Source organism: Osmerus eperlanus, chromosome 8, assembly GCF_963692335.1.
Source record: "Osmerus eperlanus chromosome 8, fOsmEpe2.1, whole genome shotgun sequence".
In the NCBI taxonomy this organism is placed as follows: domain Eukaryota; kingdom Metazoa; phylum Chordata; class Actinopteri; order Osmeriformes; family Osmeridae; genus Osmerus; species Osmerus eperlanus.
This window is the reverse complement of record NC_085025.1, coordinates 11,207,248-11,277,599: the sequence shown is the minus strand read 5'-3', so window position 1 is coordinate 11,277,599 and position 70,352 is coordinate 11,207,248. Positions and strand designations below refer to the sequence as shown.

The 70,352-nt window shown below is 47.7% G+C and overlaps 3 protein-coding genes across 5 annotated transcripts; 2 read left to right on the top strand and 1 right to left on the bottom strand.

Annotated features, from left to right (window-relative positions):
* Positions 1 to 17,533: 17,533 nt before the first annotated feature.
* myb (v-myb avian myeloblastosis viral oncogene homolog) lies at positions 17,534 to 27,387 on the bottom strand. 3 transcript variants are annotated; one of them, XM_062468086.1, is made up of 15 exons: positions 27,267 to 27,387; positions 25,347 to 25,464; positions 25,183 to 25,254; positions 24,287 to 24,379; positions 23,182 to 23,402; positions 22,698 to 22,932; positions 22,429 to 22,497; positions 22,141 to 22,245; positions 21,516 to 21,776; positions 20,613 to 20,749; positions 20,310 to 20,421; positions 19,945 to 20,061; positions 19,518 to 19,616; positions 19,142 to 19,233; positions 17,534 to 18,951 (listed from the first exon to the last, which is right to left on the bottom strand). In XM_062468086.1, exons 1-15 carry the CDS (start codon positions 27,380 to 27,382, stop codon positions 18,870 to 18,872), a joined length of 1,929 nt encoding a protein of 642 aa, XP_062324070.1. In that variant the 5' UTR covers positions 27,383 to 27,387; the 3' UTR covers positions 17,534 to 18,869. The 3 variants fall into 3 exon arrangements, with proteins under 3 accessions (XP_062324070.1, XP_062324069.1, XP_062324072.1); XM_062468085.1 differs by having other exon boundaries at positions 19,150 to 19,233; XM_062468088.1 differs by lacking the exon at positions 21,516 to 21,776 and having other exon boundaries at positions 19,150 to 19,233.
* A 4,367-nt stretch (positions 27,388 to 31,754) lies between these two features.
* hbs1l (HBS1-like translational GTPase) lies at positions 31,755 to 47,245 on the top strand. Its single transcript, XM_062467292.1, is given in 19 exon segments — positions 31,755 to 31,940; positions 32,700 to 32,765; positions 32,936 to 33,067; positions 33,169 to 33,420; positions 40,455 to 40,560; positions 40,688 to 40,926; positions 41,528 to 41,693; positions 41,851 to 41,935; positions 41,937 to 41,969; positions 42,880 to 43,026; positions 43,135 to 43,209; positions 43,327 to 43,444; positions 43,886 to 43,954; positions 44,072 to 44,176; positions 44,628 to 44,718; positions 44,846 to 44,954; positions 45,244 to 45,344; positions 45,567 to 45,711; positions 45,929 to 47,245. Coding segments are annotated over 19 exon segments (2,094 nt in total). The 5' UTR covers positions 31,755 to 31,897; the 3' UTR covers positions 45,941 to 47,245.
* Positions 47,246 to 47,495: 250 nt separating this feature from the next.
* Positions 47,496 to 52,329, top strand: aldh8a1 (aldehyde dehydrogenase 8 family, member A1). The gene is made up of 7 exons (XM_062467293.1): positions 47,496 to 47,820; positions 48,403 to 48,550; positions 49,170 to 49,325; positions 49,617 to 49,766; positions 49,919 to 50,175; positions 50,516 to 50,677; positions 51,286 to 52,329. The coding sequence occupies exons 1-7, from the start codon at positions 47,674 to 47,676 to the stop codon at positions 51,739 to 51,741; spliced, it is 1,476 nt and encodes a 491-aa protein (XP_062323277.1). The 5' UTR covers positions 47,496 to 47,673; the 3' UTR covers positions 51,742 to 52,329.
* The last annotated feature ends 18,023 nt before the right edge of the window (positions 52,330 to 70,352 follow it).

Genomic DNA, 70,352 nt, shown 5'->3' with positions numbered 1-70,352 from the left:
TCTCACTTCCTGCTTCCCTTTCCTCCCTCTAGCCGCTTTGTCTCTCTCTCTCTCCAGTACTCCAACAGCGCGGTCAGTGAGAGACGATCTGTCTGTCTGACCAGCCCTGACCACGACACGGACACACAGTCTTTTGTCCCCCTGGGGTGAGTGCTTGATGTCGGTCGGTCTGTTTGCTGTCACTTTCCAATCTCTGTCCCTTTTCTATATTTCGTATATTCTATTATATTCTATATACCTTCTCCCTCTCTCCCTCTCCCTCCCCCTCTCTCTCTCTCTCTCTCTCTCTCTCTCTCTCTCTCTCTCTCTCTCTCTCTCTCTCTCTCTCTCTCTTTATCTCTCTCTCGCTCTCGCTCTTTCTCTATCTCCCTGTTTCTCTCCAGAGTTCTAACGGTACAACCGCAGGTACAGTATATCTTAGGTACCGCAGTTATCGTATTTGCTCCTTTCCTTCCTCATCCATACCTTATTGGTCTCGCCATTCACCTGTAACAACACATTAGGTTAGTTGTGTGTGTGTGTGTTGGTCTGTACATTTATCTGTCTTACTGTCTGTTTGTCTGTCTGTGTCTGTGTCAGACAGACACAGGTGTGGGAGTCAGGCTAATAATCTGAAGGTTGCCAGTTCGATTCCCGGCCATGCCAAATGACGTTGTGTCCTTGGGCAAGGCACTTCACCCTACTTGCCTCGGGGGGAATGTCCTGTACTTACTGTAAGTCGCTCTGGATAAGAACGTCTGCTAAATGACTAAAAATGTAAATGTAAATGTCTGTGTCTCTCCTGCTGCCTGCCTGCCTATCTCCCATCTGTTAGTGTGTGGACATCTTGGCCTGACTACAGGGAGGTTTGCATGGATGTGAGGAGGAGTCTGGGAGGAGGGCATGAGGCTCGACCATGAACGCCCCGAGGGAAGTTTTTGTGCTTGATGAGTCAGAGGGCTCCATCTTGTTGGACCTAGAAAGTTCTGGATGGGTCCACCACTGATACGTACCAGATGTATGCGGACCTACTCTTTCGTGGAGCTTAGATATCACATACACAGACGTGTACCATGTTTCAAACTGTTCTTGGCATCTAGCGGCTTACTTAGCATCTCCGAGTCTGATAATAAATATCATTTTTCAGGAATGCTTGTCTATAAGGTCACACATTTCTGAGAGGGACCATTTCTTCGTAGAAAGACATCAAGAGAAAAATATGAATAGTTTCCTTTTCAGCGAGTCGCATGACATCCAAACTTTTAATCACATTGACAGAACTTCTCCTGCAGGACAGTTTGAGTAGGATATCTGAAAATGCATGTCAAGATGATGGAGTGAATCCTTGAAACTGTTTGCCTGGAGAGGGGTTATAAAAGAAAGACTGAGAGAGAGAAAGAGAGAGATACTAAAAAAAGAGACGGTAAATTATAATATAGAGACAGAGAGAGGAAGGAAGGAAGAGATGACATACAGTGTTCCTCAGAGAGGGAGACTTTGAGAGAAGGCAGGCGAGCGAGTTTCCCAACACCTGCGAGTCCAGGCAAGGTTCTGACTGGAAACTCGCCGGCAGAGATTGCAATGCATGGAGGGGGCAGTGAGAGAGAGAGAGGAAGAGAGATACCGAGAGAGAACCTCACAGAACAGCATACCATTCCGAGATTTTCCCATGATAAAACCTGCGGCTTTTTTCGGTGTGAAAGAATTTGCGAGCTAGACAGCGAGGTTGGGATGAGGAGCATTGGGAGATTGGACGCCGTGTGCGTCAGACAGCGACGAGGGGTGGTTTCTGGGATTGGACAGGCCTCGGATCTCCAAGCGAGTTAGCTAGGCTCTCTCTCTCTAGAAGCCCACAGATGGGCCTCTACGAGCAGTTCTAGAAGGTTCCGACTGCGGCTCCTCCTGGTTTCCGTAAGGGTGGACAAGTGACTCCTGGAGGAGGCTGTCACGTCTACATGACACCCAACCTGCTCTCATTCTGTTGCTGTCGTTCTCACTCATGACCAAGGACCCTCCAAGGACCTATCGAGCAGTAGGGTCTCCCCAGCGCTGCCGTGACTCTGCGTCATGTGTCACTGAGCGTTAGTCAGCTCTCAGCCATTCATTTTGAAATGGGCCTGGTGTGTTTGGGTTTTTTCGAAACCTCTGCTATCTAGTGAAGTCCCGGGTTTCAGCTGTTCTTCAGCGGAGTGTCATGATTGAAGACATATCGATGGAGGAGACCGCAGTGTGGGCAGTGGCAGTGACAGTGAGAGGTAGAGTCAGTGATCAGGTCTGGTCACCAAAGATTGACATGCTTAAGTGTACAGTATGTGGCACCACGTCAATTACGACACACACAGACACACACGTGAACACACACGCATGGACTCAGATATGTAGACACACACACACACACACACTTAGACACACACACACTTAGACACACACAAAGCCACAGACATCCCTCCCTCCCTCCCCTCCCTTGGCACTGTGGCTGTCCTGTCTGGTTATGTGAGCTGAAACCATCTTTGTCAAAACTGTTATCCCTCAGGATGTATTCATCCTCTGCATCTAGACTGGGATCTGTTTTGTTCACACTCTGACATAGTCCTGAAGCTCCAGCACTCCTACTACCTATCACCATGGAAGATCATACCAGGAACTGGAAAAGCCTGTTTATTATGTTTATGGCTGTGTGACTATGCTGGTGCAAATGTGTGTAGGTGTGTCTGTGTATTTGTGTGTTTTGTGTGTTTCCCAGAACCATTTCATATTTGTGGGATTCCTCTGACCTGAAGAGTGATAATGTGTGCACCAGTGTACCTATTAATCTTGTGCACAAACACACACACACACACACACACAGGTGCTTCTTTGACGAAAGAACCAATAACACATCATGACAAACACAAACACACCCATACAAATACACAAAGGTGTATTCTGCAACACAAGGAAGTTCTTGGGAATATAATGAAAGACTCTGGATCTCCTCTTCTTCACTATTTCTCTGAAGCCTTCTTTGCATGTGATTTAAATATTTTTGCATTTCGTTCTGTTGCCTGTCATCTTTAGCAATTAAATCCCCTTGATGGTGAAAAAGGGGCCAGTTGAGCTTGTGCCCAAAGGGGTGCCAAAATGATGACCTTTCAGATTTGTATCTAAAGGTTTAATGCAGTCTCTCTCTCTCTCTCTCTCTCTCTCTCTCTCTCTCTCTCTCTCTCTCTCTCTCTCTCTCTCTCTCTCTCTCTCTCTCTCTCTCTCTCTCTCTCTCTCTCTCTCTCTCTCTCTCTCTCTCTCTCTCTCTCTCTCTCTCTCTCTCTCTCTCTCTCTCTCTCTCTCTCTCTCTCTCTCTCTCTGTCTCCCTCACAGTCTCCCTCTTTGCCCCCCCCCTCTTTCTCCTGCTCTGTAGCCTCTTTCTTTCTTTCTCCCTCCTTCCTTCACTCCTTCTCTTTTCCTTTCCAATTCCAAAGTCAGGTATGGAGCCATGTGGCTACTGAACTTCATGGGGGGTTGTGAAGGTTTAATCCCCTCAAACTGCAGACAGGACGTCCTGCTAAGCGATGGCCTGGGCACATTTTGTGACTTGTGTTCACATGAGGTCACAGAGAAGCAGCATTCCTTTTCAGTCGCCCCTAATTGTCCAGCCAACTGCAACCTTCAGGTCCACAGCCCTGGAGACAAACCAGGTCTGTCTATGTACTGGGCGGAGTCACAGGACAGACTGAGGACAGAAGGTCACATCCTGCCATGAGGTGAAGAGGATGTCTCCTCAGGAGAAAGTTGGAATCTCACAACGAAGTGAAAAAGAATATTCCAAAAAAATCTGCTGACGACGAGGAAGACAAGAAAGAAAGTCAAGTATTTGGTCTTGAATAGCGGCCATTTCACTGAGAGAGCTGCCGTTTTCTTGCCATCAGTACACTGAGAGTTCTGGAAAGTTCTAGAAAGCAGGGGATGAGAGAGGACGAGGGGAGGGAGAGCTCCTACTGAATTTAGTCTCTTATGGCCCGTCACCCCTCAATTACTCCCCTGCCTCACCTGCCTCACCCCTCCTCAACCCTGCCCTATCCTGTTCCTAGTGAAGTGTCTGCCTGACCAGTCTAGCGTGTGTGTCTGTGTGTGTGCTCTTCCCTTGAATGCCACACTGCGGGACACACTGCAAGTCCAGACTCGTCCCGGATTCACCGAACAGACTGCCAAGAGAGAGAGCTATAGTCAGAGAGAGAGAGAGAGAGAGAGAGAGAGAGAGAGAGAGAGAGAGAGAGAGAGAGAGAGAGAGAGAGATAGATAGAGAGAGAGAAAGAGAGGGAAGGGAGGGGGTTGTGGAACAAGCTTATCCAAACCTCCGCATATGACTCATTCCCATTACACCTGTTCCTTCCCTTTCACGGTTACATCTCCACATTCTCATCCTTCGGCTTCTCCTTTCTCTTCCTTGAAGAGCTCAGCAGAGAGAACGTGACACTGTGGAGCCCTAATGATGACGCGGGTCTTTCTCAGAACACATACATACTCATGAACGACTGAGGTCTCCTCTGTGGACTCAAGGTTTCGGCTGATGAGGAGTAGAAGGTGAATAACCGATGGCTGGTCGTGTTGTCTAGCCTCACCTAGTCAAGCTGTTAGAGACCCTGATCGTTTGTCTGCAGGGTCACCATCTGCTATGACCCTGAAACGAGGAGATTCTAGTCATGGAACAGAGTTCTCTGCGTGCATGTGGCACATTGGTTAAGAGGGCCCCTTCCCTTACGGTCACACACACCCCTGCCTCCATATCCCCTTGGCCCACCAAACCGCGCGCCCAGCCCACGCCCTGTGTGTGTGTGTGTGTGTCTGTGTGAGTGTGTGCTTTTATCAAGGCCTTGTTTCCTGTTGAGCAATCACCACCAAACCTTCCAGACAACGCCTGCTTTGGGCTTCTTAAACACACAGTGTTCTCTATCATCTCCCTTGTGAGACAACACGCGTGGTTACAGCTTGTTTGTTGGTTTGTCATTGAATTTGTGTCCGAGTAAGGTGTTTTATCGATCATGTACGTGTGTGCATGCCTGCATGAAGAGATATCTACCGTCTAATTGACCTGTGGACAGTGCTTTTTAAAACATTCTGAGGAATCCTTTGGGCAAAGGGATGTGCTTTGAAAAAGCATAAGCTGAATGATTTGAAGTTAGATTCCATATCGTTACATAGACTTTACAAAATTGTGAAAGGAATTTGAGAACTCATAAAATAGCGTGAGTGCATATGTGTGTGTGCGTGTGTGTGTGTGTGTGTTTGTGTGTGAGTGAGTGCGTTTGATAAGCTTGCTCTGCGTTATCTGGCCAGTAGGCAGAGCACCTGTCTTTTACGAGTCACCTGGCTATTGTAACATCCCATAATACAACCTCAACCTGACCTAGGCTGAATACCTCTACGCGCCTGTATCCATGACAACATTATATTGCCTGGGTAATGACTATTGTGTTATGTACCCCCAAGGGGGGATTTCCTGAAACTCACTTTTATACTGAGATTAGTGTTCATAAATGATCAATTTATCTTTGACGTCGCAATTTAGGGGATTTCCATTTTACAGTGTAGGCAGGTGTGGCTTTGTTTAACTACTCTTGTGGGGATCAGAAATCCCACATGGATAGTAAACTAAGAAAAAAAAACTTTCCTTGGTCCCCACAACTTGAAGTGCTATTTCAGTATTTTTTTTAGGGGGTTTAGGGTTAGGATTAGAATTAGAAAAGGTGAATTGGAGTTAGTTGTTAGGGATAGGTTTGGGGTTAGGAGCTAGGTTTATGCTTTAAAGGATTAGGGTTTAAGATTAAGGTTAGGGTTCAGGTTAAGGGTTAAGGAAAAGTGTTTCTCTCTCTCTCTCTCTCTCTCTCTCTCTCTCTCTCTCTCTCTCTCTCTCTCTCTCTCTCTCTCTCTCTCTCTCTCTCACTCAGAGCCGCCCTAAACAGGTCTTGTTTGTGTTCTCCAGAGCCCCTGGGTGGAGTGAAGAACCTGCAGGTGCTGAACCTCACCATGACCACCCTGAACGTTCTCTCTCTCTCTCTCTCTTTTTCTCTCTCTCGCTTTCTCTCTCTCTTTCTGTCACTCTTTTTCTATGGCTTTCTCTCTCTCTCTTTCTCTCTGTCTTTCTCTCTTTTTTCTTTCTCAATTTGATTCCATTTAGATTTCAAGTGCTGTATTGGCACGTTATAGAGATATTTCAAATACTTCTATAGCAAACATACTGAACAGTATGCATACACAAACAAGTAAACATTATAAACATAACACAGTATACAGTATATACTGTACTCAAATAGATATATACATATCTCTCTCTCTCTCTCTCTCTCTCTCTCTCTCTCTCTCTCTCTCTCTCTCTCTCTCTCTCTCTCTCTCTCTCTCTCTTCTGTCTACCTATATCTCTCTCTCTATCCCTCTCTTTCTCTTGAAGCAGCTGGTACTTGTATTGTTGTTGTTATTGTGTGTAAAGGTACTTTCCCTCCCTCACACTTCCTCCCACAGGCCACCCTGTTGTCTTGATAGAGTGTGTGTGTGTGTGTGTGTGCCTGTCTGTGAGTGTGTGCACATGCATGTCTGTGTGTGGGGGCACAAGCTTCCACTTCATGTCAAAATTGAAGGCCTGCAGTTCAAATAAAAGGTTGTGGCATGAACACACTCCGATGGCTCCGTCGCCCCTTGGCCACCCACACCTACACAATCACTGTTCCTCCTTCTGTGAACACAGAACACATTATAGGACACACTGCACCTGTCTGGTCCTTCCCACACTTAACACACACACACACACACACACACAGTCACACACTCAGGCGTTGCACACAGACATGCAGGCGCGCACACAAACATACCCACGCACGTTTGCGCCGTCACAAGAGACCGTCCAAGTGACAGCAGGACGCGGCGCCCCGTGTAGCCACGTCTCCACGACGACAGGCGAGGCGTGTTTGGGGGGGGTGGGTGGGGGGGTAGCAGTATTAGTGACGTAGCTCAAGAGGTTCTAATCTTTGCATAATCTCTCTCTGCTTCTCTATTTCTCAGCTGGTGTCCTCTCGTGCTTCCTTCCCCCCCGACGCTGTGTGATGCCGGCCGCGTGTCGGGAACATTTGACCGCCAGAAAGCGTGTCCACTGTCCGGTGAGATGACACCGTGAAGATGGATTCGAGTTTTTCGGAGAGCGCCGTGTATTGAAGAACGAGGACGCTTGTGCTTGTAGTCTTCGGTGTGTACGAGTGGGATGTGTTTGCGATTTCCTGCCTGCGTGCGTGGTAAGAGTGTGGGTGTGTGTGTGTGTTTGTGTGTGTTGAGAAGAATGACACTTGACTGTGCTGTACATGCTGTACATCTAACCAGTATGCTTAAACCTCAAGGTGAGGCCGACACTGTCCGTGTGAGTGTGTGTGCGCGTGCGTGTCGGTGTGTGTGTGCGCGAGAGGTAAGCGTGTGCGCACGAGCATGCCGCGTGCATGCATGTCTACACATTGACGCGCGTGTGTGTTCACAGCGTGCGTTGTGAAAAGCAGGATGCTGGTGACAGAGTCTCTGGGAGTTGACACTCTCCCCATAGAGCTCTGTCAGGTCTGCAGTGATGTCATCATCTGCCCCCTCGCCCCCTGACCTCGGGTCAGGGGTGTGCCACCCAGGACTGTCGTCATGGTGGAATCTAACTGGACATGCCCATCGCCTGTCTCCACCTTGGGACTGAAGAGAGGAGGAGGTAGGGAGGGAGGGCGAGCGTTGTTGACGAAGGGATGAGGGGTGAGTTTTCCTGCGATCACAAACGACCGGGGTCCATTTTGAACGTCAACCGCTCCAGCGGAAAACTTCTGGAGGATGAACAAAGTGTAGGTTTGTGAAAATGTGAATTCATTTGCCTTTTGAAATGGTCCCAAATTTATTTATGAGCAAAAACCATTACTGTCACTAGCTTGGAATTGTTTAGCATTTACTAATGACAGCCAAAAAAGAGACTATTTGAATATTTGCATGAATAAACTGCTCTTACGGTAATCATCAACAAAGGGTATTTCGTGTCGGAGTGCTGTTCTCTGTTATTGTATGTGCATATATATGAAAATCGAATCGCTGAAGTTTGTCACTGTATACTTCAATAAAATATATCTTTAAAACTTGAGTATGGGAGCACATCTTGTTGTTCTTCTTCCCTGTTCATTATCTTCTTTCCTTTTATCTGCTTCCTTTAATCTTCCACCCATGAACGTCAGTACTTGCTGGTTAATCTAACATGGTTAGATGAGGTGTTTCTATTGAGTGTTTTTAGTCAGATCTGTTTCATGACATCTTCTTCTGTTTTCATTTGTAACCAGCGGTGGATGTGAGTGAGAGCTATGCTTTGTAAAAAAAACAAAAAAAACAGGCATGACGTGCCTTAGTACTTCATTGAATGTCTTCTTTAGCTAAAACACACCCAAACTTTTGAGTGAAGCTTGAACTCTCGAACACATACAACAGGCGCACACACACACACACTCAAAAACACACATTTCCACACACACACTGGCTCTCTATCCATCTGCTCTGTCTTTTTTCTTCTCTTGTTTGACTGCAATCCCACAAACTCTTATCTCTCAGCCCTGCTGCTCTCCCACCACCCTGGATCCTGCTCCCCCCCCCCTCAACCCGCTACGCACACACACACACACTCACACACTCACACACTCACACACACTCACACACTCACACACACTCACACACACACACCCCTTGTTCTGTCTGTGAGCTGCTAAGGCACCCTGGTTGGTCACATTGCCCAAGTGTCGCATTGAGATATCTAAAAACTACAGCCTGCGGTTTTCTGTGCATGTAGGGGTGTGTGCTTGTGTGGGTGTCGATGTGCATGTGTGTCGGGGTGTACGGGGGTGGGGGGGGTGCGATGGGGGGGTGCGATGGCGGGGGCTGCTTTATGACACGGTAGCAAATAGGAGGGAAGTTGTGAGAGTGTAGAGTAAGCGTTATTACTGCTGTGCCTGTGTGTGTGTGTGCCTTTGTGTGTGCCTATGTGTGTTTGTGTGTGTGTGTGTGTGTGTGCCTATGTGTGTGTGTGTGTGTGCCTGTGTGTGTGTGTGTGGGTGCGTGTGTGTGTGTGTGTTTGTGTGAGAGAGAGACATTGAGAGAGAGACTCCAGCCCCCTCTCTTTCTTTCTGTCCTTCGATCTACACATCACATCTCTCTGGTCAGGAGAGCCACAAACTCAACCGCACCTGTCAGTTCTCACAGATCGTTTCTTCTCTGATTTCCCTGCCAGAAAAAAGAAGAAGACATGTGTACACTTTCCAGGTCCACTCTTATCTTTGTTAGTTCATTTCAAAAAGATCTTAAGGAGTAAATTCAATGAAATGAAATAAAGATGGTGAACTATATTCAACTACCTTTGACCGTATTAAACTACGTTCAACTGCTTGCCCTTAAACTTCTTGCCGCTGTCATCATGGACTCCAAAACACCTGTGCAGGAGGAGGAACACAATTTCAAGCCAACAAGGAATTTCATCAAGTAGTTCACCGGCAACAACACCACTGGTTTCCTATAGAAATCTGGCTTTTACAGGTGAACAGGGGAAATGCAATGCAAACGGAATAGAAAGAAACATCCATAAAGTTGAAATCAGCATTTGCTCAGGCACATTTTGAGTGAAATCTCTGTTATGTTTTGGACCACGGGGAAGAACAGGTATGGTCACATGACAGGAAGCAACCTCCGAAGACTCCCGGTCAGTTCTCTCACTAGACATAAAACAATTGTTACCAAGTTAAAATGACAACTGACTCAAACATCACCTCAACCTCAACCTCAACGTCACTGAAACACAGGAACAAGTTTAGTCGAAATGTGTACATTTGTAAATATGCTGAGTTTGTATCACACAGCACCAGTGACAATCGCACATTTGCCACCAGCATGCCTATTCAGTGTTTTCTGACTGCTGTAAGTCTCTGTCCACACAAAGTCACACACACACACATACACACACACACACACATACACGTACACACATTAGTGTGTGTGTATGTGAGTGGATGAGTGGGTGAGTGTTTGCATGCCTGCAACAGCATTCTTCAGAACCCAGACTCGGTTTCAGAGGTGAGGGTGACAAGATGTTTACTTCAGAAGTTTCTTCACACCCAAATAAAGAAGAACTAGTCGAACCAAGACCAAGTCTTAAGCATATTTACAGTAGGTGGTAACATTAGCTCACAACTCTGTTTTGTTCAGGGTACACTCTTAAAAAACTGGCAGCAGCAGGGCCTCTCTCTACAGTCTCCTCACAGGTCATCCTGGTACAGTGTGCCAGGCAAAACATCAACTACCCTGGACTGAATCAGACTTTGTATTCGAATACATTTATACCTACCACAGTTAGATCAAAGCTTTCTTCCAGTTTTAGGACACCACAGGATTTGCTCATCATCAACAATCTTGACAAATGACTCTACAATAATACCTGCATGGTATAAAGATAGCTGGAGATGTTTGAAAACATGAGGTACCCTCAACATGTACAATTCCCAAATATTTGGGAATAAATACATTTGAGCTCATCTATTGTATAGTCTTTGGGAGCCAAAAGTATGTTTGTGTGTGTGCGTGTGTGTGTGTGTGTATGTGTGTGTGTTTTGTTGCATGTTGTCATGCCTCCCAGTTCTTATGGAAGCCCAGCTCAGATAAGACATTTGTGTAAACCCTCTTCCACTCCTTCAGTGTTATCTGCAGGACCGCAGGTGTCCCAGTCTAAGTACCTTCAGCTTTCACACACACACACACACACACACACACACACACACACACACACACACACACACACACATACACTCACACACTACTCAGATACTCAGACACACCTTCCTGCCACAAACACATTCTGCATTGGGCACAGGCACCACAATCCCCCCCAACACACACACATGAAATGTACTGTACTTGCAGTCCTGTACATGCACAACATAAACACACAACGTATGTGGTTGTGTCAAGACCAACAATATCAGAGTCCTCTTATTTCTGTTTCTTCCTCACACTCACTCACTTTCTCTCTCTGTCTCTCTCTCAGGTTATGTCCTTCCTTCCCCCCTCTCTCTCTCTCTCTCTCTCTCTCTCTCTCTCTATATATATATATCTCTATATCTCTCTCTCTTTCTCTATCTGTCTTTATCTCCTTTATCTCTCTCTATCTCTTTCTCTCTCTCTCTCTCTCTCTCTCTCTCTCTCTCTCATCTCTCTCTCATCTCTCTCTCTCTCTCTCTCTCTCTCTCTCTCTCTCTCTCTCTCTCTCTCTCTCTCTCTCTCTCTCTCTCTCTCTCTCTCTGTCTCTCTTTATCTCCCTCTATCTCTCTCTATCTCTCTCTCTCTTTCTATCTCTCTCTCTTTCTCTCTCTTTATCTCTTTCTCTATCTCTCTTTATCTCTTTTATCTCTCTCTATCTCTCTCTCTCTCTCTCTCTCTCTCTCTCGCTCTCTCTATGTTGTTCTCTCTCTCTCTCGCCCCTATCTCTTTGTTCTGTGTCCCTGTCTCATTACCTTCAAAGATCAAGTCAATGTTTACTGTATATCTTGTTCTCTTATTTTGTATGTGTATATGTGTGTTTGTGTGCATAGCCTCCAAGCACTTTATGAACACTTGAAAGACTACTTTCACACACACACACACACACACACAAACACATGATCAATTATGTAGAGTAACAGATGGCACACATTGCTCTCAATGAAAATGAGAGTGTGTGTGTGCAAAGCACTAAGTCATTATCAACAGAGCACTCCAGTCTACTGTTAAGGTAAACTTGCGGTCATCTGGTTGGATTGTTCTTAGCTCACTTTTGTTGTTCCCATATGCCATCACTAGCATCCTCCTGACACACAGACATAGGCGTGAGAGTCAGGGCTGGGCTGACTGGAGCTGCAGCTGCCTCTCTTGGAACCAGTCACATCCAAAATTGTTTCAATTTCTCCACATTTGTTGTATACAAAGGGTTTAATGCAGTGAAACGTGTGTGTGTGTGTGTGTGTGTACCCTGTATCTAGTGAGTGTGTGTGTGTGTGTGTGTCCGTGTGTGAGTGTATGAGTATGTGTGTGTGTGTACTCATACATCAGCCCGGCCATGTTTTGGATGGCAAACCACAAACAAGCTCTCATTGGACCAGTTATTGAATGCCCCCCCAACACACACACACACACACAGTGGAGAAGGACTTGATTTGAGCGGGATTAGGCCAGGGAACACAGAGGGAGGGGAGCATCTCAAACACACACCCCTACTACCGTGGCGGGTGTGTGTTCGGGAGGCTGGGGTAGGAGAGTGGGGGGGGGGGGGGGGTGTAGGGGAGTGGGGGGGTAGGGGAGTGGGGGGGTAGGGGGATAGGGGGTGACTGATGGCCGGGGACCCAGATGACGATTGGCCTAAATCGGGGCGGCCAGGCGTGATTGTGCGGGGTGAATCAAGCTGTCAGGCCCACTTAGAACTAACAATGGGCTGGGGAAGGGAAGAGAGTGTGGAGAGGAGAGTTATGCCATGGGTGGTGGTGGTGGGGGGAGGGGGGAGGGGGGAGGGGGGGAGGGGGGGGGTAACGAGGGAGGGGGGGTCCAGGGGCATGAGGGGTGGGGGGTAGCATCTCCATTTGTGTGTGTGTGTGTGATGGGCTCCATTAACAGGCCCTTCCTTCTGCTCTATTTACCCAGGTGAATAGGAGCGCTGGGCAGGGCCAGAGCGGGAAATCGCCTTGGCCAACTCTATGTGTGCGTGCGTGTCTGCGTGAGTGTCTGTGTGTGTGTGTGTGAGTGTGTGTGTATCTGCGTGTTTGAACTAGTAAATGTGTGTAATGGCCGGTTCTTTCTCTATGATGCCCCTTGAAGCCACCCACCATGGGGAAACAACATGCATTTGTATATGAAACATTGAGGACATTTTTAAGGAGGTACAGAGAGAGAGAGAGAGAGAGAGAGAGAGAGAGAGAGAGAGAGAGAGAGAGAGAGAGAGAGAGAGAGAGAGAGAGAGAGAGAGAGAGAGGAGGTAAATCCTGTGTAGAGTTTCACCAAAGTGTGTAAAAGTAAGTATAGGAAATGTGTGTGTGTCCTTATCCATGTGTGCTTATCCAAGTGGAGTGACGTCACATATGGTACAGTATGTGGCCAGTATGTGGCCTCATTTGCAGTGTTGACAGGAAGAGTGCTCGAGTCCGGTGTGAAAGGTTTACAGTTTGGTGACATTGAGACATTGAGACTTGTCAATTGACATTGACAAGTTGAAAAGAGGTATACACATGTATTCAAACAATGATTCACGTCGAAAGTTTTGGCCAAGCAGTGTGAGGGACAGAGGGTTTACTTACATTTGTGTGGGTACATTTGTGTGTTTTTTTTTGTATATGAACTAAATACAAACTTTAAAAAAATATATATTTTTACCTCAAGTTAGACTAGGTTGTCCACATAAAATCTTTACAAATTACAGTTATTTTACCAAGCTATTTTACCCTACTTTGCCCTATTTTACTATGTGTCATTAATACATAGAGAGAATTATCATGGATTGCAGTTCTGTCTCATCGAACATAAGGAGGTAAATATGACCTCTTTGTGTGAGTTCTTCCACCCTTGTTTGGTTGTTTATTGTTATTTGTTTTTCTTTCTTTCTTTTTAACGGTCAACTGTACATTATGTTTTGTTCTCTTTGACTCACTTGGCACATATCTTCGACTGACCCACTATTTTTGGAGATGTTAACAGTTATTGTCCTGGGACTATCTGTCACATGCACATTGATGTGTTTGTCTGTGTTGGTTTGAACAACCAGACAAACAGCCAAACGTACCAGCAGTCAAATCAGAGAACTGTTACAGACAAGCTAATCTTCTCAGTAACAGAGGTAACAATCCCCCCCCCCCTCTTTCCCTCTATCTCTCTCTCTTTCTATCTCCCTGTCTCCCTCTCGTGTGCTCTTTATCAGTTCACCCTCTCTTTCTCTCTCCCTACTGACTCTCGTTCTCCCTTTCTGAGTTAGTTGTATCAATCAGACGATGCGTGTGTGTGCGTGCGCACGTATTGAGACCCGATAGGTTATCTGTCCATCTGTCGGGCCCTCGTGTGGCAGTCCTCGTGCAGATCCATACAACCACACGTCTTGTTCCTCCATCTCTATCTGTCCCCAAACATCTTCCCCCGCACCAAGCACCCCCCTCCACACACACACACCCCCAGGTGCCTCTGTGCCCCCGTGGCCCCCAGGTGCCTCTGTGCCGCCGTGGCTCGTGTTTCCCCCTCGTCCCGTCCTCTAGCGCTCTCTCCTTCCCTCTCCCTTCTCCTCTCTGTTCATCCTGTCCCCCTGTACTCTCCGACTGGCCCGCGGGAGGCCCAGGTGAGGGTCGAGGTGCCATGTTTTGGTCGGATGACTTAGATCAGTGGCAAGCAATCTGTCCTCGTGTCTGAACTCCTCCTCATGGTGTCCTCACCTCGCCGGGAGGTAAGGACGCTCGCTTTAGAACGGAATTCTCCTTCGTGTGACCCTGTGCGAAGCCACAAATGTCAACGTCCTCGTTCGAGTGGCCGCGCGGCTTCTGCTGTGTCTCCAGCGCAACCTGCCCCGGTGCTCCCCTCCCGCTCCTTCCTGTTCCAGGGATAGTCACAAAGCCAGCAGGGTCACCCAAGGAGGCCAGTGAGATGAGACTGCAGGAGTGGATGGAAACCGCAACAATGTACAGTTGTTCCCCGCCCCCCCCCCCCTTTAAATCTTTTGCTCTCCATTTTCCTCCTTCTCTCTCTCCCCGACTCTCTCTCCGACTCCCTGCCCCCCCCCTCTCCTCTTGTCTCTCTCTTTCTCCTCTCAGCACTATCTGTCTGCACCCCCCCTCCCTTCTCCTCCCCCATCACCACAGCATGGGTAGGGCAGTTATCAGGCAAGGCCAGTCTAGCCGCTCCCTGCTACCTGACCCCGGCCATCGGGGAGCGGCAGCTCATGCCTGAGTATCTCTGACCACAACAGCTCTGGGGAATGAGGAAATCAGACTGGAGGAATGCCCGCTGGCGCAGTGCGAGCGGTGGTGTTGTTGTACGGAGCGGTGGTAGGGGGGCCGTGTGTGTGTGTGCGCGCGTGTGTGTGTGTCTTTGTGTGTGGGACACACCAGCCTCTTTGCAACATCCGGCTATAAATCCATTGTGACACGTCAAACTGAATTTGTGAGCCAATCCGCTTGCGACAGACACAAAGCAAAGGTGGTTTAGGACGAACAAGGTCTCGGAGCAGAAATAAGACCTTTGTTCTTAATACAACTGGTTTTGTACTGGACTGATTCTGTCCATATTCTAAACTGAAGTGGTAAAACAGGTTGTGTCACTGATGAAAACCAAGGTACTGTAACTAACCTGCCCCTCTTTATAACTAGAGAGTTCCTAGCAATCTTATTCCTCTCGTCAAGCCCAGATATCTTCACACAATCTAATTCCCCCACTATCATCGAAGCACCCTGGTTGCCATAGCGCAGGCCTAAATGGCCACGCCTGTCTCCCAGGGGAACGAAGTGACTACTGGTTGTCGCATCAGTGTTAACAGCATGTGGAGACCAGAGTGAACTTCCATCTGGGGCCAAAGGTCACTCTACTTGACATGCTGTAGCTTTCCAGGAGAATGTTGCACTGACTAAGGCTAGTGTCACACTCCCAGTGGCTTGTGTAACGCAATCATTATTAAGTGTTTGCTTGCTATGTCAGTTTTGGTGAGAAGGCTTTGAATGGTCAACCATGGCCACGTTTCTCCGCTCATCACCCAAAATCAGATGTTTCCATGATTAAATGCTTCGAGGAAGATGCAAGTTTTGTTTTGCACCTGTGTTTTTGTTTTTTTGTCATTGTGCCTTTTTTCTTTCTTTCCTCCCCCCCAACGCCCGCCCCCCCCCCTTCCCCTCCCCCCCTCTTTCTCGGTCTCTGTCACACTCAAATGCACACAAACACACACACACACACACAGGCAGGCAGGCAGCTGGGCCTTCAGACAGAGGGAGCAGGTGTCTAGTCTCTGGAGGTTTGGGGTTGTGGGTGCAGGAGAGGGAGGCATTCCCATTCTGAAAGTCTGCTTCTGGACTCTCACACCTCAGACTCCCCCTTTTCCGGAGTGTCCTTTCACAGCGTACTGTACATGCTGTATGTACACACACACACACACCCCACACACACACACACCGCACACACACACCGCACACACACCGCACACACACACACACTAAAACTGCCAGCTGACAGAAAGAGTCATTCTATGAACAGAGACACACACCATCCTCTCTGCCCCTCAGCTTTTGTTTTCATAACCATTTTCACTTCACTACTTTCTGCTCCAAAACCTAAACCAAATTAATAGTACAGTCTGACTCAATAAACCAACATATAACGTACTGTACAGTATATATACTGTATATTGTATCAACATTTACCAAACATTTGCACTTTAGTATGTGTTCAGATGAGCTACTATCCTTACTCTATATCCTATATGTATCCTGTTTATACTTTATACTAGAATGCATTTCAGGCAATTTGTTCATGAGAGCAAATTCAGGGATTTCTTTTTCTTTTCATAATGCTTATTAATGTGGCTCAGCTTGCTTTTATTGAGCTCAACTATATCATGTATGTATTTATGTACTTATGTTTTTTTAATCTGTACTTCTATACCTTGGAGATTTGAACTCTGTCTATTTTTGAGGCCTCTATGATGGTTTCAGGGGGCAAGTGTGAGACAGATGGCTGTAGAGGGGATGTGAAAACTGGGGGAGCTGTAAATATAACCCCTGGTCCGGGTCTGGGCCCCTCGGCCTGCAGGACCTCACAGAAAAAGAGAGAGCGAGACCTCCTCTCCAGAGACTGAACACTCGACTCATAGACAAGAGTGTGTGGGTGATGCCTTATGTGTGCGTGTGTGTGAGTTGTCATGTTTACAATGGAGATGAGGGGGGTTTCTCCATAGTATGGAAAAGTGTCACTTTCTCAATTACCACTGGAAGCTCTTCTCTTTAAAACGACCGAAGAGGATCATGTACCCTATCTTTAGATAGAGATGTTACAGTTGAAGACATTTGCATTTTCTGCTTTATCATTGTAGACTGCTAAAGTTTTTAATCGCTATGCTAACACAAAGGTTACCTTACATGTTTGTAGTTTTATGAGTGCCAAGAAAAACTGGAGGCAAACAATCATTCTTTGTTACAACGTCCTCATGGTATAAGTTGATATCAGTGTCTGTGTGTACGTGTGAATATTTGAATACTACAGAGTAGAAAGTATTTGAATACTAAAGATACACTCCACCTTTATAAACTTGGCTGTGAAAAAGGCTATTCATTCACAGGCAGCTAATATAAATCCTTCAGACTAACAGTGGATCAGTTTAATGAACAAACTATTATTGTTGCTGGAACTACTGTTTACATCAACTTCTCTACTTTGCTGAATCAACAAGATTTCAAATGAGAAAAATATGCTGGTATGATTTACCTTCGCCTGGTCACCTCTGAGCTTGTCATTATTGTTCCACTTGTTAATTCATAAATGTAGACTACGAAAGAAATGTAATTGAAAAAGGACAAACTTTATTAGCAAGGCAGTATACAAATATATAAAAAAGATGAAATCTTGGCCTGTATAAAAGCTTTTATAAAACTTTTTTGTTGCTGAAAGCTACTATAAAACACATGAAATATAAAAATGATTGTCTTGCTAAGTGTTTGAAAATTGGCTACTGTAGTTGTAGTATAAAACATGCTGATTTTATATGCATTATAAAAAAAAGTATCAAAAGTAACCTTTCAAACCAAAAACAGCTATATAAAACTTGTGATACTACAGGGCCATTGTTTGTAGTATAATAGCAGTGTTTTACACAAACATTTGTAGAGAACTAGGAATTCAAGTGCAGAACTGACAAACTTGATGTGTTCTCAGTGTGATTAACAACTGTAAACTTATGTTGGACTTTAGGTTTGACTTGATAAAAAAATTATCACAAGAGTAGTTAATACATTTGTTCAATGGAAACGTCTCCCTATACAGTATACTGTAAAGGTAAATAAGGAAACCAAAAACATACAATACAGGCTTTAGTAAAATCTTGTTTGTAGTTCTCACACAAGCTTCTTATATGGGGTAACACTTAAATGGACTGGCCCAATTGTCACATAAGCATAACAACATCAACCATAATCATTCGTTAGGATGACATAAGAGAGGACATTGCAGCTTGTGTTCAGCAGTGAAATGTTAACGTCTTGTCAAAAACACACTTGCTAAGGCCTCATTAGGGCCTATGTCATCAGTGAGAGTGTATTGTGACTGAAATACATAGGTTTGCAGTTATTTGGTCATGTTTGACACATTCATTTTTAGTTAGGTGTAATGCTAGGGAGCTTTAGGGCTGAAATACTGGAATCAAACACTGCTTGATTGGCCGATTGTAAAAAAACAAAACAAAAAAAAAAACAGTCCCCATGAAAATAAAACCAATAAATTAATCAGATTGTTCTTTATATTAATATGAAAAATTAATAATTATCACGAATACAGCCCTCTGCAAATTACAGGAACATTTCCCCACTTATAATACAACATACATATTAGAATAACAAAAGCAAAAAGAGAATTGACAGAAAACAATACAAATAAAATAAAACACAAAACACAAACAAATAATAGTCTTTGGTTGGTTGAAATCCAACAAGTGTGTTAAAAACACCAAACGGCATCAAGCCTCTCCCAACTGTTGTACCACAACAAAATAAAAAAATTAAAAACTCGAAGAGTGCAGGGAATGTTGATGTTTTCAAATCAACTTCTGTTTCTCTTCTGTCATTTGTGTGCATGTGTGTGTGCGTGTATTTACATGACCAGAGTCCTCGTAGAGTAAGTATTCATGTATTTGTGGCTCTGCTCCAAAGCCAAGACTTGGTCCTCTGTCTTCCCACAAGCCACCTGCTCCCATGTGCTGAGTTGCTGCAGAGACAGAGAGAAAGACAGATAAAGAGAGAGAGTGAGGTAGAAGCAGATAGACAAAGAGACAGAGAGAAAGAGAGAGAGAGAGGGGGGGGGGGGGGAGACAGACAGTATGTGTTATGGCAAGTTTACATTGTATTATCTAGTAATCTATCATGCAATTTGAAACCTAGGCTAACTTCTGACTCACACACACACCTGCTGTTGGCTGGCCATGGACCGGTGGGGGAGGTGGTAGGACTTGTGTCCATCATCACTGAGCACTGAGCTGGTTAACAGGTCCTGGGAAACAGAGAGGGTCACCTGACATTCATTTCACAATTTGTCCTCAAAGAGAGTCCATTCGTCCACCCCGGATCAGTCCTGGAAGAAGACTTTCTGTTGTCTGCCTCTAAACGCTAATGTCAATAACAGGGTTCCCTACATAAAGCTTCGTCATGGTTCATTCAAGTATTGCGTCTGTCAGGTCTTATTCAAGTCGGATAGTCCCACCTCGTTAAACCGTACAGTAAAAACAGGTTATGACCCGACACACGACAGGGGTTATGAGGTGAAAGGTCACTCACTGGTACTTCCTGGGCAGGGCCTGAGGGGGAGAAGAGCTGGGCGTGGAGGTCTTGTCCATCCCACTGCATGCAGGGACTCCTCTCACACGGCGCCTCCACCTGTGACCACAACCACAAGCTGTCAGAGCGTGTGCGGGAGCTCACCACGGACGCACGCAGAGCATTTTCACAACTGGATTTGAACCACTTGGGGGCCGTTAGCCAGAAGAATGCATTTCCCTGAACTGAAGCGCTTCAACTGCGAAATGTTAATGGTGTGATCGCAAAACAAACAGGCATGTCCGTGATGATTCATAGCATTTCACGAAGCATTCAGGGTGCTTTCACTTTTGCTTCTCCGGAAAAAGAAAGTTGGTGTCTTCCAGCTGTGTGTGTGTGTGTGGATGCACTTGTGTTCGGCTGTGTTAAAGAGAGTAAATGGAAATACCTCTTGTTTAATCTTCTTTAGAGGGAGATGCTCATCTTGCGACCCCCCCGCTGAGATGGTACACTCCATGGGCTCCTGCTTGATGGAATCTACCAATTCCTGCTCCAGAGGGGAGTTCTGAAAAAGACCAGGAAAGCCTATTGAGTGAGTGTCCACAGAAGACAGGGGGGTAGAGCCCACATCAGCAACCTTAGTTTGACTTCACCTGGTTCATTTTTATGGACACTATTCATTTATATTGTTTTTAATTGGCAACTTTAGTGTACGCTCTGTAAGCAAATGTACGTATTTTCATATTCCAAGCGTAGTCTTGGTGTGTGTGTGTGTGTGTGTGGTGTGTGCGCACGTGTGTGTGTGTGTCTCACCAGTAGTTTGAGGGATCCGTATTTGGATTCCTGGGTCAAGGCCGACCTGAAGGGAGTGGGCGTGCGAGGAGTGGACTCCATGATAGAACGTCGGATGTTGGGAGTCCTGAACCTAAGTTGAAAGAGAGAGAGAGAGAGAGAGAGAGAGAGAGAGAGAGAGAGAGAGAGAGAGAGAGAGAGAGAGAGAGAGAGAGAGAGAGAGAGAGAGAGGGTGAGTTTTGCATCGACTGTGGAACACAGACGGCTACAATAGAATGGAAGAAAGTAGATTAAAATTGAATCAGATGGAGCATGAGATCTTACATGTCGTTTTCTTTCTGCAGCCGGAGGGTGTGGTCTCGGTGTAAGGGTGTGACCAGCAGGGGTTTGGTGTCCACAGGTGAGCTCATCGATAGGCTGTCGCTGTCTGAGTGTTCCGAGCTTGTTGATTGGTTGAGAAACTGTGGTTGAATAAAAAAAAGAGACCAATGAATATGAGTCTAATCCCAAGTGTCATGGGAACCTGCGGGGTCACATCGATAGCTACGAGGCGAAAAGAAGGGTGGATAGGTGGCAGTAAGCAAGATCCAGGTCAGCTCAGATCAAAACAGTTTTCATGAAAACATGGAATAATAGAACAGTTGATGGAAAATGCAGAGTACTGGGCAGAGAAAGGGAGAGAAGGAGAAGGAGAGGGAGAGAGATGATTTTATATTGAAGCACACTAATTAGTCCTCACACGGGATGGGTGATTGATTAGACTGCATACAGTAATCAGATGGATGGTGATTGGTTCAATTCTAATTCGATTGAAACCGCTGTTGCTTAGCTACCTGCGAGGGTGAAAAGGGCAGGTTTCTGACTGGAGTACGCTTGGGCGTTGAGCAGGCGAAACTGGCCAATGAAAATGTGCCATGACCAGTCCCTGAGCCCTGATTAGGCAAGCCCCTGTTCGTTGTGGGCAAGCTCCTATTAGAGAGCGTACTGCTGGCGACCTCATTCATTGAGGATAGGCTCTGAAGAGAAGGCGGGAGCGGAGAAGGGGTCAAACCCACCATTGTGCCAGATGCTAGTGCTATGCTAATCGGTTCTGGAAGAATTTGATGCTCTGTCTATCAGTGTCGCAGTTTAAACTTCAATTTCGAGGAGGTTAGTCACTTGGCAAGACACGCTTGTTTGTGTATTTTTTGTCGCTTACTGAACAAACTTCACGAAACATCGTCTTACCGAGTCGATCACTGACTCCATGAACTCTGACTCTGGCAGGCCGGAAAGATTGGAGCTGTTGTTGCTGTTGTTGTTGTTGTTATTGTGGTTGCCGTGGACGACAGCACCCAGGCTGCGTGCCGACGAGGCGCTGCCTTCTGGGAGGCACCCCTGGTCGAGGGGCGGGGCTGGGGCGGCTGCCTGGTGGGGGTGTGAGGTCACGCCCTCTAAGCTGTCTGTCAGAGAGCCCTGGTTTATCCAGTTCAGAAATGATGGTATCATCTGACAGGGAGAGAGACAGATGGAGAGAGAGACATACAGAGGGAGATAGACAGAGAGGGAGATTGGAGGGAGAGACATACAGAGGGAGATAGAGAGAGAGGGAGATGGAGGGAGGGAGAGAGAGAAAGGGAAGTTGAGTTTGAAGCTTTGGCAGCGTAGCTGTGATAAGTGGGAAGGTAGTAGGGTTGCACAAGGGTCAAACAGGGCCCAAGATAAGCGGCCATTTCATCACTTCTGTTGTAGGCAGTGAAATTGACCCCCCAGATGTTTCCTCCCTGTGCACACACACACAAACACACACACCTTCACTGTCATAACACTGTACGCCGGCCACAGAGACACAGACACACCCATACACACTCACTGGCTGTGAAGGCTGGCCTCTCAGTTCATTCTCTGTTGACATCAGCAGCAGTTCAATCTCTTTCACTCTTTTCTCCTTCTCTGGGTCCTCCTCATTATAGTGTCTCTGGGAAGAGAGAGAGGGAGAGAGAGACAGAGAGAGAAAGATTAGAATTGTGTTACTCTTTTAATTTGAATTAATCCCTCCAAATACCTGACCATAAAAGCTGTTAGATAAAAACTAAAAAATAATTATTGTGATTAGTGGCCATGTGAATAGACTACCATCACTGTTTTTGTTCTGTTATACCTGTATAGCAGCTGTTCCATGCTGTGGAATGTTCCGGATGTTGAAATGCAACGACACAGGAAAGGGAACCTAAGACACAGAGCCAACCAGAAAACGATTAAAACTGACCGACAAACAATCATACGTATGATTGTTATGTTATCTGCCAACAAAGCTAAGACAGTTTGCAAAGACTACATTTCCCAATATAACCCCTGGACCTCAGAGTAGTTTTTTTTGCATTGTGTTGGTTATGCAAGGTGTGGTTTGGGGAAGGAGTGTCCACTCACCCTGTGTGTGTCAGAAATGTAGCAGTTGTAGTTGGTCGATAGGGGGGACAAGGGTGGGAGCTGCACATGATTGGGCGAGTGGTGGGAGAAGGCCAAGATGTGGTTGGCCTTGCCGTAACCTGTGGCGACGGCCATAGAGGCGGCGCTGGACTTGTTGGCGTGCTGCAGATAACCCTCCTGCTCCACTTTGCGCCTCATGGTGGAGTTCCAATGGTTCTTGATAGCATTATCAGTCCTAGGCAATAAACACATACACACACACGCGCGCGTCATTACAAAACTCACACACACACACCTCAATAGCATTATCTCTCACAGGCAGCAAACACACACACATACACACACACACTGTCCAAGGCATACAGTACACCTCCCCACACCCATGATTTATCATTGGGGGATCCAATTGTCTGGACGACCCGAGTGAGGCCGAACCAGTAGGCGACCAGGGGTGGGACCCTGGAGCTCCGCGTGGGCAGCCTACCTGCCAGGGAGCAGCTTGGCGATCTCAGCCCAGCGGTTGCCCAGCTTCTCGTGGGCCTGGTAGATGATCCTGTCCTCCTCCTCCGTCCAGGAGGTCTTCTTCACCTCGGGGTTCAGGTGGTTGTGCCAGCGCTCGCGGCACTGCTTGCCGATGCGCCCCTTCAGGTGCTTGGCGATGACGGACCAGCGCTTGGCGCCGTACTTCTGGACCAGCTCTATGACCTGGGAGAGGGGAGGGGAGGAAGAGGACAGGAAGCGGGGGCAGGAGGGAGGGAGGGAGGTGGGAAGTAAAGAGAGGATGGGGAGGGAGGGGTGGAGAGAAGGGGAAGAAGAGGACAGGAAGCAGGGGCAGCAGGGAGGGAGGGAGGGAGGGAGGGAGGGAGGGAGGGCAAGGGGGTAGACGATGTAGAAGGACAGGATGATATGGGGTTTAGGGGGAAGATAAAGAAATAAAGAGAGTGAGACAGGGCCATGGGGGAATGGAGAAAGATAACAAAATAATGTAGTCCTCGCAATCCAGTCAACAGCCACCTTCTCATTTCCATTCTTTCGTCAATGACTCTCCCTCTCCTCACCCTTCCCTCTCCCGCTATCTCCCCCCTACACGGCTGGGGGCACCTGCTAGTGATCAGGAAAGGGAGTTTCCACATGATACGTTAGCTTCCCCTGCTAATCATTACCTCCCTAGCATCTGCACTGAAACACAACTCCCTTTGGCTGATGTGCACCCTTGAGTGAGTTATTGAGTGAAGAGGCACCGTTGATCTCAGTGAAACTTTAGAGCTGGCTGTTCCCATACCGGATAAACTAATTCAATCTCTCTCATAAGCATGTTTCTGAAGGTGTGTTCACCTGCAGGTTGCTTACAGTAAAGTGATGCTTACTTGGACATGTGTTCTAAGGTTAGGTTCTTTCCAAAAGGTTGGCCTACATTCTGTTCTCTTTCTGGTTGTGTAACATTCTATAATGCTGTTATATAATTGTATAATGTTATGTAGGAGGTTCCAGCAGTTCTTTATTCCATGGGTATGTGGATTGCTTCAGTTAAGGTTCTAGGATATAAATGATTCTTTGTCTAGTCTCATCTTGTTTGGATCTGTACATACCCTCTGGTCCTCCTCTTTGGTCCAGGGACCTTTGATGAGTTCTGGATTGAGAACTTTCTGCCAACGGTGCTGACACTGCACATCTGTTCTGTTCTGTTGGTCCAGATAAATGTTAAATGTTAAGAGTTGTTGAGTTGTTTGTCATGGAGACTGATTAGGACAATGGTATATTCTGTAAGGCCCCAAGCATGCTTTGGAAGTTGGAATAAAAATTTGACTTGGGTGAAGAGCAAGTGAAGGTGGTTGTGTGAAGTGTGTGTGTGTGTGTGTGTGTGTGTGTGTGTGTGTGTGTGTGTGTGTGTGTGTGTGTGCATGTATATGTGTGTAGGGGATCAGCACTGTGTCTGGTCGTATATTATTCATTCACAGTGTGTGTGAGGAGCAGGTGCTCAGACAGGGCAACAATTCTAGTTTCTCATTTCCACACAAGACTGAAAAAAAAAGTTTTATTTTTGGAGAAATGAAATTGTATCACTGGTCTTCTAACACTCATGCATGATTTGTGTGTGTCTGTGTGTGTGTGCATGTGTGCGTGTGTGTGTGTGTGTGTAGGGGGGGATCTAAGTGTGTGTGCATGTCTGTGTGCATGTACAGTACACCTCATGCATAAGCCTTGGCCCTCATTGGGCTATGACTGTCATTTCCACAACCAAATCCCCGATTACCTAAGCAGATACTATGGAATACACACCAGACGTTACTTCTAAAATCAGCATCAGTACACACACACACACACAACAACTTGTGTTGGATGGAAAAAGTTGAATATGTGTGTGTGTATGTGTGTGTGTGTGTGTGTGTGTGTGTGTGTGTGTGTGTGTGTGTGTGTGTGTGTGTGTGTGTGTGTGTGCGTGCGTGTGTGTTTGTGTGTGTGTGTGCGTGTGTGTGTGACTTACAGGCAGAAAACTGGCAATTATTTTCCAGTCCTCTGAACCATGGTGCTCAACCAGCTTTTTTAATTTTTCATCCTGTAACAAATAAAAACATTTAAAGAATTGTTGTTTTTTGAAACACAAGTGTGTGAGTATGTGTGTATGTGTGCATGTGTGTGTGTGTATACCTCCTCCCGGGTCCAGCGTGTTTTGCCAAGATGGCGTTTTCCTGCCTTGGCCAGAGGCCCATCATAGTCATGGTCATACATCTCAATCTCATCGTCCTCCTCCTCACTACTGTAAACACTGAGGGGAAACACAGAACAAGGAGAGGATGAGGAAAGGAGCAAGAGATATGGAAAAGGAATGAAAGAATGAAAGAAAGAAAGAAAGAAAATTAGGGAAAAGTGAGAACACCTTTGTCACATGGGTACTGAATGAAAACCAACCCTTTCAATAAAAACACATGTACAGTACAGTAACTCAAGAGAAGAAGAAAAAAATCACTCTTTGACAGAACCAGTCATTCTTGCAGGTTTGGGTGCAGGCCCTGAGCCAGACACCCACAAGGGGAGAACAGTACATATTTGGAGAAACTGGTTCTGGGGTGGGTGTTTTTAGTTTCCACAGATACCAGGATTGGCACAGGTGATCATCATTTCATGACTTCAGCGTGTCCAGACCTGCACTTGCATTGTCAGAACAGCACGCAATCATCAACCCCATTAGCCAATCAGAGCATAGGACACATGGAAGCCTGATAGGATACCTTTGTGTGTGACAGGGGGACAGGTGTACAGGAACCCTGTGTACTAAATGTGTGTGTGTGTGTACTGTATTACAAAGGATAAGCTAAGTATGCAGATAGCCCTAAACTTTTCATCAACTTCCTTAACAACGTGTGATTCCTATTTGTCCAACTACAATATGTAAGAACAAAGGTCAATCATGAATTTGCCTAACATGAAAAAAATGTGAACTGTTAGTATGTCTTTGTCTAAAAATGTATGTAGACCTAGTCTTTATCCATTAGGATGAACTCAATAAACAATATAAAACTTTTCGCTCTTTTTTTATCACCAACAAAATTCATAGTAAAAAACAAACATGATATCTGAATAATGACCAAGCACATTTAAAGTGAGTTTAGAGGTAATATCATGGTTTATTGGAATCCCAACTTCGTAAGGGAGGCTTGGCGACTGTAATCTTGGTTTGAAGACAACGGGACATCTGAGCCAGTGCCGCCACACTCGGCTAGACTGGAAACTCAGGGGTGACTCAAGTCTAAGATACCTGGCATGAAACAAAACGTGCATGGTGCACTGTAAAATGTTTCGCCTTAATATGTATTCATGTAATTTATGCTCAGTATCTTATAGTTCGAAACTGCTCTACACTTGTGGAAGATTTAACCAACATAGCCGATTGTTCTCGAATGACTAACTAAAAAGTGAAAATGTGAGAGTGAAATTGTTTGATGTATAGGTTACTGTATAGGTTACTATACAATAACTAATCCAAGGTTTTTGTTGCACCTTGCACTTAAACTCAATAAACTCAATAAACAGTGAAAGCGATGTGTTTTAGCACACGCCCGCCTGTTTCACGTTTAGCTTCCATTGTATCCACCATATAATTAATGGAACATAATCCATATCATAAAAGAGCCAATGCACACGGCAAAGCAAACTGAACACCTGCTTTGTAGCTACCAGAACGAATTAAAAGATCGGTCGGTGTGTGAGCGTGTGAGAGGACGCAACTATTAACACACTAGCGCTCTCTCTCTCCCCACTAAAATGACAGCAGCCAGCGAAAGGAACGCGTGCCAGATGAGCTGCACCACCTGTCATCTGCGCGCCCAACACAAGTGCGCTTCTTCATACAAAACAACATACTTTTCACAACTGACCCCAATCTCGCTTACTCCATACACCACACAGCAAACTTGGAAAATAAAAGTAGTCTCAAAATAAACCACTTGGCTATGTGAACAGGCAATCAGAAACTAGACAGTAACAGGCATGGAAACGCAATGAATGAGACACACTAAAGCCATGAATGTGCTATCGACCTAATAAAGACCGGGTGATGTAGAAACGTACCTGTTTCTTGGCCGCCGAGCCATCGTAAGTTTCACAAGAGAGCGGCTTGCCGTGTGCACAGCTCTGTCTTTCAGAGTAATCTCCGGAGTAGGAAGCAGGTTGACATTATAATGCATGTAAACACCAGCGTGCCACATTAGAGCTAGCGCTCCTCCTCCCGCTTCATTTCGCGCCCCGGGGCATTGCGCAAGCGCGCCATAGAGAGAGCCTACCTTCGTGGGGCGCGTATTTCTACCCTGTCCGCGCTAAACTCTTGCTATTTTCATGAGGCTGTTTCTAGTTCCTTCAAGAAAAAAAGGAGAAGGAAGGGGGTTATTGTATCTGAGAACAATGTCAACAATTGGAAGGAATGGAAAGTAGCCTAGGGACCACAGAAAGTGAAGTGGAACGCTTTCTCCCTGGCTACCTGTTGCTCTGGTGCCCGGTGGTGTTGTGGATACAGATGTGTTGATGATCCCCCCACGCACCTACTGCGCTTATTCATATCAATTCATTCGCTTTCTTACATTTACTACTATTTTGTGCATGAGGAATGCACGCCTGTAAGGAGATAACAGTAACCAGTGTAGCCTACCTGACTCACAGAACTACCCAGGCAACACGTTTGACGTGGTTCATTCAAACGTGTAGCATTGTGTTTGACTGTGAATTAATAAAAACGAATGTTGAAAAGTCTGGAATTAAAGCTAAGGAGCGCCAACTTTCACTTGAAAAACACATGGATCCGTGTGTGCTGCTTTTTCAGGCTGTTTCTTATCCTCGTGGGTTTCTTCAGAAAAACCAACTATCTGACGTTAAAAAAATACAAATAGGCTATATCCGTGCTTTAAATAGTTTAGGCTAGTATGTACAAATTTGTGTATTTTCATTGTGTTTTTCTTGTCTTAAGCGACCGTATTGCCCAAGTCACTTATGATTATCATCACCACAAATGACGCTATTGTACGGGGTCACTCATCCTCACGTGATGGGAGCTCCACGGAGCGACGGACAAGGCGTTCCATTTGTTTCTTTTTTATTGTTGTATGAGATGTCCATTCAACCATTTACATTTGGAGGGATACTTTGTATTCAACCTAAACATACTTAATTATGAGTCAGATGATAATAGAGGAATTATGTGTTGAATGGGTCAAATGCTGAAAAATAAAAAAGTTTTGGGTTACTGCATGATAAAAATGTTTATAGACCAACTAGAAGTCGTACAACTAAAAGTAGGCCTACATGATATTCGTCATTTGTTGACTCTACTTTTAGCTGTTGGCTACATGACATGTACACCCTGTTTACATTGTTACACAATAATTGCTTTCCAATGACAAAAGAGGCATACATCCTTGTGTGTTGGAATCTGTTTTACTTTTCCCTAGAGGACAATAGTCAAAAACTACATCTTGATAAAACACACACAGAAAGTAAACTCCCCCATGGGCTTGATAAGTCAGGCTAAATCAAAGGCAGAGCCAGGCTATGCAAATTCCCTGTAGTAGGTCAAGCTAGTATACCTGAGTAACTCATTGAGTTTAGGACATTTGCATGGGCACGATTGGACAGGTTAAAAGCAGGCATTGTGAGGGTAGCCCCTTTTGCAAAGCATTGTGTGCACAGGTAGGTTCATTTGAATTATTCTACATGATGGCTCATGGCTGAATAATCATCAGGCTTTCAGAGCTCCTGAGATGCCAAATAGGTGGGGTATGTGTGTGTGTGTGTGTTTGTGTATGTGTGTGTGTGAGTGTATGGAGGGTGTAGTTTGTTCTAAAATACCACTGCAGTTGTTAATCTATTTTTCTTAATGTGAACAATGTTTTGCTATTTAGAATGTTTGTGTCTATTTAGAACAAGGTGTCATGTTAATTTCTCCTTAAACTTGAACTCTTTAAAGACATCTCTTGCAAAGGGACTGGGTTATATCCATATTTCTGCATTCTGTGTAGAGTAGTATGTCATTTGTTCTGTCTCCCTTGGGCTGTAGATGCCCTCGGGAATTATGCAAAATGTCACTTCTTACCTTCTGCTACGACATGTTCCCAGAGCAAACCAGTGGTGTAAAGTCAAATCTCAACTTGGAATAATAAGCTGTTGTATTGCTGAGTAATTTCTATAATTGAATCGGATTTAGGAGTGATCCAAATATTCCAACACAATATCGGTTAACTGTCTGTGCAAACAAACACTTTCACACCTACAAACAGATATTTGTGATGAGCTCCTTTTTAAGGACTTCAGTGGAATGTGCATCAAAGTGTGCTTTAGGGGTGAACTGTTAACATTTGACAGGGCCACACATTTATTTTACACTCTTACAGCATAATTGTATTCAGTCTATGTCTGCACCTCTGTGTCACCAACCATCTCTGGAGGTGGGAATCCGTCGCTGAATTGCTCCTCCCAAGGTTTCTTCCATTTTTTCTCTCCGAGTTTCCTGGGTGTTTTTCCTTGTCTTCTTTTACAGTAATATTTTTTGTTGGTTTAGGAAATCTACAGGTTTATGGGCATATGTGAAGCCACCTTAAAATAGGGTTATACCAATATAATTATATTACATTTTATGAACGTATTCCCTAAAATACCAATTTAGAGTAACACAAAGTAATGTGGCAAAATCTTTAGTCAGAATTGGGTGACTGAATCATCTAACTAACTCCAAGGTCAGTCATACTCACATTAAGAATAAAACAAGTTTTTCTCTTTGTGACCATAAAACAAGGATAATTGTTTTCTGTCTGTCATAATAGCACACCCAGTTTAATGTAGTTCCTCCTCTCTATGTCATGCAGGGATATTCGTCATGGATAGCAGTTTTTAGGTTTGAGATTATGGCCCAGAAACATTTCATCATGTTTACGAAAGTGTTCCCTTCACTTCACCTGTGTGACCCCTATAGTTTGAGTGTATTTGTGTGCGAGTGTGTGTGTGTGTGCACTTGTGCATGCATGCCTGTGCCTGCATGTGAACATGCGCATATGTGTTTGCGTATACTATTTATACAAATAGTGTTACAAGTAGCAGTGCAACATCAAAATACAGGAAGTGGAATCGAGTGGGGGATACCTCCACCTACGTAAGCACACTCAATCTCTCTCCACACGCATACACACACACACCCTAACTTGAGGTGAAACCCAGGGCACAATACAACTGTCTATCTCCCGTCATGACATCATCACTGTCACTATCAAATGAGACCTCTCCTTTCTTCGTTAACGTCCTCTTTCTTTCTCATACTCTCTCTTTCCTTCTTTTTCCCCAATCTCCCTCTATCTAGGCCACTTCATGACAAACTGCCACCTGCAACATAAGCCACCCCATTGAAAAGGTTTCCAGAGTTACCTAAGCAGGTGTGTCTCTTAACTCTGGCCTATTTTTAGACAGGGGACACACACACGCACAACCTCATATTTCATCTGTCATACAGATGTGCTGTCTGATCTGACTGCATCATTGGTAGTATCAGATTTTTAGTCTGACATTTTCAGCCCCAATCCTCCTCCTTTTAGATACAGATCACATCAGACCCCCACACTGATTCACTCCCCTCTCTTTCCATCTGCTTGTGAGGCACAGGTGGGGTCTAGGTCTAGCTTGTGTGACCCAAGGGCATTGGAAAAAGTGATGTCACTCACTTGGGTGACATGCACCTTGTGTGAGTGTGTTTGTTTGTGTTGTGCACAGGGTGGGCCAAGCTGGGCTTTCACCAAAGGTTATAACCTTTTACAGAACAAGAAGATGCACACACCCAAACATAACAGGTGGGTCTGGGTATGCATGTGTGCATGTGGTTGTTCTCTGCACTTTCCACATCTTGCAACCCCTTTAAACTAAGATGCAAACAAAGACAAAAGATACTCAATACAACTCTTGAAGCTTTCATGAAGACGCTTATGGAGTCCAGCACAAAACTGCATTTCATAGAACAACTAACACAAAGACATTTAAGGGAATCTGCCAGATTTTCCACTAGGCCTACTGAAGTGCTGATTTGTGGTTATCTGTAGGAACAGTTGTTTGCACTGTAAATACTTCAGGTTTAATGTTTCTCCCAGCGGTGGAAGGTTTATTTTATCTCTCCATCACCATCATGCCTGCTAAAGCAATGTATCGAGCCAAACCAAAATGACTGCTACCACTAATTTATAGCAACCCACCAGCACTCTGGCTCAGGAAAGCAGTTGTTCTCAAGTAAGAATATGACATAAAACCGATTTCCACAAGAAGTTGTTGTTTATTTTACAGAGAAATGGGAATAATTAGAGCATGTAGCCTGCTTTACGAGGGGCCGACGAATCTAAACATATTTTCTCCACCGAATCCAAAAATATCAATAATGTCAACACGTGTCACAATAATAAACCTGATGAAAACCACATCTGTGCATTAGATTGGCTTGTCCGTCTTGCCTCTCTTAGGCCGAAGGGAAAGTTGAGGCTTTTGTGACCTACACTGCCCACTGTGCCCAGTTATGAATGGACTAGACTAGTTGGCTAGCAACATGTGACAGCTATCTTGAGTGTGCGCACACTGGGCACATTGCATTATAATATGGCTGTCAGGGAGTGAAACGCATGCTACATCAGTCTGTGAGACGAAAACGCCTTTATTTGGGGCCGAAGTTGGACGAATAAGGCAACATGTCTCGACATAGAAATGTCCGAGGTTATAACTACGATGAAGGTAGATTATACGGATGATTTGGCGACGCTGTTGATTCCTGGAGGCTAGTCTAGGCCTCGGGACTAAATTCTTGCTAGCCGGGTTAGCTAACGTAGAGCTACATCATCAGCAAAGCTAGGATGCATGCTAATGTAGCTATCTCTACTGAATTAGCTAGCTACATTTCTAGCCGGCAAAATACCAATTTAATTACTCGTGTTAATTGGGTTGCACGCGCCATTTAGACAGACACATACTTTTGTTTAAGTCCTCTAACTTGCCCGCTAATAAGCAATATATAGCTACCCATAGAACATGTTTATGTTGTGCTAATTGCCTAGCTAGCCTAGGCTATAGCTATGCTAGTTATTTTGTAAACAGGAGTTCGCAAACTTCCTTTCAGGCTTGCCTAGATAGGTTCGCTAGCAACGTATATCCAGCTGCCGTGTGGCTGCAGCTAATGCTGGTAGCCCATGGTCATAGCTTGCTACCTTACGAGTTAAGTAGATATCCAACGTAACCATAAACCTATTTCTGAAAGTAATGTCAACCATGTGATAGATAAGCAATCAAAATTAAATACTGTACTTGTGCCAGTGTATACAGCACGATTTGTGCAGTATTGACATAATTCTGTTCGACGCCTATCCGCCTGGGATTGCTGACGAGACAGAGTGGCAGCTGTCAGACATGTCGTAGGCCTACTACTTAAGCCGTTTGTGTGAGAGGGCTACCAACAAAATAGCATTTTATTCATCTGTAATGTGTACGTTCCCGCAGACTTTGACGATGACGACATGTACGGCCAGTCTGTGGATGATGACTACTGCATCTCACCAGCTACAGGTCAGTGGCTAAAGGAGTGCCAAAATGTGCTTATTTAACATATACCAGTGACCATTTATTAGCTTTTAGAGTTTCGTATGCACCATGATGGCACCTACTTGGCCTGTCTGATATGAATCTAGACCAAGTGTGATAGCATTGCGGTTAAACGACGGTCATCTGTTGCACAGCGGCCCAGTTCATCTACTCCCGTCAGGAGAGGGCGGCCCCCAACGTGGAGCCCGTAGAGGAGGAGGAGTGTGAGGATGAGGAGATGCCCACGTCCCCTACCATCACCCCCAACCTCGACCCTCTCGACCAGGGTAACCATGACGACCACAGGATCTGAGCATCTGCATCAACTGGGTGTTTGGCTATGACCACTGTGTTATTCCCACTGTAACGTGCGTGTGTTTTCTCATAGGCAAGCTGTACTCATGTCTGGACCAGATGCGTGCAGTACTGGGAGACACGGTACCAGACTTGGTCCTGACCCAGGCTGCCCTGGGCTGTGGCTTTGACCCCCAGAGGGCCCTGGATACCGTGCTGTCTGGGGACAGTGGGACGGCGCCCCTCCCACAGAGAGTCCCCAAGGAGACGCCAAGAACCAACCAGGGGACGGCACCAGTGGTGAAGACCAATCAGGAAGCCCCAACTTGCCCCCACCCAGAGAAAGGTACACCTGGTGCAAGATCAGTCCGTCAGTGACATCATAAACTTCAACTAGTAACCGTTCCCCTTAAGATGTGTGTATTGTGTGCAGTGCTGAGATGCTGTTTGTTCCCTTGTAGACACATTGTAATGAAATGCCTGCCTTTCCCCCCCCCCCTTCCTCTCTTGTCTTTGTCACGACGATGCCCGCCCCCCCCATCTCTCTTCTCGCCCACTGCGATTGGCTTTTGTAAGGTAAGGAGCCTGCTTGTCTGCTTTTCTCCCAGAAACTGTACCTGACACACACACACCTGAGACGGCCCTGTCCGCCAACACACGCACCCCGCTCCGTCCATCTGCCGGCCCCCTCAACTTGAGCGAACTCTTAGCGCAACCTCCGTCTAACCCAGTCAGTAGTGGTGGCAAAGCTCACAGCCAGGAAGAACTGAAATTGAATTTCTCTGGCCTAGGAAGTTTGCTTTTAGATGGTTCCAGTAAGCCCTCGTTGACAGTTGCGGGGATGGGTAGTAGCAGCAGCATGAGCCTGGCCCAGCTCATGACAGAGAAGAAAAGTCAGGGGGCGGTTCCGGGGGGCACCGGGCGGGGCTCCTCATTGGCCAGTCTGTCTCTGGGCCCCAGCGCCCCTACTCATTTGTCGCCAGGCCTGCAGACAGGCTTGTCTCTGGGAACTTTAGCGTCTCTACACTCCACCTCTCTGTTTGGGTCTGGCCCTCGTGCCCCTCCTCCATCCGTTCTTGCAGCCTCTCTGGGTAGTTTATCACTAGACAACCCCCGAGTGACAGGTCCTGCGCTGCTGCCTCCTCCTGGCTTTGGAAGGCTCAGCGCTGGCTTCCAGAACACTCCACCAGTGGACATAGCAACCGGTGGGGGAGGGAAGGGGGAGGAATCCCGTCAGAGCCCGTCATTGGCTGAACTGATCCAGGAACACACGAACAGTAGCCCCACCCTCTACAGCTCCCTCCCAGGTCCCCATAGCAACATGACTACAAACGTCACAGGGTGGGATAAGACGGCACCTGCGCACACCCAGTCTCTGTCTGAGCTGGCTGCCCAGCACCAGGCCAACCACACGCTGTCTCCCACACTAGGTCCATCCCCCCACTTCTTTAAGCTGCACAACCCTGGTCCTCCTGGCCTCCAGGGGGAGCTCTCTTCGCCTCAGAGCCGCGCGCCTCGTCCCAAACCACAGAGCGCCGCATCTGCGGCGTTCAAGCCGTCGCTTCCGGGTCTGACGGGGGCGCTCTCGCTGTCTCAGCTTGCTTCTCTTCACGTAACCACCGCCGCCGCCTCCTCCTCCAACACCCCAGAATACTCTCTGGCCTCCCTGCTGTCTCCAGGGAAGACTCTGGGGGGCAGGGTGTTGTCAGACAGTCTAAGGGGAGAGGTCCAGGCCAGCCCTAAACGGCCCTGGTCGGGTCAGAGTGTGGACCTGAGCACCCTCATGGCCCAGTCACCCAGAGACTCCCCGCATTGCCACGACGACGACCTGTCATCCCCCCCCGCGGTGCGGTTTGGGTCGGACCCCACCATTTTCGCCCAACCTTCCGTGTTTGCTCTCGCTCTTTCCGTTCGCTCCACTAGCCATGAGAGGAGGATGAGGAGGAGGATGATGAAGGCTCCAGGAGGTCAGGGGCCAGCGAGGACCTGCAGGGCCTTCCTGTATGCTACTCAGACCCAGATGCTCAAAGCCAAGAAGCAGACGCCTCTATTACCCATCACCCCCTTTGGCTTCGACACACCGTCACCCGACGACGTTGTACGAGCCAATCAGAAGAAGGCTTTTACCAGGTAGACCGAGGAGACCAGTGAGAGCGTACCTAACAAAAAAGCTGTAGCTTACAGTGTTAATGGTGGAGCATATGTAGAAACAACCAGGAAATTGACTGAAATCAAGAAATTTATTATTTCTTTCTTTAGCATATGGGCATTAGACAGTTTGTAAATAATATCAAGTGGTTTTTAAATTAGTTAAACATCTACTTTTTTGTAGATTGAATTCTATTTTTGTATACAGTGACAGTCTACATGACATTTTATTGAATTTTGTATGATTGATCATTTTTTTTAATGGAATACAATATTTAGAATGAAGTATCATGCTCGACAGACATTATAGCGGAGAGTAGCCTACAGTTACATGAAGAGGGAGAAAGATGGTAAGGGATTTCGAGAGGTTGATCGGCTTTGCAGGTGTGCCTCTGCTTTCGGAAATATGGATCAGTTAACCATTGTGCTGGTTTACCACTGGGTGTGTGGTGGGGAGGGGGGAGGGGGAAGGAGGCAGACACCTGGAGTTGATCCCATAAGTGAATATGTATTACACTGTGAGAAGACACTCACACACCAGATCCACCACACTTGCCAAGATGCAAAGGCGCGTACAGTACTGGTAGTCTGGGATACAACACTTGTACACACACACACACCTCATATCTTGAGCAGTCAAAGAGCCTTCTGAACATTTGAAACCTGATTTTTAAGTTTGCCTGTCAACACAATAAAAGAATCAACCCTTGTGTCAACCTGAGTGTTTTTCTTCTTTTATGTTTTATTTTTATGAAGTGGACGCTTCATCTACTTTTATTTGAGTAATTTCTTTTTATTTTTAGATTTTTTTTTTAAGGGTAGGTATAAGGTGTGCCATTTTTGATGGAAAGGGTGTGAACTCATTTGAAGTTTGGTATTATCAGTACTGAAATACATAACTCATCTATGTACCTGTCTGTCTTGTTTGTGTGTGTGTGTGTGTGTGTTTGCTCTGCTGAAGGCCTGTGGGAAGGTGTAGGCTACGTGAGATGAGGGGTGTACATGTGTGTGTTTCTGCTGTCTGGAGGGGTTGACACAAGGACCAATTCTGTGGTTTCTCTCAGGACCTCTAGGTTATGACTGACTTCTGCTAGTCCTGTGTGTTTGCGTTGGGTTGAGTTCCTAAACCCAAAGGGTGTAGTACAAAGTAGTTTGATAACAGTTGGTTGAAACGAGGTGAAAGAATAGTTTTCCTCTGCTGTAAAAGCTGTTGTCGTGACCAGCTTTCTTTCAACGTGTCTTTGATGAAAAGTGCGTTGATGAACGTGTGTGTGTGTGTGTGTTCTTGTGTTTTTCATAAAGTACAACTGTGGGTTTGGATGTCCAGCTGTTGTCAGTCATCTGTGCTCTGCAGGAGATCTGGTGTGGGTTTGGGGCAGGAAGCACAAGACACTGGAGAAATGTCAACCTCGTCTCATTCGATCACTCGACTCTCTTGTCTCGCTCGCTCTCTCTTTTGTCACCACCTACGTAGGAAAATCTGATGGTGTCTCTCAGCTCAGTGGAGAGGGCTGAAGATCAAGTACCCTTTTAGGTGTTTTGCAGCACGGGGGTTTGCAGAGCACGCCACACGGTTGCTTCTCTTGGAAAAAGCGGCGTCAGTCCTGACGAGTGGTCAGAGGACGGGGTGGATGCAGGGCGCAGGACACGCAGCTGTCATTTCCGTGGGCGGAAATGCTTCTGGAGGCTTCTGGGCCGTTACGGTGTGCGATCTGAGATTGGATACGACAGTTGCAGATTTTTTTCCCCCGAAGCGCTGCACTGTTGTTCGGCATGGGTCCTTTTTGGCCTGGTCCATTACCGTTGGCTGGGCACAGATTCCCCCCCCCCCCACACGCTACAACCTTTTTCTGTTTGGTTGAACAGCAAATGACGCAGGGCTCTGTGGCCCTACAGAGCTGCAGTGGTAGAGCCATGTCGTCAGTCTATATTCTGTTACGGGTTCTTTCTTTTTTTTCTGCTTGAAGGTTTTGACCTGCAGGAGTCTTTGAGCGATCTGGGGCCGGGAGGTCCTGTGCATTGAGCACCTTCAAAAAAAAAAAACAATTGCCTAGTATCGAAAACTCTTGTCTGTGTCCCTGCCTGTGTGACTCATCCCTGTACAGCTGAAATGTCTCATCCAGTCTCTCCCCTCACTCAGACGGGCTGATTTGCACCCAAACACCTCTCCAAATAAGGCATAGCAGTCTGGAGCGCTGCATTTTGAGAGGACACCTGGACAATGCATGGGTCCCTGTGCCCAACCATGACCTTTTTATAAATGAAGCAGAGGCCATGCTTTGGTTGAGCTGAAAATGCGGCCAAATCTCCGTCGTCTCGGGCCAGAGCCTGCCGACTGGATTCCCCCGCCAGGACCCACCTCTGGAGGCAGTGAGAGGGTCTGGGTTAGAGGCTATGCTCTTGGCTCTGTACAACACGAGCACAAGGGAAAACACACTGCTTGGTGAACAGGTGGTACAGTCCACACCCCAGCATGAATGGCCTGCATTGAAGACATGCAAATGTCTTATTCAAATCCATAACCAGGCACTAAACCCCGATGAGTGATGTTGATACGAGGAGACATATTTAAGTGGTTTTCATACGCATTGCCCAAAAGCTCTTAGCGCACCCTGGTGGCTAAATGTAGTTTTCAACGACAAACAGATGTTAATTGACAAGGGACAATACTTAGTGGGACATGGTTGGAATATTGATCTACCGAATGTTAGAACTAAGGCCTGAAGCTAAAGTGACACCAGTTTTCCAGAACATTCCATATTTGAGGATAGCACAGTGTGGTGGTGGTGGTGGTGGTGGTGGTGGTGGGAATGGTGGGGATCTTAACAGGAGCCTCACATTTGCATATCCTGCTCCAAGCCCTACTTCTCCCCCCACCTGTGCGAGCTCAGCACCCCGGGGCAGGGTGTGGGGCCGGGTGACTCACCCACCCTGGACACACTCCAAGGGGTCTTACCTTCTCAGGGGAATACCTGGAGCTGGAACACAGACAAACTGTTTACCAAACCAGTATCAACAGTAGCTAACATCCTGGTTTCAGCCCTCTGGGAACTTGGCCAAAGAAACGACTGTTTGAGTTGTTTGAAGACCCCTCAGGGCAACCAAAAAGCCATCATTCACTTGTATTTGTGTAGCAAGAACGAGATGGGCAGGTGACTGTGTATTTAGGCTAATGTGACTGCAAACTTTTTAAAATGTTATTTTTGATGAGAGGAAAGATTGGGAACTGTTGCTGAGAAGTGTACAGAGGGAACTGAGATCCCCATTACCCTTCTGATCTACCCTCCGGTAGTCTAAGACTACAGACGACCCCGGGGTATTAATAGTGTTGTCTTATTATTCTAGCTACTTAAAGTGGCTGTTAAGCAGAAGTTCATCACACCACAGAAGAATGTGTCGTTAACTACCCATCCAAATGCGACTGGGGAAAAAAAACACAGACAAGTATGTTAAATTAGGCTTTGAAATCGTGAGAAAATCAGCAGTCTTCTCTGCTTGAGACTGGGGGGGCGTGTCGCCTGAAGGAGCTGAAGCTCCGCCTCCTCGAATTTATTGAATTTAGCAACAACAGCAGCAATAGCTAAATCAATTGCACATATCAGAACAGACCTACCCGCAGTCTCTGAGTGTTTCATGCGTTAATGCCTTTGTCTTTGCATCGTACCAGCTGAGGAACAGAATGCAGGTTATATAAAGCGTCTGTGATCTGACGTAGATAGGTGGCTGTGAAGTCGATGAGTTGGGTTTTGCCCCGCCTAAACAACACCTCGAGTTGAAAACGGGTGAGAAACTGTTCAACGGTCTAACTCCACGTTTGAGTGCGACAATGTTTCAGAGCTTTGCACATGCTTTCCAGCCACTCATTTCACACGTAATTTCACACATAATGTACTGAGAAGCAACTCATGGAATTCGCCTTTGCAGCACCTCGAAGCGGTTCAGGTTTGTCAAAGGATCAGAGGTTATAGGAGGTTTCTCATCCGAGGCGAGATGACGTAACGATGGGAACAGCCACATCAGGGAAAAGACAAATGCTGTTCTCTTCTGAAGGCCCCCCCCCGAGACATGCATGTAAATGTGTGAATGAAGCCTGGATGTACGGGTGGCGTTGTGTGACGACCACCGCACTGCACCACCGCATCCTTCCCCTTCTGATCTCATCTCGACGTACGTAGGCTCCGGTGAGTCAGGGCTTTCTGACTGTGCAGCGAGCAAACCTCTGTTTTTGTGAATCGGGTCTGAGGGAAAAAAGGGGTGTTTTCTCGTCAACCAGAGTGAGTCATACTGAGAGGACTGGGTTAGAGAAAGTCGACCAAGACTGGATCATCTTTACCCTCCTCTGGGCTGGGGGAAGGTTTTTTAAAAACGTTATTATTAAACCAGAACACTACCCTTTGCAGAGGTGTGTGTGTGATGGGGAATGTGTGTGTGTGTGTGTGTGTGTATATATATATGTGCACCCTCTCAGCCCTTATTGCTACCCATTTTCAATTCTCTCTACAAAATGCTGTGTCAACGTTCTGTTTCCACGGCGACGGGGAGTGGCAACCGTCAGTTCTGAAATTAACCCTTTCGCGGCCCGCCTGCCGCCAATGCACACCCGACACACACAGCAGAGTTGTGCAGCCCCAGTGCGTATGAATCACCACTGTCCTGGTATGACTGGTGACACTGGGAGAGGAACGAGAAGGGCGCAGGCCTCGACAGTGCTGGTCCAGACCACAGACCTCTGGTGGGTCTGGCTAGAACGCTTCTAGATAAGTTTGTCTGTCCTCATTTTGACAGCCTGTCCTCATTTTGAAGCATGTGACAGCCAGGGAACGCTCCGCTGTGCGTGTGTGTGCGTAGCCTACATCGATTACTCCTCAACCACTTAGACGACCGCTACCGTATGTGCTCAATAGGGCCCCCACTCAAGTGTGTGTGTGTGTGCTCTGCAGGATGTCCAGTATACCACAGGTACATGTACATGGATATAAAAAGACTCAGTTATGTGAGTGTTCCTCCCTCTCTCTCCCTCTCTCTCCCTCTCTCCCTCTCTCCCTCTCTCCCTCTCTCTCTCTCTCTCTCTCTCTCTCTCTCTCTCTCTCTCTCTCTCTCTCTCTCTCTCTCTCTCTCTCTCTCTCTCTCTCTCTCTCTCTCTCTCTCTCTCTCTCTCTCTCTCTCTCTCTCTCTCTCTCTCTCTCTCTCTCTCTCTCTCTCTCTCTCTCTCTCTCTCTCTCTCTCTCTCAGCTAAAAGCAGAGATGGGCCTAATAAACTAGACTGTGAGGTTGTCCCCAAAGTGGCCCGAATGACGATCTCAGGCAAGAAACAGACCATGGGCTTTGAAGTGCCAAGGTAACTAGTACACACACACTTCAGTAACACTCAAATCTGTGCCCCCGACGTACACCCCAAACCCACCAGCGCGTCTCTGTGCTCCCGTGATAACACGCCTGGTTGTGGTGTCTCCATGTCCCTCCAGCGTGGAGGAGAACGGCCTCCTCATCCCCCCCGGGCGGCGCGGGGGCAGCCCAGACGACGTCTCCCGCCCCGAGACCCCCTCCAGGCGCCCCGAGACCCCCTCCAGGGGCTCCGGAGCAGGGGAGGAGCCCACCACCACCCCGGGCCGGACGCCAGGGAAGGCCAGGCAGCAGCTCGACATCAAGGCCGAGCTGGAGAAGAGGCAGGGGGGCAAGCCCCTCCTCAACCTGGTGGTTATTGGTGGGTAGGGGTGGGCTGGATGATGGACTGTGCACGTACCCACAGAGAGGGAGAGGGACTAGCCCGCTTTCGCTAGCGTCTGAGGGTGACTCAGTGGTTTCAGTGAGAGGTTTCCTACGGTGCCGTTACCTTGACTTCTGTCTCGCTCCCCTTCCCCACCTCTCCCTGTCTGCACTCTCCCTCCCCTTCCCCACCTCTCCCTGTCTGCACTCTCCCTCCCCTTCCCCACCTCTCCCTGTCTGCACTCTCCCTCCCTTCCCCACCTCTCCCTGTCTGCACTCTCCCTCCCCTTCCCCACCTCTCCCTGTCTGCACTCTCCCTCCCTTCCCCACCTCTCCCTGTCTGCACTCTCCCTCCCCTTCCCCACCTCTCCCTGTCTGCACTCTCCCTCCCCTTCCCCACCTCTCCCTGTCTGCACTCTCCCTCCCCTTCCCCACCTCTCCCTGTCTGCACTCACTCTCTTCTCTCATTCCTTCCCCTATCTCTCCATCCTGCTTTCCACCGTCCCCCTCTCCATCGCCCATCCCTCTCTTCTACATCCCTCCATCCATCTCTCGTCTCCCCCCCCCCCCCCCCCCCCCCTCCACGTCCCTGTCTCCAGGCCATGTGGACGCGGGGAAGAGCACCCTGATGGGCCATCTGCTGTACCTGCTGGGGAACGTCAACAAGCGCACCATGCACAAGTACGAGCAGGAGTCCAAGAAGGCCGGCAAAGCCTCCTTCGCCTACGCCTGGGTCCTGGATGAGACCGGCGAGGAGAGGGACAGGTACACGTACGCACACACACACACATTCAGTACATAAATACACACTTGTGTATATACTTTCATATGCACGCAGTCCTTTTTGCGCATGTCCTTTGTGACATGGGATGCCAAACGGCTGTCCGGCGGGTGACTGGGGTTGAACTGTGTGTGATCGCAGAGGGGTGACCATGGACGTGGGGATGACCAAGTTCGAGACGGCGTCTAAAGTCGTCACCCTGATGGACGCCCCGGGACACAAAGACCTTCATCCCTAACATGATCACTGGAGCTGCACAGGTACCGTGTGTGCGTGTATGTGTGTGTGTCAGTTATTTCTTTCTGTCTAATACAGAGGAAATCCTTAAGAAGGGAAAAGAAGGTCTTCATTTCGTGGTCTCCGCATTGGGCTCCTCACTCTTGACCTAACCCCTGGGAGAAATGAAACGTAGATTAACCCTTGTGTTATCTTCGGGTCATTCGTGACCCTTCAGTCACTGTGACCCCCCCCCACGTGTTGTGACAACTTTACCTCATACAAAAATAAAGTGAAGCATTTTCTTTTAACCGTCAGACTGTCTCACCCCCCCCCCCACAGCGCGAAATTTAAAATAAAATGCTTTTTATTTGTTTTTGTATTGGTAAAGTTGTCGCAGCACAACGATGGGTCGTTGTGAACCTTCGGGTCATTGTCACCAGAAGGCGGCACAAAGATTAATTACGTCCAGGTAATTGATCTGGCGGTAATTGACGGCGGTCTGTTTAAACTGTTAAACGTACCACACCCCAGGCAGGGCTTGATGACAGTGTGGGTTTGGGTGGAGTTCTCTGCAGGCACTGTGTGTGTGTGTGTGTGCGTTTCTGTCTGTCTGCGTTTAGGGGTGTGTAAGTAATTTCAGCGTTTCACCGGATGACTGTCATTTCTCTGGTCTGCCTTTCCAGTTGCGTTTCATCTCGTGTGAATGTGTGTGTGTGCGAGGAGTGACTAAGGGGTTCTCGTACGAGGAGTAAACACTTTCACTGTGGTACACCAGCTCTTTCTCAGCCTCCCCCCCCCTCCCCCCCCACCCCGCAAGAAACAGTGTGTGCCATCACATCACGAGCCCCTTCTGTCTGTGCCGAAGTGTCTCTAACTGTGTGTGTGTGTTTTGCATGTGTAGCTGTATGGCTGTGTGTATGTAGTAATATGTGTGTGTGTGTGTGTGTGCAGGCGGACGTGGCCGTGCTGGTGGTGGACGCCAGCAGAGGGGAGTTTGAGGCGGGGTTCGAGGCTGGCGGGCAGACGCGGGAACACGGCCTGCTGGTGCGCTCCCTGGGGGTCACGCAGCTCGCCGTCGCCGTCAACAAGATGGACCAGGTCAGGCGGGCGCCATTGGCCTTGTCGCTACGGCAACCTTTCCCCCCCCCCCCTCTCCATCGACATACTTTTTCATTTGCGTTGTGTGTCTGTGCGTGTTCCCTACAGGTGAGCTGGCAACAGGAGAGATTCCAGGAGATCGTGTCCAAACTGGGCCACTTCCTCAAGCAGGCGGGCTTCAAGGTGGGGGCCTCGACCACACCCCGTGACCTCACCACTGTACACTGAGCGCTCCCCACGTTGCTCGGCTACAACCAGACCCCCCTTAACCCCCCTCCCCCCCTGCTGTGCTTCTCCCAGGACTCGGACGTGTTCTACGTCCCCACCAGTGGGCTGTCCGGGGAGAACTTGACCTCCAGGTGCACCGTGTCTGAGCTCACCTCCTGGTACTCTGGCCCCAGTCTGCTGGAACAGATCGGTACGCCCTCTCTCTCTCCTCCCCCCCCCCCCCCCCCCCACATCACACCCCACGACCCCCACAGTGCCACCCGCGCCCAGTTGTTTTCTACCGGCTGCATGTATTGTATTGTCCCGTGTATTGTTTTCTTTCAGTTTCTTGATTGTGTTTGTCATCCCTCCAGCTGTAATGTCTCAATGAAATTTCCCCTCTGAGCTGGATAAAAGCACCGACCTCACAACCCTAGTCCTGTTTCAGGTCACATGCTGACGACGGGGCTCAGAGATTGATGAGTCTTGAGGCACGCTTCAGTTCTTCGGGCGTAGCTGCTGAGATTTCGTTTTGGGGGGGTTTCCTCTTGACGTCTCTCTCCCATCCCTGCTGTCCCCTCTCTCCCTCGCCCCCTCTCTCGTCCTCCTCTCTCTCTCGCCCCCTGTCTCTCCTTCCTCTCCTCCCCCGCAGATTCCTTCAAGTCTCCTCAGAGGTCTGTAGAGAAGCCCTTCAGACTGTGTGTCTCTGATGTATTTAAAGGTGAGCGCACCACTCTCTCAACACGCGGTGCTCGGGCTGCCCGGACAACAAGGGTGACCGGTCTGCAGCGGGCCTGGAGTCTAACCCTTCTGTGTGTCTGTGTGTGTGTGTCTCCAGACCAAGGTTCAGGGTTCTGCGTGACAGGGAAGATTGAGGCTGGCTACATCCAGACTGGAGACAGAGTCCTGGCCATGCCCCCAAACGAGACCTGCACTGTTAAAGGTCCTCCTGATTATTATTATTATTATGATGATGATCATTTGATGATTATTATTAGTGATGTGCTGGATTGAACGGGGTGGGATACCATGTTGGAGTGATCCATGGCTCGAATGCTTTGGTGCAGCTCAACATGGCACAGAACATGTTTCTATCCATTTGTGGCCGACCGCTCATCCAAACAACTTCCTTGGGTCCTGACTCCTGAGTAATGCACCTGCCGAAAATCGACTCGATACACCGCCCAGTTCTCGAGATAATCGAGCCACAGACACACACACACACATTTCTACCCTCACAGTTAGATGCAAGAGAAAAAGTTCCACACCAGCGTCGTTCGACAGGATGTGACACCAGGATCGCCGAACAGTCCCGCAGTGCCACCTAGTGGCGGTTGGCAAACATCTCTTTATGCGCCGTAGATTTACAACCCTTCTCCCCACCCCTCCTCCAGGCATCACCCTCCACGACGAGCCCCTTGACTGGGCCGCGGCCGGGGATCATGTCAGCCTCACGGTGACCGGCATGGACATCATCAAGATCAAGTAAGGCTCTCTCACACTGACGCCCATCTCTCAGGACTGACTCGTTTGGAGGAGATCACATATCGTGTCGCGTCGGACCAGGAAAGTTACAAAAGTGTGTGTGTGTGTGCGTGTGTGTTCCACCCAGTGTGGGCTGTGTCTTCTGCGACCCCAAGGAGCCGATTCGAGCCTGCTCCCGCTTCAAGGCCCGCGTGCTGCTCTTCAACATCGAGGTCCCCGTCACCAAGGGCTTCCCTGTGAGTGGCTGCCACACACACACACACACACACACACACACACACACACACACACACACACACACACACACACACACACACACACACACACACACACGCACACACACACGCGCGCTTATCACCCTACAACCCTTACTCTTGTACATGAACGGCCTCTAAATGGATAGGTATATGTTCATGACTGTGCGTACTCATGCTTCTATACTGTAAGTGCTTCTCTCAGTTTACATATGTGTATATATATGTGTGTATATATATATATTGTGTGTGTATGTTTGTGCGCGGGCAGGTACTTTTGCACTACCAGACTGTGAGTGAGCCAGCCACCATCAGGAAGCTGGTGAGTGTTCTGCACAAGAGCAGTGGAGAGGTGATCAAGAAGAAACCAAAGTGAGTGAAACTAATGCGTGTGGATGTTTTGTTCTAAGAAGGGAAGAGTGTTGATGTTGACCATGTGTTCTAAGAAGGGAGGCGTATGGATGTTGACCAAGTGTTCTAAGAAGGGAAGAGTGTTGATGTTGACCAAGTGTTCTAAGAAGGGAAGAGTATGAATGTTGACCATGTGTTCTAAGAAGGGAGGCGTGTGAGGCTAACCTGCTGGTCGTTGCTCAGGTGTTTGGGGAAGGGGATGAACGCTATCGTAGAGATCCAGACTCACCGGCCTGTGGCGTTGGAGCTCTATAAGGACTTCAAGGAGCTGGGCCGCTTCATGCTGCGCTACGTGGGCTCCACCATAGCTGCAGGGGTCGTCACCGAGGTAACCACACTCGAGACGCCATCTTGTTACACATATATGTCAACACCGGTTACATTACTGGGCCGTCTTGCTTTCATTTGCTTATTAGATGGCTAAGCTATTTAAGTGAGATCGATAAAAAAAAAAAAAAAAAAATGTGTATATTGTTTTGTACTGCTGGTTTTGTGTTGCCTTGTGAATTTAATCGGGGATTCTCGTGTTTCATCTGTTTTTGCAGATTAAAGAATGACTGTTGCTCAGGTCCAAGTTTGGAACCAGCCCATACTGGCTCCAGGCAGCATGTGCCCTCAGACAAAGTGCAATTCCTTAGAGACTGTCATCCGTGACCTCATGATCGAGGCTTCACTTCCATCCATCCTTCTATCCATCCATCCATTGCAGTACCTCCATAACAGCTTGACGTACACTATCACTGCAACAGTCCACATCGACAACCTCAGACAGACTGTCAAATGGCCAAGGCATGTTAACAAGCCCAATCTCAAAATGGCTGCCACCCTGCCTCTCTAGCCAGAGCAATGAGTCAACCAAAAAAAATAAAAGCAATACCGTCTTACTTTCATCCTACTTATCCAAGCTTCCAGGAGCAATGTTGAACGCATGAAAAGTACACAAGGGCTTGGAACTACACTTCCCAACAAACATATCTCAAGCCCCTCCCCCAAACACATCTCCTCCCACCGCTAAATCTGATTGCTCGGAATACTCCTGCTTCATTCAATGAAGTTCATTATACCCTCCCCCAAGAGACAATCTTTCTGAATGGTGTTTTTATTTTCATAACGATTGTTTAATTTTTTTCAGCACAAAGTGTTGTTGGTCATTTTTTTGGACTGATTATTTAACAGGATGTCGCAACTGAGTCATAAGTTAGTGCTGAGAGGCCAGTATGCAAGTGCTGGTTGATAGAAAGTCAATCAGGGGGGCATCTCAATACTTCAGGATCCTCCCTCCACTCCCTCTATCGAATTCCACTTGATTTGAAAGCAGTTCAACCTGTGGTCAGCCATATTTATCTAAGCTATTATTCTGTGCTTTCAGAACAGTGGAGAGGAGGAGGAGGACAAGATGTGCTCCCAAAGTAACATACTGACCTGTCAGCTCTGTTTCTCACACTGCTATGTTTTAGTTGAAACATTTTGAATTTGCTGTGGCAAAGGAAACAAAGGTTTCTCTCATGACTCGATGACAATGTTAGCCACATATTTCACTCTGAACTGACAGTATGTGAGCAGGATTTAATTCTTACATCAGAATCAGCTGTCTAGAATTTGACTGGGAAAAGTGAAGATCAAATGGTTTTGAAGTTATTCGTAAATATTAATTCAAATTGCAAAAAGACTAACCTCAAATAGTTATATTTTAAATAAATATGACACTTATAATTTGTAGGACTTGCTTGGCCATGACAGGAGTATTTCTGACACACTAATCGTTCTGCATCTAAAACAGGTTGTAGATCTCGAAGGGAACAACGGCAGAGTTGAGAATTGTTAATGACGGTGGGATGAATAAACATGTATGACGAACTGCATTTCAATCATTTCCAATTTGATATATCGTTTTGTGTTAGAATTATGTGTATTGGATATGGCATATGAAATGTGTGGGGTTGGTTTGAAGTTTAGCTGCTGTGTGATATTGACGTACATCAAACGAGTTTCGGTTCTCGACCAATCCGATGCCCCGTTTTCACTTCTCATAGAAATATGGAAGATTTGCCCCCTTTTAATGTTTAGTCAATAACGTGTCTGTGAGCCTGCCTCACGTTAACGATTGGTGCTATCATCTGTCAATACACCATATGAGGTTCAATTGGTCAATACGAATTCATGCTTTTTCACTGAACCTTGCTCTTATTTCAAGAGACAATTTTATTTTACATGCGTGAGTGTCCAGTAATCCTTGTTATACGGTTTTACTATTCGCTACGGTGTGCCGGTTTTGTAGAAATTAAGAACCATGCCTAAAGCATCAGACCAACGCTCACAACTTGTTTTGGAGAACTTCATCGGGGGAAAGTTTGTCCCCTGCTCCAGACACATCGACTCATACGACCCGTCAACCGGAGAGGTGTACTGTAAAGTACCAGACAGCGGCGAGGATGAGGTGGGCTGCAACAGCTTGATGCTTTTCTTGAAGCAGTGATTGGAAAGGCTGTGTCTATTTTTCTAGAAAATAGTCAGCATATTGACAAATGCCGCAGATTCAGAGTGCTTTTGTTACAAAATAAGTTGAATTGAACTATTTGTAAATTCGTTGCTTTATACGAACTTTTTCTTATTGCCTAGTCAGGGGAGGCACCTTTGCACTTTGCAAAGTCAACAACAGACAGCAGCTAATAATTAAGCTGAAGAACCAGGTCTGAGCTAACTACTATGGCTGTACGATGCAGTCAGAAAATGTCATTTAAGTCTGAAAGTCTGGTATTGATCAAATATTGTACATCCGTGACTTTTACTTTAGTGACAGTATTACCATTTGTTAACTTATCTGGGCCACCTGATTTTACTCAGTAGGCCAATTCATGAATCTCCATGAATGAGAATGTTATTTCACGTTTATGTGTCATGTGTACACCCCACCTGACACACACACACACACACACACACACACATGCATATTACACTGAGAACCCATCCAGCCCTTTGAAGAGCGCAATAAATGTCCCACATCTGATTCTGGGTGTAGGTGGAGGCAGCGGTGCAGGCTGCGAAGAAGGCCTTCCCCGATTGGTCATCTCGTAGCCCCGCGGAGAGGGGGCGGGTCCTCAACAAGCTAGCGGATCTCCTGGAGGCTCACCTGGAGGAGTTTGCCCAGGCTGAATCCAAAGACCAAGGTACCCAACCATGGCAGGACTATAACCACATTGTAAGTGTGGTTGAGGCAGGGATCAAACAGCTGAACTTCAGCTGAGGACAACTACCTACTCCAAAACCAAGTAGAAAGAGTTCCAAGGGCTGTAATAAAGTTTCGACTATTCTCACTCCACTCCTGGGGATTGGACAACATAACCACGTCAGCTTTCTTAACCCTTGTGTTATCTTCGGGTCATTCTGACCCATCAGTCATTGTGACCCACCGTTGTATTGCGACAACTTTACCGCATACAAAAACAAAGTGAAGCATTTCTTTTAACCGTCGGGCTGTCTCAGACCCCACACATTGCAAAGGTTAAAAGAAAAATATTTTTATTTGTTTTTGTATTGGGTAAAATTGGGTAAACACAACGATGGTTCGTTATGAACCTTTGGGTCATGTGACCCGAAGGCAGCACAAGGGTTAACTCAGTCTCGATCGCTTCAAGGCATCAGAGAGCCTGGGTGGGAAAAAAAATACGTGTTCAGTCCATGTTGCTGTGTGTGAAACGTCTGCTAAAGGAAAACAAGGTGAAGGTCACGTCCCTAGAGCAGCGTGCAGGATGCAGCATCACCAGTCGCTCCTGCTCTGTGTCCCAGGGAAGACGGTGGCGTTCGCCCGCACCGTGGACATCCCCAGGTCTGTGGACAACTTCCGCTTCTTCGCCTCCTCCGTCCTGCACCACACCACCGACTGCAGCCAGATGGACCACATGGGCTGCGTCAACTACACCCTCCGCTGTCCTGTGGGCGTGGGTGAGGGCCCGCCGTGTGTGTGTGTGTGTGTGTGTGTGTGAGAGAGAGAGAGCTGAGGAGGTGTGACTTTCTCATGTGTGCAATAGAAGGACACTACACCTGGTAGTGTCACGCACCCAGCCATGAGAAAAAGGAGGAAAACATATTTTTATTAGAACATTTATTTTGAAGCTATTGACTTCCTTTATTGGTCAAAGAGGTCGCCATTGTTATACCGAGTAAGATTAGGCTGAAGATCTCATTGTGCTTACTCTCCATTCTCTGTGTGTGTGTGTGTGTGTGTGCGCGCAGCTGGATTGATCAGTCCCTGGAACCTGCCTCTCTACCTGCTCACATGGAAGATAGCCCCAGCTGTTGCTACTGGCAACACTGTGGTGGCCAAGCCCAGTGAGATGACTTCAGTGACAGCCTGGATGATGTGTAAACTCATGGAGGAAGCCGGTAGGACTACAGTTCCCACAGTTCCACACTACACACCAACATCCTCTGACTGAATTCTCCCTCCCTCCCTCCCTCCCTCCCTCCCTCCCTCCCTCCCTCCCTCCCTCCCTCCCTCCCTCCCTCCCTCCCTCCCTCCCTACCTCCCCTCCCAGGCATCCCTGCAGGTGTGGTCAACATGGTTTTTGGGACTGGTCCCAGAGCTGGCAGCGCCCTGGTGGGTCACCCTGATGTGCCCTTGGTGTCCTTCACCGGCTCCACAGCAACAGCTCAGCTAATCACAGAGCAGAGTGCTCCTTACTGTAAAAAGCTCTCATTGGAGCTGGGCGGTAAAAACCCCGCCCTGGTGTTTGCTGACGCAGACCTGGACCAATGTATCACCACCACTGTCCGCTCCAGTTTCTCCAATCAGGTGAGAGAATGTTCAGCTAAGCCGACCGTGTAAGGGCAGGAGTTTGTGTGAGAGTCTGACTTGACTGTAATCTTTGTTTTAATTTTTTAATTTTTAATTTTTTATATCTGGCTAATGTCAGAATGCGGGACTCTGTTTGGGATGTGAGTGTGACATTCTTGGTGCTGTAGATATTTTTTGGGACTTGGCCACCAGATGGCAGTCTTACCTCATATTGTCAGAGCAGACAAAGTACAACCAGTGAATTGTTTGGATATTGTTCTCTCTTCTCCTCTTCTCCTTGGTTCACCTCTCTGTTTCTTCCCTACTCTTTCTCTTCCTCTTCCTCCCCCAACTCCAGGGAGAGATCTGTCTGTGCACCAGCAGGATCTATGTGGAGCGCAGCATCTACCCAGAATTCCTGGACAGATTTGTGGCGGCAGCCAGGAAGTGGAAGACCGGTGTGCCCTCTGACCCCGACAGCAACAACGGGGCGCTGATCAGCAAAGAGCACCTGGAGAAGGTGAGGTCTAGGCCCTGATCCCAGAGCACCTGGAGAAGGTGAGGTCTAGGCCCTGATCCCAGAGCACCTGGAGAAGGTGAGGTCTAGGCCCTGATCCCAGAGCACCTGGAGAAGGTGAGGTCTAGGCCCTGATCCCAGAGCACCTGGAGAAGGTGAGGTCTAGGCCCTGATCCCAGAGCACCTGGAGAAGGTGAGGTCTAGGCCCTGATCCCAGAGCACCTGGAGAAGGTGAGGTCTAGGCCCTGATCCCAGAGCACCTGGAGAAGGTGAGGTCTAGGCCCTGATCCCAGAGCACCTGGAGAAGGTGAGGTCTAGGCCCTGATCCCAGAGCACCTGGAGAAGGTGAGGTCTAGGCCCTGATCCCAGAGCACCTGGAGAAGGTGAGGTCTAGGCCCTGATCCCAGAGCACCTGGAGAAGGTGAGGTCTAGGCCCTGATCCCAGAGCACCCAGCGCTCCTCCCTCAGGGCTCCCAGACACTTATCGCAGCGTATCGGCGAAGTGAAACGCGACTGCAGACGTTGTCACAGCTATCGTTCCGTAAACAGGAAACCGAAAACCTGACTTCCTTTCCCCGAACCCCCCCCCCCGAAATCTCCCTAATCCCCAGGTGCGTAGCTTCGTGGCTCTCGCCAAATCCGAGGGCGCCACCGTCCACTGCGGCGAGGGCGTGGACCAGCTCCGGCTCCCCGAGGGCAACGCCGGCGGCTACTTCATGCCCGCCACCGTGCTCACGGGCGTGGCCGACGCCTCCCGCGTCATGCAGGAGGAGATCTTCGGCCCCGTCGTCTGCGTCAGCCCCTTCGACGGGGGCGAGGACGAGGCGGTCGCCCGGGGCAACGGCGTGCGCTACGGCCTGGCGGCCACCGTGTGGTCCCGGGACGTGGGGAAGGTGCACCGCATGGCCAGGAGGCTGGAGGCGGGCCTGGTGTGGACCAACTGCTGGCTGGTCAGGGACCTGAACCTGCCCTTCGGGGGGATGAAGAGCTCGGGGGTGGGCAGGGAGGGCGGGAGGGACTCCTACCACTTCTTCACCGAGGTGAAGACCATCACCGTCAAACACTGAGGTGGAGAGCGGGCGGGGGGGGGGGGGGGGGGAGAGGAGGATAGGACAGGGGGAGGGGGGAGGAAGGGGAGGAAGGGGAGAGGGAGAATGCGAAATCAACTTCGCCTTTCAACTTCTTTCGGCCCCGGAGGGAAATTAGTTTTGGAGCGAGACATGGAAAACAGACATAGAAACGAGAACTGAAATACAAAACGCCGACACAGGGTGCAACAGAGGGGGGGGGGGGCTCTGAATGTTGGGGATTCTGGGAAAACAGCAGCAGCGCCAAAATGACCTTCCAAGTTGCAAAAAATGCTTGTCAGTTACAAGATCAACAGACACGGGAGAAGTGAGGAGAGGAGAGGGAGGGAACCTGGGGGGAGCAGGGACCCTGGGGTGTGTCTCAACAGGCTCTGAGCACCCTTTACTCCGAAACCCCACCCAGTGAAGGAAGCTAAACTGAGGGAGAAGGTCTCCAGTCTAACAGGATTACTTCAGTCATGTAGTGTGGATATTTAATAGGGGAAAGCTCACCACTGTGATGCTCAACCGAATTCAACTGTTGTATTCTTTTTCAAAAATCACTTCAATAAATCATCTTTTCCATAATTACATGTGTCAAGACTACAACACTCAAACTGACTCTGTAATTGGCACCTACTATCTTATCTGACGGCTTTTCGTGACCTTTTCTCTTGACGGCGAACTTTCTCCCTCTTTCTTATAACACTGTCTCACATGCACACTACAGGGGGTTGGAATGAGGAAAGTGTTTCTGAACGTGTTGCACTTTGACACACTGACCAAAGAGGCAAAGACTGACCCGTGTGTGTGTGTGTCTATGTATGTACACAAGCACTCTAGATGGAAGGCCAGCTGACTGTCAGTGGAAGATTGAAATTCTTCAAATCTGAATGGTTCTACGCGTCATGAAGTGTGTGCTTGCTGCGTGTCACACTAAATCTGCTCCACCATGACGGATGCTTAATGTAACATTAAGAATATTTCAAACCTGTGAATCGAAGTGAAAGAACGAATTGCTCATTTGTTTTAACCCTTGTGTTCTCCTCGGGTCGTTCTGACCCATCAGTCATTGTGACCCACCGTCGTATTGCGACAACTTTACCGCATACAAAAACAAAGTGAAGCATTTTCTTTTAACCGTCGGGCTGTCTCAGACCCCCCACATTGCGAAGGTTAAAAGAAAAGTATTTTTATTTGTTTTTGTATTGGGTAAAATTGGGTAAACACAATGATGGTTCGTTATGAACCTTTGGGTCATGTGACCCGAAGGCAGCACGAGGGTTAATTGGCACACAGTATATTCATCTTATTCTTGTTTTCTTTTGTAGCGATCGATTCAGTCAAACAAAGAGTGTTGTTTGAACTGCTGGAATGCGCTTCGGGCCATGTCGCCACAGGTGTCTGCTGTTCCCTGGAAACACTCAGAGAGCATTTGGTGTATGAATACATTCAGTGGGATTCGGAGTCTGCTGTCAGATTTGGATCTGTGTGTGTGTGTGTGTGTGTGTGTGTGTGAGAGAGAGAGAATGCATCAGATTCATGGGGAGTGTGTATATGTGGGTGTGTGACAGGAGGGTCCTTTCGAAGCAGGGGAAACCATCTGACTGAGTTGAGTCACGTCGCAATGGGTGGTACGTGTTCGCTCGTGTGTGCGGATGGCTCGTGGGGGTAGTGTGTGCGTGTGGGCATTGTGTGCGTGTGTGTTGGTGTGTTCCAGCGAGAGGCACGTTGACTGTACCACCGCACCCTTCTCTTTGTGTCCCACCCTCTTTGTTTTGGCTAGGGAAGGGCTCTACCGCCTGCCACCTTGCACGGTCTCGCTCTCTCACTCTGTCTCTCGGTTTCTGTCTGTCTCTCTTTCCGTCTCTCTCTCTCTCTCTCCTTCCCTCTCTGTCTCTCCCTGTATTTCTCTCTCTTTCTGCGTCTGTCTTCCTCCAAGCCTGTGGCTGAGTCTCTCTTTCTCAAACTTTTCTGTAGTCTTAATGAACTCTTGTGTTGTCTTGAAAGTCGATGTACTCCCCTTCTTCTTGCGGTCAAAAATGAACCACTAAACCCCCAAAATAAAGCATCTCAATGGAGTTTTTAAACCTCAAATTGCATTACAGACCTTGTGAATAGCTTGTTTTTGGGCTATTCACAGTGCCGAAAGGCTGTACATCATTAATGTAGACACAACTTGTCTTCAGAACAACTCAGAAACGTCACTGATGGATCCAGCATGGCTGGCACAGTCGTCTGAAGCACCTGACAGCCTCTGTAACAGAAATCCCGATCTAAATGTCTCATTGTGTATGTGTGTGTGTCTGGGGGGTTTGTGACGTGTAAATGATCTTATCTAACTGCCGGGTCAAAAAGGGCCCAAAGACAATGTTTGTGCGTGTACCGGTGCACAGTATGGACATACAAACAAAGGCAACGACTCACTTTTCTGACCCCGAAGACAAGGAGGGTCAGATGAGGTTGTGGCCCTGCTGAGCTTTTCATGCCAGGCACACACTTAACCCTTGTGCTGCCTTCGGGTCACATGACCCAAAGGTTCATAACGAACCATCGTTGTGTTTACCAAATTTTACCCAATACAAAAACAAATAAAAATAATTTTCTTTTAACCTTTGCAATGTGGGGAGTCTGAGACAGCCCATCAGTTAAAAGAAAATGCTTCACTTTGTTTTTGTATGAGGTAAATTTGTCGCAATACGACGGTGGGTCACAATGACTGATGGGTCGGAATGACCCGAAGATAACACAAGGGTTAAACAGAGGACCTCACATGCATTCACACCCACGTTCGACGTCTCGAATCCTCTCTGAAGTTCAACAGGAAAACAGAACTCAGCCCTCGCGATGCCCTCTCTTCCGTTTCTCTTTCCATATTCGATCTCCTCGTCGAGTGTTTGTTCGTTAGGAAATGCTCGCGAAGGCCCTCTCACACCCGGAAGGCTAGGGTACGTGCCTGAGAAGCCATCCGCGGGCCTCCCTGCCAAAGCAAGCATATTACTTTCTTATCAGGCACTGTGGAAGAGGAGGAGGCGTACAGATGCCCTCTGCTACCAGGGAACAGCGATGCGTAGCCCCTCAGCGGGTATACTGTTGTCGGGTTTGATTCTACAGCCAGCCTGGTTTGATATCAATCGTGTGTGTGTGTGACTGAAAGCGTGTATGAGGGAGGGTGTGTCTGTGTGGACGAGAGTGAGAAAAAGGTATGAGATAGTGTGTGTGTGTGTGTGTGAAAGAAAGAATGTTCCGCACGGTGCATGCTGTACAGTACAGTGTGTGTGTGTGTGGGAAACCTGCGTGTGACCCAGCGCACACCATCACTGCACTCTCAGAACAGGACCTGCTGTTTTCTATGGCTTTGTCCCACTTTGTGCATTCTCATGCTCGGTAGCCAGTGTTAAACCCTGACAGGGTGACACTGGATCTGCGACGTCCCTCCTGGTTAGCTGGGTTCGCTCAGCACGCCTGCTATTGAGAAACAAAACACTGCTCCTTTTCTCTCCCTTCCTCTGTGTTCATCTCACCCTCCCTCCCTCCTGACCCAGTGCCTCCCTTTCTCTTTCTGCGTCACACTCCCTCTGTTCTTCGCCCCTGCTTTTCCTTCTCTTCTTACCCTGTTCCTCGTTGTATTGTGCCATTTTCTCGTTCTCTCTCTCTCTCTCTCTCTCTCTCTCTCTCTCTCTCTCTCTCTCTCTCTCTCTCTCTCTCTCTCGCTCTTTCTTTCTCGTACACACGCACCGCGCCTCAGGTTTCAAGGCCCCTCAGCTGCTGAGCTAGGCTTTGGGAATTTTCCACAGGTTGGGAATGGCCTTCCAGCAGGGAATGTGGCAGACGGAGAAAATATAGCTGTGCCGTGAACAAATACGGACTTTGATCAGGTTGAACACACTCACAGAGTGTGTTTATAGATGTGTGTGTGTGCGTGTGCGTGTGTGTGTACAAAAGAGAGAGAGGGGTGAGGAATATTGTGGGTCAAGTGTCTTCAAGACTGAATTTGTGAGGAAGGCAAAGGCAGTTTCAGTGTTGGCCTCTAGGGGTCCCTGTGGTAGTGGAGAGGTGTGTGTGTGAGTCTGTAAAACACCAGCAGGTTGAACTAGGACATTTCAGACTTTGCTGTAATCCAAGATGAATATAAACTGTGTGTGTGTGTGTGTGTATGTATTACTGTTCCTCTCATCAGATTACAACATGGGTCAGTCTCAGGCCGGTCTGGGACATTACGGCCTACATTTCCCAGCTTCAGTGTTTGGATGATCTAGTGTCAGCTGTCTCTGTTGCATAGCTCTGTTGAACGTCCAAACAGGCCTGAAAAACTTGATTATTTTTTTTCTCGTACATTGTGTACGATACAGTGCCCGACCAGCATATTGAGATGCATATTTTAAAAAGCAACGGAAAATAAATGTAAAACTCACGAGAAAAAGGCTTGTTTACGAATATTCCATCCATCCAGAGGCTTGACACTTATTTGCGAGGCATTCCGATATGACAAACTCCTCCATTTTGTATTACGAAAACAAAACAAATCCTTGTCAAAATCTAAAAATAATGATCCCAAAATGTCAAGCTGACTGCCATGATAGCAGCCGTGAATCTGTTGTTGAGGCTGGAGCCTCTGGCACTGTTATTTCAAAGGCCATCATCTTCTCCACCGGGACTGCTCAGCACTCGGAGGTGTGTGTGTTGTCTGTGTGTGTTGTCTGTGCGTGTGTGTGTGTGTGTGTGTGTGTGTGTGTGTGGGGGGGGGGGGGGGGGGGGGGCTGGGAGGGGTTACTGTTGACTGGTCAGGTCTTGACTGTGGGACCAGATGGCCCAGTTTGGCCTATGATTCCTCAAACTGGTGTCCAGGTGACCATCAACTCACACACACACACACACACACACTCACACGCACGCACTCCTAGATTCCTAGTCCCCACCTGCTGTGAGGGTTACTGCATTCCCCCCGTGAGGTGCCACCGTGAGGTGGGTGGTTTGCTGCACCATGCAGCAGGAGGAGGAGGGAGGAGAGGAGGGGGAGTGGGACCGTAGGTCTGCGTGACGGCGGGGGGGGGGTGTGCTCGTGGGTTGGTGTGATGATGGGTTTGCGTGATTGTGTGGTTGTGTGTTGGTGGGAATGTACACGAGGTTGTTTGTGTAATTACGTGTTCGTGCGATGGCGTGTTAGGGTTCTACATCATGGTTTTCGTCACTTCTTTTGCCCCGCACTCTCTCCTTATCTCTATCTCTCTCTTTCTCCACCCTTCTCTGCATCATTCGATGAGAGAGGCTTGTTCCAAACCCTGTCCTTGTATTGGTCAGCCTGAGCACACACCACATCGAGCAGAATCTACACACTCACACACGCACGCACACAATTGAGTGACCGGGCCAGCCTGGACATGACTAGGACTAGATCTACACAATCGTCTGTGAGGTCACTGACCACGGATGTGTTCCAGAAGCTTATCTCTCTATCGACCTGTCCACCCCTCCACACATACAAACATCCACACGGACACCATCTCCAAACATCCAGACGGACACATGTACAGGGGGTGAAAGAAAGCGACGGAGACGGAGGAAGCGGTTGAACGGAGGAGCGCGCAGTCACTCCAAACACACACCCCGTCTTCCCTGAGATCGTGAGCGGACGATTCCAGTCAACCCGTGCAGGTTATCTGTCTTTTTGAGATGCGGAGGGTGAATGTTCCACTGCTGCTGTTGGTCTGTGTGTGTGTGTCGTCCGTCCGTCCGTTCCCCCCCCCCCCCCCCCCCTCCCGGTCTCTCAACTGTTTGGCGTCGGACTTGCATAACGCACACACAGACAATAAGCCCTGTCCTCAGTCTGTTTCCTGGTTATGTGTGCCGTAGACAGGCCAACGTTTTCCGTGGATTCTTCTGCTCTGGCCTTGCCCTGTACTACACTCACACACACCCATACATACACACACACCCATACACCACCCCCCCCCACACACACACTTGCCCTTGGGCAAGGCACTTCACCCTACTTGCCTCGAGGGAATGTCCCTGTACTTACTGTAAGTCGCTCTGGATACGAGCGTCTGCTAAATGACTAAATGTAAATGTACTATATTGTCTCTTCTTTTCCTCTCTCCATCCTCCTCTCCTCCTACACCCTCCTTCGTTCTCTCATCTCCTCTCTCCATCCTCCTCTCCCCCTCTCCCCCACCTCTCATCTCCTCTCTCTATCCTCCTACACCCTCCTTCGTTCTCTCTTCTCCCCTCTCTCCATCCTTCTCTCCCCTCTCCCCCAACCTCTCATCTCCTCTCTCCATCCTCCTACACCCTCCTTCATCTCTCTTCTCCCTTCTCTCCATCCTCCTCTCCCCTCTCCTCCTCCTCTCATCTCGTCTCTCCATCCCCTCGCCCCTCTCGCGCTAACACCCTCCCATCTCCTCCTTACACTCTCTCCTAACTCGAACCCATGGGGTTGATTGCTCTGCTCCACTCCTTACACAGCCAATCCGTGTCTAAGCATCCTGATGGGATGATTAAGTGAGACAGTGTGTGTGTAAGTGAGTGAGCGCGTGTGTCTGTGGGAGTGAGAGTGTTTGGGTGGGTGTGTGTGTGTTTGAGAGTATGTGTGTGTGTGTAAGTGTTTCAGGCTCAGTGATATTTTTGAGAGTTTCTGACACCGGCATCTAGAGACAGAAGCCTGGAGTGTAAGTGTTTGTGTGTGTGTGTGTGTGTGTGTGTGTGTGTGTGTGCTTGTGTGTGTACATTGATGTGCGTGTGTATGTGTCTGTCGGAAGCAAAATCTTGTCCCAGGGTGCTGTCAGTTGTGCCACTGGAACAAACTCTGGGATTAGCAAAGTTGGGGCTGTGTGGGTGGTTGTGTGTGTGTGTGTGTGTGTGTGGGTGAGAGTGTGTGTGTGTGGACACTGTGAGGGAGGAAGTGAGGGACACAGAGAAAGAGGGATATTGAGATGCACAGCAGGTCTGCTAATGCCAGTGGCAGGCCTGGTCTTAGGGGACATACTGTTCCAGACCTAGAACACGGAACACGGAACACGGAACACGGAACAGCACAGAAGACTGGGTTAGGAGGAGACAGGGTGCTAATTAGGGGATGGGAGTGTGTGGGGGGGGTGGGGGGTGGGAACACAATCATCCATCTAGTTGTACTGTTTTAGAACACGCAGAGTCAAAACTGGACTGTAGGGCGTGCAGTCAGACCACTCGTTGCCCGACCCTCTGTGGGTCCAGCAGTCTTGACGTTGTCGTCTTTGAGATGTGGAGATCAACAAAGATTTCTGTGTCTCTCATTGGGTTGGCTCTGCTTGTCATTTCCCTGAGTTGTAGGCTGAGGAAGAATGAAGTCTGTGTGTGTTTGTGTGTATGTGTGGGGGGGTGTTTGTGTGTATGTGTGTGTGTGTGCGTACGCGTATGCGTGTGTTTGTGTGTGTGTGTGTTTGTGCGTATGCGTACGTGCGTGTGCGCGCCCCTCAGTCATAGGACTTGCTGGAGTGTGGGATGATGTATTCAGAATGGTTTGTTTGTTGACAGTGGAACAAGGAAGGGTTCATGCTGCAGTATGAATGTGTGCTGATGACAGCGAGAGAGGCAGGCCTGCACTGGGAAACACCTCCAGTGGACGAAATGAACACCTACAGCCAAGAACCACCAGGCACAAACAAAAGCTACAGTACAGATTCGGACTCGTAAAGTAGGGCAGTTCCCAAATTCCTATTCAGTTCCATGTTCAGATCCATTTGATATTCCAGTCCATATCCAGACCCATTATCGGGAACGTCCGTAGCAAAGATCAACAGGTCTGTCGTTTTCTAGGAAACGTATCTCTGGTGTGTCACAGCCCTAGTGTCTTGTCACCAACCCCGCCCTCTCAGGAACGACTCACTCTGTAATTGTCACCCTAAAAAATCAATTAAGATCAGAGATGTTTTTCTGACCCAGTCTCTCACTGCTGCATTCTGATTGGACAATGACAACATTGTCATGCTGTGATTGGCTACTGCTTTGTGTTTTTCTACTCGAGGGGTTGGGGAACAAGTGAGTCGTATGGGGACTTTGTCAACAGCTTGACAGAGGGTATTGACTGCTTCCGATAATGATCTGGTCACCTTTGGCCTTTGGATTGTTTTGATGTCGGAGCCAAAAGTTAAACCGTGTTGGACCCTCCAAAGGGAGGTAAAGGTGGGTGCATTGAAGCTGGAGAGAATGATTAATCACTGTTTGCTAATGCTTGTGTCTGTCTCTGATTGTTTGTGTGTGTGTGTGTGTGTGTGTGTGTGTGTGTCTATGGGTTTGTTGTATTTGTGTGTTTGTAAGGGCTTGGTTGTCAATATTTTCAAAATGAGGGGGTGGAACCTCAAATGTCAGGTTTGGGTAGGTGTATTGGAGAGGACAGAAAACCACTGTGCTTGTGTGTGCGTGTGCGCATGTATGTGTCTGTGTGTGTGCATGCGCGTAAGGGCGGTCAATATTTTGAGATGGAAGGACAAGGAAAGGTCACCGAGGTGGGCTTTGAGTTGGGGCCAGGAAGTATGAGCAGAGTTTAGAAAACAGTGTGTGGACTCGGAACAGGTATGAGAGCCAAGGTAGAGGTTAGACAAGTTCGCCCCCAGATAGACACAAACACGCACACACACACAGACATACATACACACACAGACATACCGGATGACTGATTTACCTCCGGTGTCCTGTAGTAGAGCTGTTCCAGCTTTAACACTGCTGAGTGGAATGACTCAGGGACAGAGTTAAGAGAAAGCTGACTCTGAGTTTCCACTGTGCACAGAGAAAGACAGCACAGAGAGAAAGATAACACACAGAGAAAGATAACACACAGAGAGAAAGATAACACACAGAGAGAAAGATAACACACAGAGAGAAAGATAACACACAGAGAGAAAGATAACACACAGGGAAAGATAACACACAGAGAGAAAGATAACACACAGAGAGAAAGATAACACACAGAGAAAGATAACACACAGAGAGAAAGATAACACACAGAGAGAAAGATAACACACAGAGAAACATAGCACAGAGAAAGATTAAAAGAAGAGGTGAAGGAGAGAGTCATCTCCTCCCCATGGTCCAACATACTCGACACTTCCTCGACAGAGTCTATTTAAAACGCGGCGCTAACCGTTTGTGTGTGCGTGTGTGCGTGTGTGAGGGCTGGGGTAAAGGTGACAGTCGATATAAATTGTGCTTTAACAAAGCACTTTCCTGCTGCTCTGCACACACATCAGAGTGTGTGTATGTGTGTGTGTGTGTTACACTGACCTCCTGGACTCCTCCTCAGACTGCTGTCTCCATGGCGAGGGCTGCTTCCTGTCGTCGGAAGCCTCTGCTTCCTGTAGAGAAGAGGCTGATTGAACAGCTATTTCAGACACACACGCTGGCTCCAAGCTCACTGAGTGTGTGTGCATGAGTGTGTGTGTGTGTGTGTTTATACTACTTTTAGGGGGATTTTGTGCTTGTATCGTGTGCGTTTGGGTGTGTTTGTGTGTGTATATCTGTTTTTGCACAGGAATATTTAATCCTGCACAGCCATGAATATCTTAGCCATCTGCTGTGCATCGGTTCACTGTAGACACGGCGACAGATTGGGAGATTGCAGGAAATGATTTTAGGACACTGAAACCCAGTCCCCACCCAGTGACGACCCAGGACTGTAGTCAGCACGACTGACTGATGTCGAACCCAGAACAGGGTGTGCTGAGTGAAATACAGATGGGTGTGTTGGGGTTTGGGGACTGGCTAAAGGTGTGGGGAGGGCCAGTCTCAGAATAGCCTGAGTGATGGCCATTGTCTAAAACCCCCGTGGCGTCCATTTCCCCGCTCCGCGCTCCGTCCCTGTGGGCTGACTGTCTCAGACTCGGAGGCAGCGGACTGGAATCTCTCTGATAGATTTATACTGCGAAGAACGGCCATTCTTCCTTTGGCTTTTTGTTGTACAAAGTCAGTTGTTGGGGCTGTGCTTCCAGATACTTCCTGGGGGTTGTTCCTCTCCCCTTGTCACATGGTATCTGGTCAGGGAGAGATGGAGGAAAATTGTACTTTTTTTACAGTTTTGTTCTGGGATGCAAAATGTATTTCGATACTTATATGGACTACATACTACATATGGATATGAGGGCAAAACAATGCACTGTATGTATATATTTATGATTTTCATGTGTTACGACAGTCACTGACACCTTTTAACCCTCGTGCTGCCTTCGGGTCACATGACCCAAAGGTTCATAACGAACCATCGTTGTGTTTACCCAATTTTACCCAATACAAAAACAAATACAAATTATTTTCTTTTAACCATTCCAATGTGGGGGGTCTGAGACAGCCCGACAGTTAAAAGAAAATGCTTCACTTTGTTTTTGTATGAGGTAAATTTGTCACAATACGACGGTGGGTCACAATGACTGATGGGTCAGAATGACCCGAAGATAACACAAGGGTTAAAAGAGGTGGCTCATCGAATGTTCAGTTCATCGTGTACTTTCTGTCTAGTCAGGGAAAAGAAGGCTCCAGTTTCAAAGTTCCACTTAGATAAGAGGGCGCTTCCGGAGAAATGGGAAGAATGTTCAACTTGGAACACAGAAACCTAGAACCTTAAGCTTGCCAAAACCTCTGGGGCCACACACGCGCTCGCACACACACACATTATGCGACTGATAATTTCGTCGCACGTTCAGTCTGACAGCATTATCTCTTTTCTCCCGTCTATCTGTCCATCCGGCATGTCTGTCTATCATTGTGTCATTGGGAACTATGAACTAGGTTTCTTCCAGTGCCGTATCTGATACAGTCCTTCCACACACGCACGCACACACACACACACACACACACAAACACTTGACATTTTAAACACAATTCTATTCACTGCGTAATCGCCATGTCAGCATCTGTCTGTCCTAGCCGGTAGGAAGTGGAGTGAGGAGGAATCAGAGTAACAGCTCTGAGAAGCTCCCGGCTCCCTTGCTGGCGAGTGAGGCGAGTAGACAGGATGTAGAACTGTCATTGTTATCATTATCGTTTTTTAGAGTTGCCTTGGCAATATTCAAAGGTAAAGAGAGAGCTGGAGGGAAGGTGAGACAAAGGGAGAGGGCTGGAGAGAGGGAGAAAGCGAGGCGGGAGATAATGAGTCAGGAGGCCTGTGTTTCATTCCTAGGAGCACAGAGTCAGGGACAGGGTTAACAAGAGATTGATGAAAAGACCCGAACACACAGGTCTTTGTCAGTCTCCCCTTTTCCATTGATAAAACCTTGCAACCACCAACCTTTCAATGCACCAAGTCATTGTGACATAACCCCTGTGCCATTGTGTCGATTGCCTATAGGTCGGGAATTCCATTCAAACGTGCCTCTGTGAAACTGAACAATAAACACGATATAGTGTCTCTGTCACTGTTACTAACGTTCTGAAATGGTCTCTCTTCTCTCCCCCCTCTCTCTCTCTCTCTCCCTCTCTCTCCTCACTCAGCCTGAGGGAACCTTTAGACCGATATCCTGCTGAACTAATTATTTCTCAGCTCATACACTGAACACAGCCAGACACTCTGCTCCAGAGGAGAGGAGGAGAAGTCACGGTGAGGGAGCAGTTAAAGTAAACAAGAGAGGGAGAGAGGGAGAGAGGGAGGGAGATGGAGAGAGGGAGGGAGAGAGGGAGAGAGGGAGGGAGAGGGAGAGAGGGAGAGAGGGAGAGAGGGAGGGAGAGAGGGAGAGAGGGAGAGAGAGGGGGAGACGGAGAGACGGAGAGAGGGAGAGAGGGAGAGAGGGAGAGAGGGAGAGAGAATCCCAAAGAGATAGAGACAGGAGGGAGGAAGAGGTCTGTGCTGACACGGTAGTCAATTAGTAGATTGAGATAAAAGGATTGAAAGAACAGGAACAGATAGCACGCTCACACACACGCAGAAAACACACACACACACACACACACATGCACACGCGTGTGGACACACTCCGACGTAAAAGTGTTGTCCATGCACACAAAGACTCATATGTAATTGTGTATGAGTTTGAGTACAAATCCTATTTATTGTCTTTCTCTCTTTCCACCTGTGTCTCTCTCTGTCCTTTTCCACATATCTCTCTCTACCTCTCTCTACCTCTCTCTACCTCTCTCTACCTCTCTCAATCTTTCTCTACCTCTCTCTCTCTTTTTAACCTAGCTCTCTCTTTCGACCTATTACTATCCCCCCTCCATCCCCATTATGTCCATAAAATTGTATCAGCCCATCATTGGTTGAGGAGGTCCGCCCTGCCAGCCAATAGGAGCACCGGAGCGAGCTGCTCCTATGGACAAGTGGAATTACTAGGATACAGACCCATCTCTGCCTCCCTACAACCACACACACACAACCACACACACACATACACACACACACACACACACACACAAGCAAACAAGGACACTGGAGAAAAGGGACATGTCTAGCATACAGAGCAGCCCAGTGTCTGTAGGAGAGGCAAAGTAAATCGTGTGTGGTTCTTCTCTGAGACTGAGTCTGTCTGTGTCTTTGTGCGCCTCTGAAGGCTGAAAGGAGATTACAGATAACAACATAACAGAGGCTACGGAATCACTGTTATGAGGCAAGATAACGCCAGGATAGATCAACTCTCTCTCTCTTTGCCTCCCTCCCTCCCTACCTCGCTCACTTGCTCTCTCCCCTTCTCTTTCTCTGTCCCTTTCTCCACCTCTCCTTCTCCCACAACACATCCCTGTCCATCTCTCTCTCTCTCTCTCTCTCTCTCTCTCTCTTTCTCTCTCTCTCTCTCTCTCTCTCTCTCTCTCTCTCTCTCTCTCTCTCTCTCTCTCTCTCTCTCTCTCTCTCTCTCTCTCTCTCTCTCTGTTATCTCTCTCTGGAATCATACACACAAAGATGAGAGCAGAACCCATCCAGGGTTTTCCGCTCGGCCCGGCTCGTGACGTGTGTTGCTGCGTGCAAGGGTGTCAGCGTCGATGAGCCCGTGTCCACCTGAGCTCTCAGGCGTTGATCCCCTGAACGCGTTCTTCTACCGCACCTCCAGCCTCGCTGTCGTTTCTGCACAAATGCTCCGCTTTTCAGGGCTGAGGCACTGACATCAGCACCCCCTTCCCCTCCCTCCCTCCCTCCCTCCCTCTCTGGTCGTGTCTCTGACAGCTGGTGATTGACGTTTCAGACTCGGTGACAGGACGGTCAGGTGATGGTTGAGCCGAGCGGAGCTGCACTAATGGGTGACAGGAGGAAGAGAGGTGCCTTCTGGGAGATGTGCAGATGTATTCTAGGGGACTGGCACACACACACGCATGACATTACCATATCAAAGGGCTGCCACAGTGGAGGTTCTGTGAGGGGGTGTGTGTCCTGAACCTGTGTTTGAGGACAGCTCTCAGAAGTTTGGGTTGAAATGCTCAGTGTTGACCATCATACAGTCAAACACTGAACACGCACACTGAAGTCTGAACAATTCGAGAGACTCATTTGAGAAAGAGAAGAGTAAATAAAGTTGTAGTGACCCAGTCGATGCCTAAATGTTATCTGATAGAATACACTGTCCTAACTGTGTAACTGTGAATGTGTGTGCGTGTGTAGTGGGTGGGGGATCACTGCTGAACAACATGACATGATTGACCTGAGTAAACTTAAAATTTAGGTCATATTTGAACAAAGGTCTGCTGTCATGGTAACGGTAACTGCTTCACACCACCCCATCAAGTATTGGGCCCAGGCTGACGAGGTGACTGTACAAAGACTGCCTGGAGGAAAGGGAAGTGTTCCCTACAAGCAGCCAAAACCAATGGAACTCAGATCAGACGATGACCTATTTAGTATATCTAGTCAGTGTCGGTGTTGTGCGTAGATTTGGACGGGAGTGACACCTTTTCTTAGAGACTGTGTGTGTGCGCGTGAAAGTGTTTTGTCCGTCTCTTCATAAACGGAGTGACTAAGTTCAGTTGAGTTCTGGATTTTAATAAGTATTATCAATATGTAGATTGGGAGAGAAAACCAGACCTCTGACAATAAATGACAACACAACACCAGGCTTAGGTCTCAATCATGTCTCTCTCAGCTCTGAAAGCTGGAGAACCATCTTTTATAGGGCACAGGAATGTAAACATAGATAGTGACAGTCAGGCAGTAATGACGTTACAACAGTCTCAGAGGAAGAGATTCACAGCTCCCAACACATGACCACTCAAACTAGAGAGATCATAGTTGGCGCTCTCCTTGTAGTCATGACAAAGGACGTTTACCCAGTACTTTCTCCTGATCACGAACATCTATTAACCCTGACACATAGACACAATCTACTCTTATTAATAGCAAGCTTACATGAGAATATACTAACTAGTATCCAATGACTAGTTATATTGATTAGTGAATAATGTAAGCACACCGGAAATCGCAATTTCTTCCACAGCGTGCAAGTGTGTGTGTGTGTGTTTTCAGGACTGCAAAATTGTGCAGTCCTGCACGCAACTGCAGTGCCAAGTTGCGTAAAAAGGGTGTCAGAGAGCAACAACACAGGATCAAAGAGAATATGAGAGTGAGAGATGGAAGACCTTCCCCTGGAGAGTAGGAACCACATCCTCTCTCTCTCTCTCTCTCTCTCTCTCTCTCTCTCTCTCTCTCTCTCTCTTCTCGCTCTCTCTCTCTCTCTCTCTCTCTCTCTCTCTCTCTCTCTCTCTCCCTCTCTCCCTCTCTCTCTCTCTCTCTCTATATATATATATATATCTCGCTTGCTCTCTCTCTCTCTCTCTCTCTCTCTCTCTCTCTCTCTCTCTCTCTCTCTCTCTCTCTCTCTCTCTCTCGCTTGCGCTCTCTCTCTCTCTCTCTCTCTCTCTCTCTCTCTCTCTCTCTCTCTCTCTCTCTCTCTCTCTCTCTCTCTCTCTCTCTCTCTCCCTCTCTCTCTCTCTCTCTACTCTCTCTCTCTCGCTCGCTATCTGTCTCTTTCTCTCTTTCTCCTGCTCCCCGCTCTCAAACTTTATTTTCAGTTTTCTTTGTCTCCCCGTGCCGCACTCTATCTGGGTCACTGTTTGTCTCCTTGCCTCTGCCCTCTCGTTTTGTCTGTTTGGAATCTGCCATCTACGTTGTAGGTGCAGCTGGGATCTTCGGACCTGGAGAGAGAGAAAGCAAGCAAGGGAGAAAAAGAGTGAGAGAGTGAGAGAGTGAGAGAGTGAGAGAGTGAGAGAGTGAGACTAGAAGGGTTGAATAAAAAATTATAAATAAAATCCTAACCATTGGCTTACGACACTGTTAAAGTGCACTTCTGCTGACAGCTCAGTACAGAGGACTGTGTGTGTGCGTGTGTGTGTATGTGTGTGTGTGTGTGTGTGTGTTAGGGACGAAGAAATCAGGTCACTCCCCCTGAGGGTTCAGACAGAGGCTCATATTCAATGCTCTTTATGAGCGAGCTGTCCCTTTGTCAAATACACCCTCTCTACCTCTCTATCTGTTTCCCAGTCTCGCTCGCTCTCCCTCTCTGCCTTGCCTTTTCTATCTCTTGTTTGCCTGTCTGTCTGTCTGTCTGTCTGTCTGTCTGCGTGTCTGTCTGTCTGTCTCTCCTCTCTCACCATCCCTCATCTCCTCTCGGGCATCCAGCGACTATAACTTGCTCTCTTCCCCCTTGAACTGCTCTCTCTCATGCTTTCATACTCCGCCCCTCTCCCCATCTCTCCGTCTCTCCCTCTCGCTCATTTTCATTCATCTTTCCTTACATATATCTCTCTGAGAGTCAGAAGTCTTCTCTTTGAACTCCCTCCCCAGCTCTCTCTCCCCCTCTCTCTCTCCCTCTCTCTCTCCCTACTCTCTCTCCCTCTCTCTCTCCCTCTCTCTTACTTGGTGTGTGTGTTTCCATCGCCCCTCATGGAGAGGATCTACAAAGACTCATCTCTTTGCGAAGGCCCAACTAAGACTTACAGAAAATATACTTTCAAACTACAGTCAAGAAAGGCAATAGGACCGAATGTTCTCGTAAGTTTTGGGTTAGTTTCACTTGCAAATACTCCCCATTTTTTTTTTACATGGTTGATACAGAGTGCTAATTGGGTGCTGTGGTTTTACTGTAATTAAAGGGATGACATGAGTTCATCTGAAAGGAATGCAGAGTGAATTATGAACCAATCAGAGTCAGAGTTCCACAGCCAGAGGGGAGGCCTTGGTGTGGCGCCAGGCAGGAAGCAGCTGACTGCTGGACAGGAAGTGGATTTAAAAGGACAGTGTGAGCCTCAGGGAAGAGTAGAAGCTCCTGTGTATTTTGTGTGTGGCTGTGTGTTTGCATGCATGTGTGTGTGTGTGTCTGGATTCACGGAGGATCATTGTTTTAAGCAGTACAGTCCTCAAACAGGATAATGACCCAAAACAATCAGCTAAAAGCACCCATGAATGCAAAAGAACAAGTGACTCATAGAAGTGGCCTTCTATGAGTCCTGATCTGAATCCAACATCTATGGAAAGAGCTGGAACTTTCAGTCTGGAGAAGAAACCTGAAAACCTGAAACCTCAATCAAACCTGAGCTGGAGCAGTTTGCTCAGGAAGAGTGGGCCAAGCTAGCTGCTAACAAATGCAGAAGTGTCATTGAGAGCTTCAGAAAACTTTGGATTGCAATGATTGCCTCGAAAGGTTGTGCAACTACATATTAGGTTGAGGGTCCCATCATTTTTGTCCATGCCATTTTAATTAGTTTGAGTATTTACAAGATTATATTGGAAAACATAATAAAAAGCAAAGGATTTCTATTAAATATGGAACAAACAATGGTGGATGCCAATTACTTTTGTCGTTTCAAGTTATTTCAAAGAAAACTGTGCGTTCTTAGTTTTTCATGGAGGGGTACCAACAAAGTTGAGCATGTCTGTATCTTCTCTGGCTGTGCAGTCAGAAGACACAGAGAGAGAAGTTCTGCAGGCTGCAGTTCTGCAGACCTGAGCTGCTCTGCTGACACGAGGATGCCTCACCCCTGTGTGAACCCTCCTCTTATCTAACAGAGTGTGCTACTGCAGACAATAACACTAATGTATTCATATCTCCACAGCGACATGCAAAGAGGGATTTAAAGCCGTCTTGATCTGTAATCAGATGCTCTGCCACGGAACTATCCCCATCCCCCACACTGATGCAGATGTTTGAAGCGATAGGTAAACTGTGTGCTATTTCCATTGAGAGAGTTCTCACTACAGATCAATGCTGGGTTTAGGACGACATCATGTACAGTGATGGTGGTGTGACAGACTTGGGAACAATCAGAGATGGGAATGATAATAGTTTGATTGACTGATTACAGTCATAGACTCTTCCAGAATATTTCAATACATTCAAATCTTCTCAAAATATATTTATTTTTCTTCCATTTATTTGAACTCTCAATCCCCCAAAAAAGTTTGTTTCCAAATACGTAGTTGCCTCCAAGAATGTTCAATCAATCAATCTTAGTTACCTTTTATGGAATAGATTTTATGCTTCGCTTCATCTCTTTCTTTACTTTTCTCTAGTTCTCCCCTCCGCTGCCTCTCTCCCTCCTTTTCTTTCTCCTTCCCCCTTTCTCTCTCTCTCTCTCTCTCTCTCTCTCTCTCTCTCTCTCTCTCTCTCTCTCTCTCTCTCTCTCTCTCTGTCTCTCTCTCTCTCTCTCTCTCTCTCTCTCTCTCTCTTTCTTTCTCTTCCCCATTTCCCCACATTCTCTCTGCTCTTTGTCTCTCTGACCTTTTCAGAAATACAGCCTTTGAGCCTTTGACAGACAGTAAAGGCTGGGGAATTCACATATGGAAGGACAGGTTCTGCCTGTGGAAACAAGCCTCGATGGAGCAATATGGCCACACACACACACACACACACACACACATGCACACATCCACACACACACATGCACACATCCACACACAAAGGGGTCCCACAGACACGCACAGGCATGACACTCTCAGCGGGCCACCCAGCTGGAGCACTTAGCTCAGCTTTGAAATGTTACTCTTAATGATATTCTATTGATTAGAATTAACTACTTACCAACACACACACAAACTGAGGACTGAGCTACACTCACATTCACACACACGCTCAGGGGGGGCGGGGGGGGGGGGGTAGGATAAAGAGTGTGTGTGTAGGTGTTTGGGCTCACTGTCACACCAAATCAGATGTGGCATGGACTTGGCTGAGCGAGCTTTGTGATGACTGTGAGGCAAAGTAATTGGTTAGACCCTCTCTCTCTCTAGCTATCTCTCTCTCTCTCTCTCTCTCTCTCTCTCTCTCTCTCTCTCTCTCTCTCTCTCTCTCTCTCTCTCTCTCTCTCTCTCTCTCTCTCTCTCTCTCTCTCTCTCTCTCTCTCTCTCTCTCTCCTTCCCTCTTTCTGAAAGTCCCAAAGGGAGAGGTCATTGCTTCACTGCTCCCCTCCTCCACACACACGTGAGAGAGTGTGCGCTCGACTGCCGTCTCACATCCACTACAAAAAACGACACACACGTTTCTTCAACTAAACATAAATACGCCCGCATGCACACACTTACACACTTACACACACGCCCACACTGGCCCTAGCAAACACTAGCACGTGTTTTTAAAGACGTAGGTGTGTGGACATATGTCAAGGATGCTCATTAGGCGTCTGACAGATTCTGTCATTTTCACTTTGGGCCTAGAGAAAGATGTAACCTACCTCTCTCT

Coding starts and splice junctions, on each gene's coding strand:
- aldh8a1 (XM_062467293.1), top strand. CDS start 47,674: ATGCCTAAAGCATCAGACCAACGCTCACAACTTGTTTTGGAGAACTTC. Junction 47,821..48,402: donor CAGACAGCGGCGAGGATGAG/GTGGGCTGCAAC, acceptor TTCTGGGTGTAG/GTGGAGGCAGCGGTGCAGGC. Junction 49,767..49,918: donor TAAACTCATGGAGGAAGCCG/GTAGGACTACAG, acceptor CTCCCCTCCCAG/GCATCCCTGCAGGTGTGGTC.
- myb (XM_062468085.1), bottom strand. CDS start 27,382: ATGCATTATAATGTCAACCTGCTTCCTACTCCGGAGATTACTCTGAAA. Junction 25,255..25,346: donor CACGCTGGACCCGGGAGGAG/GTATACACACAC, acceptor TATTTGTTACAG/GATGAAAAATTAAAAAAGCT. Junction 22,246..22,428: donor ATGGAACAGCTGCTATACAG/GTATAACAGAAC, acceptor CTCTCTTCCCAG/AGACACTATAATGAGGAGGA.